The sequence below is a fragment of the Monodelphis domestica genome, chromosome 4 (genome assembly GCF_027887165.1).
Source record: "Monodelphis domestica isolate mMonDom1 chromosome 4, mMonDom1.pri, whole genome shotgun sequence".
Lineage (NCBI taxonomy): Eukaryota > Metazoa > Chordata > Mammalia > Didelphimorphia > Didelphidae > Monodelphis > Monodelphis domestica.
Window position 1 is genome coordinate 238,320,439 of NC_077230.1, and position 72,089 is coordinate 238,392,527.

Genomic DNA, 72,089 nt, shown 5'->3' on the forward strand with positions numbered 1-72,089 from the left:
ACATGTATTATTATGTATAACATATTTCCATATTGTTCATTTTTATAAGTGAGTAATCTAATAAAACCAAAACATAAACTCAAATAAACTGAAAAATCTCATTCAACAAATAATTTCTCAGAATGGAATTGCTACATAAATGAAAAACTAAGGCCCCTAAAAGGGCAGCGAGGTGGTACATGGACAGAGCTTTGGGCCTGGAGTCAGGAAGACTCATCTTCCTGAATTCACGTTTAGCCTATTAGAAACTTATTAGCTTTGTCTCAGGTTTCCTCTATCAAATAAGCTGGAACAGGATATGGTAAACCATTCCAATATCTTTGCCAAGAAAACTCCAAACGATGTAATAAGAGTCAGTAGCAACTGAAATAACTAAACAACAGCAACAGTAAAGTCCCTAAAATGAATTTAAATAGTACTAATAGAATAAGACCTGCAAGTTTACTGGTTCACAATTTTTCTGTCATAGGATGGGACCGTAAATTCCTTTTCATGATGACTACATCATCATAGTATTATTTGTAGTATGTACAAATATCGTATGTAGGACTATGGAATTTAAATTCAGAGAGGAGTGCAATACTCATATAATGATCATTTTTTTCTCATTTTAATGTGCACATAAGCACAAAATTTTGAGTCAACTGTGTGATATCTGTAGTGGCCATTAAAATGCTGAATTATCTGAGAATGTACTGCATATACAGAAATGCTACAATTATTGACATGTAATGGTATTGATTCAATATTTATTTTTCTAAAAGCATCAAAAACAAACACTTCAAATTTTAAGAATATTTGTTGTGGCTGTAAAATTCCTTTTTTTTCTATAGAAATGTTACCTTTTAAGATTTCTCTGATTACGCAAATAGAAAAATAGGCCTGATCTTATAGAAATTTCTTTTCTTTATTTCTCACTCTGATCATAGCACAAAGAAATGTGCTCCAAATTGTTTTTAAACATTTTGTCCACATAAAAACTTAAAATGGATGAGCAGAATAAGACAATCAATTAAAATCATATATGAAAGGTGTTAGAATAATAAAAATGGCCTTGTTTTTGCCGTAGCAATAAAATGACCAAGTTCAATGACTTGATTTAATAAAATCATCTTTTAAAAAATAGAAGAACTGCAAATTCTTATATATGAAATCAAATTGCAAGTGTTTTGATTGGCAAAATGTCCTTAAACTCTGAGGTTTCAACTCTAGCAAAATTTTGCAGTGATTTTGAAAATGGAAAAAAATATGCTAATTTGAAAAAGGGAGATTAAATAAAGTAAAAAGAGAATGCATTCTGAGGGCAATTTGAAGCATTATTTTGAAGCAGAAATGTATGAGATAAAAAGTTAACAGTATTGGTGGAAAGTAAAATATTGAATAAACATGTAAGGACAAGTACAGTTCTATTATTTGCAAGGCTCATTTTGGATGAAGCAGAGTCAGAAAAGAGAGGGAAAACTAAAAGAAATTAGAGATAGTTTGGACTGTAACCTAGTGTAGACTGGAAACCTTGGTAAAAGATACTGAAAAGTATAAAATAAATGTCCATTTAAGAGTTGATGTATGGCTCAATGGATTGAGAGCCAGGCCTAGAGACAGGAGGTCCTAGGTTCAAATCTGGCCTCAGATACTTCCTAGCTGTGTGACCCTGGGCAAGCCACTTAACCCCTACTACCTAGCCCTTACCTCTCTTCCTCCTTATAACCAATACAGAATATTGATTCTAAGATGGAAGGTAAAGGTTTAAAAAAATTTTTTAGAGTTGATTTAAAAAATGCAACCTGATTTTACTTCCCAACAGTAGAAATAGAACTAAAGATTTTTCACCTAAACAGGGACAATCCAAGGTCCCAATCTTTTCTAGCTATCAGAATCCCTAGTATGAAAGAAGAAAAGCTCAGGATTTCAGAAAGTGTTGCAGGAAACTTAAGGAAGTTTTAAACCTCATTGAGATAAGAGGGAGAAAGTAAGATCACCATGCCTACAAAGCTGAGAACCCAAATTGAGAAATACTTCTCCCTCAGCCAGGCGGGGTTTCTTTGGGGATTTCTTATGACTTCTGAGCTTGACTTTACAGATTCTAGTGTTCTTTCATTCAACAAACTTTCATATTGAAAAATTTGAAAGTTGGGTTTACATTGGTTTTGATAAATTAATTGGAGAAAATTATTATTCACAGCAGAGTTGATCTGTGCTCTGAATAGTGACTGTTGATGCTCGTATCTTTGTTGCCATAAAAAAGCACTGAAAAAATGTTCTACATCCAACTTGTATAACATGCCCAGATTGGTAGATGACTGAAATGTTTTTTTTTTCCCCCCAGGTAGCTGATATAGAGATGCATTCGACTGGATTAATGCAAACTGACAATAAGTTTCATTTTGAATTCATGTTTTAAGTCTATAATAAGGTTTTATGTTATTGTTGTTGCTATTCAATCATTTTCAGTCATGTCCAACTCTTTGTGACTACATTTAGGGTTTTCTAGGCAAAGATATTGGGAGGGATTTGCCATTTCTGTCTCCAGCTCCTTTTGCAGATGAGGAAAGTAAGGTAAATATTATTATATTTACATTTTATGATGCCTTCATATTTTTAGGATGCTCATTATGAATTGGAGTCATTACTTATTAAATAATACTGTCTAGAAGATGGTACTCTTGTTTAATGATAGTTTTAAGTGGTATCCAAATGAGTATTCTTTATTTTATAGAAAAGCCCTTAAAATGGTGGGTAGTTGGACAGACATGGACTTAACTGACAGATTGAGAGGGCATAGATGGGTTTTGACCTCCACTCTATGTCACACCTGTGACACACCCATGTCACACACCTGTCATAGCTATACCAACATCTGTCACACTTGACACCACAATCTATAATCCCCCATCACAATCTTTAATGTCTCTGTCATGGCTATGTGTGATAGAGGAATAATCCAGGAACTTTGAATGACAGAGTCTGGAAGAAATACAAAGATTTCCATCCCCAGCAGGGGATGGATGAGAAGGCTTGGAATCCTGGGGGAAGAGGAGATTCTAGGGGAGAGGCCATTGATCTCTCTCTCTCTGAATTGAGACAGCAAAGGAGAAGGTCCTACTGGAGATTGGATCCTGAGCAAAAGCTCTCATCCTTCCCCGAGCCTGTTCATCATCCTCCAAAACCCCAACAAATAAATAGTGGCAGAAACTGAAGAAAAGAAGAAGCAGTCCTAAAGAAGATCCTTTCACAACCCTCTTTATACCCTGAATTTGAACATTGCTCTGCTGTGACAAAAGCCAGGGTCCACCAATCTGAACCTCTCTGAGGCTCAGGCTACCAAGCCTAAATCTCTCAACCCTTTTGGGGGGAAGATCTAGATAAATAGGGATCTCCCTCAGCCTCTTTCCTCTAGATCCCAACTTGTCAGTCATCTTTTAGTTTTGCTCCTTGTCCTTAATACCTTAGAATAAAAGTTGTTATCTATCTTTCAACTGACTCCAATGTGAGTGAAGTAAATAGTTACAGCTGAAGGGGGGGAGAGAACTGATTTCTCTCTCTTCCCTTAGGGAAGAAGTTCATCTTCAAGAATAGTTAATAGAGGGGAGTAAAAGGCAGATTTAGTGAGGCGACATCACTGGAGAGGACTGAAGGGTGGGGGATACCTGATCTCACCCTCCTTCTACCTCCTGGGGAACATAACATCAACTCCTCCTATCCCCTGTCTTTACCTTGAGGGAGGGAAGACTCCATTATCTCTCTCTCCTCCATACCACCAAAACACCCTCTATTACATATGTCACATACCTGTCATGCCTATGTCAGACATCTGCCACCCATACCCATCACCCCATTGATGGGTCATACTAGACATCTGTCATGGCTATACCATACATCTGTCTTGCTTTGTCATGGTTTTTCATAACTCTGTCAATATCCATCATGGCTACATCGTGTTGATCTCACACCCATGTCTCACATTTGCCACACATATGTCATGGTTATGTCACATACCAATTGACACCATTTAATTTTACAAAAGGATTTTTCCTTTAAAGCATACAAGTTATAAATTACTTCTCCCTCACCATCTGAGGATATATTCTCTCCTGTACTACACTTACTTAGTTCCTGAGGAGAGTGGGCTCTAGCTCAGAGTAGTTTCTGCAAATCATTCACCTCACCAAATTCCCCTTAGAATTCATCATAGCTGATGGGTGAACCTCTGTAGCTCACTTTTGGATGCTTTTGATCTACACTGGATCAAACACATCAATCAAATAATCGCTCCCTATCATCTCAGAAGGCCACAGAATCTAGCAAAGACTGGAACCCAAACTTCTGATGGATTGCCATTCTGACATTTCTAAACTCACAAGGTTACAGCTGTCTTCAATACTCCTTCACCCCAAACAGAAAAGAACAAACTCAAAGAGGAAAAGACCAGAGGCTCTTGTTCACAGGCCATATGCCAACCACAGGAGAGATGTTTTTAAGGCCCCTCCCCATCTTCTCGCCTAAATTTCAGCCAGGGGGTAAATGCAAGAGCAAAATGCTGCCTGTGGCTAATTAGTGACTTTTGAATGCAGCCCAGTTTTAGCTCAGCAGCCCATCATCAACAATTCATTTCTCAACTCCATGGTCAGTAAATCAGACAAGTCTTAATTAGGGGGCAACATCATTTCATGAGATGGCATTGTGCCTTTCTGGAAGCAGGCTCCCTCTGGCCTCTTCCAGGGAGTTAGCAGTGGGCAGAGCCCATGACCCATCCTCCAAGGATGGAACTCTATAAGCCAGGTCCCTGTTACACTCAAGTATTTGAAGATCTGCCAAGTGCAAAAGGGCCTATACTAGTGCTTAGTCCTAGAACAGTGACGGCAAACCTTTTAGAGACTGCATGCCATGCCTCTCCCCACACCTTACCCCAGACAGGGGGTGAAGAGAGGGAGAGAGTGGCCTAGGTGCTTCACTAAGGGGAGGAAGTATTTCAATTGGGCTGCTGGGCAGAGAGATGGGGAGGTGTGATAGAGAAGGGGAAGAGTCCCTCTGCCTTTCTAGTAACAAACTCTGGTGGGTGATGACACATGCACCCACAGAGAGGTCTCTGCATGCCATCTTTGGTACCATTGGTATGCCATCACGGCCCTGGAAGGCAGCATCAGGAACAATGGTCAAGGTAGCACAAAGGCAGACCTATGGACTACTCTCCTCTTCAGAGGAGTGGAGATTGAAGTGTCTTTTCATATTTCTTCTTTGTAGTCATGCTTGTTCTATGTAATTTTGTAGCATTCACTTTTGATTGTTTTGTGATTTTCCCCCTTTCCATTGTTGTAGCCATTGTGTATATTGTTTTTTTTTTCTAACACTTACCTTTCATATTAGAATCAATACTATGTGGAGCCATTCCCCAATTGATGGGCTTCTACTGTTGCCAATTCTTTGCTATCAAAAAAAGTACTACTATAAATATTTTGGTGCATGTGGAGACTTTTTCATACCATTGGCCTCCTTGGGAATAGACATTTAAGTTACTTTATTTGCATTATTCCAAATGGCTTCATAAATTGGTTGCACTTATTCACAGCTTCACCAGCTATGCAGTCATGTTCCTATATTTCCGCAACCCCTTCAACATTAACCATTTCCATCTTTTGTCATCTTTGCCAATTTGCAGGATGAGAGGTAAAACTTCAGAGTTTTGATTTTCATTTCTCTTATTAGTTATTTGGAACATTCTATTTATGGTTGTTAATAGTTTGCAATTCTTTTGAATACAATTTTTCACATTCTTTGACCATTCATCTACTGGGGAATAACATATATAATATCAATAATATTTAATTATATTAATATAGCACCTGATATATTATTAATGCATATTAATCAAATAACTAATGTGTCCATACATACCCATATAAAATGGTTTATATATCTTGAATACCAAATACCAAAGAAATTTGATACAAAGATTTTTTTTTTCCTAGCAGAGCAAATTTTCTTCTTTCCTGTACCTCTACTTCCAGTACATAGGGAGTTTGTATGTAGGGTCAAATTCTGTTGTTTACTGCCTTAGAATGGTAGAGGGGGGGCAGGGACAAGATGGTGGGTGGAGTTAGCTAGCAGAAATTCCAGCAGCACTAAGGGAACTGCTATGTGTTTCCCACAGCACAATCCATCACTGCAGTGGGATTGGGCCTCCCTGCCATAGTGTGGTTGCTACTAGAGTAGAGGAGCTAAATTAGTACATTAGAAATTAGCCTTCTGGAGGCAGCTTGGTGACTCAGGAGATTAAGAACCAAGCTCAGTTATGAGAGATCCTGGGCTCAGATCTGGCCTCAGATGCTTCCTAGCTGTGTGACCCTGGGCAAGTCACTTAATTCTGATGGTCTAGCCCTTACCACTCTTCTGCCTTGGAACCAATACACAGACAAAAGGTAAGGATTTGTTTGTTTTTTAAAAGAAAAGAAAGAAATAGTTTTCTCTCTTGTTAGCTTATCCAGTCATTCTCTTTTTAGGGTTCTTGATATCCTAAAACATGGAAATAGATGAAATTGCCTTATCTTTTGCTTGTAATTCTTCTTCTGGAGATCCTTGAGTACTCATGAGGATTAGAGATAGTATCTAGTCCTTCATCTTATTGGTCATATAACCCAGGAAAGTAAGTATATTTTTAAATGATAGTTTTATGCCTTTCCTCTTCTAATATTCCCCATTGCATAGGCAGTTAGGTGGCTCTAGTGGGCAGAGCACCAGACTTGAAATGAGGAAGGCTTGAGTTCAAATCCTGCCTCAACAATTTGTTAGCTATGTGACTCTGGGTAACTTTTGGCCTTCATTTCCTTAGCTATAAAATGGGAAATATCAATCTAACAGGGTTTTTTTTATAAGAATCAAATGAGATAACATATGCACAGTGCTGTGCAAGCCTTAAAGCACTAATATAAATGCTAGTTATTATCATTATCATCATCATAGTATACAGGTGACCTTGAATGCTTGAAAGTGATATAAATGGAGCAAAAACTCTGGCAGGTTTTACCACAAAGAAAAGGCTTAGAATATGGTTCTGATGACAGGCTCTATCTGCTTTCAGAGGAACTGTCTAGCTAAGTACAAAGGGGCTCATATCCAGGAGGCTGACTACTGGGTGATGAATTCTATAACCATGGCAACCAATGAAACAAAGAAAAATGCAGAATGGTCCACACTTCTGTGAATCACCCTTCACCTCTGCAGTGCCGCTGGTAGAATAGATAAAAAAGGGTGGAGGAGGCTAAGAATTAAATGCTTTTTGATCATCTAGAAACATTAATTTAGCTGTTTGTACTCCAAAAGTGAAATCCTTGTCCAATAAACATAGTCGACATATTACTAGAGGAACTGAATCATATTGACAATCTCAATATAAATGAAGTTAGAATAGATAAGGAGGCTGTAGATAAATGCAAGGCTGATTCACAGGTTTTCCCTTGGATAGTAAAATTAAGGAGTTGGCAGAATTGGACTCATTATTTGCAACAAGAAATGCCATTTTATGGGGTACTTGATCATCTCTTATTACAATAATCATGATGAAGGTAAGCAGAAAGACCTCTCTGAAGAAAACAGCAGCTTATGCATCAATAAGTATTGTAGAGGATGAGTAAGTAGCCAAATTCTGTATGTATATCTGGGACAAACAGTAAAGATGAGCAATAAACTGGCCTTGGAATTGAACAAGAAGAGAAAAGTAGCCTGGATTGCCTTCAGGATTACCAATGGCATTACTTACAATAGCTGCTATCTTTGTACCATCTAGAACAACTCCAGATTAATGAAATCTTCTGCCCCATTCCTTGTTCTAATTAAAAAACAAACAAAAAAAAACTTTACCTTCTGTCTTAGAATCAATACTGTGTATTTGTTCCAAGGTAGAAGAGCAGTCAGGGCTAGGTAATAGGGATTAAGTGGCTTGGCCAGGATCACACAGCTAAGAAGTATCTGAGGTCAAATTTGAACCCAGGACTTCCTGTCTCCAGGCATGGCTCTCTAATCACTGAACAATGTAGCTGCTCCATGCCCTGCTCCCATTCCTTGCTTTGTGCCTATCTAAACTACAAAGTTCTTTTAGTGGTGCCCAAGCTTCCCAGAAACTCAAGTTTTAAAAACAAACCTTCTATCATTATGGATATATTGTGAAGAAATGGAATTCAAATGCCTCTGAAGAACTAGAAATGAGTATTACCCATGTTAGGGTCCGGGTTTTCGCCTACCACGGAAGACCAATAGACAATGCAATTAAGCAGGAGGGTCGTTTATTGATCTGGCGCGCACCAGGGGAGCTCCAAGAGAGTTCCGATTTCCCTCCTGAATGCTGGGACTTATGTACTCTCCAGCATGTATGGCCCCCAGTCCCTATCTGTTACATACCATTGTTGGAATGTTGCCGGCATGTATGGCTCCCCTCGGCCCTTATCTGGGACATACTATCCTTGAAACTTTGACATGTTCATGTTGCTGGGGTCTGCTTGGCTTCTAAGTTCTTATCTGGTACATACCAGCTGCTGGGGCTTTGACATATTTATGTTTCTGAACTTCCAAGGCTGGGCAGTTTCCTGCTCAGGCCTCCCTCACCCAGAGGGCAATGGAGAGATGGGTATAAGCAGGGTCCAAAAAATAACTAAAGCAAAATCCAGTGAAGACTAGAAGTAAGTAATCATTTCATAGGAAGAGAAGGTGAGCTGTTCATGCAGCAAGAATAAAGTATGACAGAAGAACAGCCATAGTGCTCTACTGGTTCCTTCACATTGTCAGAAGAAAGAGAAGAAGGATGCCAGTCTGGTGGGTAATAACTCATCAAAAGACATGGACATGTCACACAGGATGGACAGGAACAGATGGATTTTGATTTGCATCATTAAAGGGAATTCCAAATTCAGTGAGATCGCAGATGCATTGGAGTCAAAGAGACTCCCTCCTTTGATACTAATTAGTGAATTTTCTGTCATTTATTGTCTGAGAAAATTGCCAGGGGGCAAAAAGTTAAGCAATTTACTCAATCACACTTCTGTACTCTATCATATAGAAGAATCAGGTCTTGAATCCAGGTCTTGAGTATTCTACTATACTACATAGGCTCTTAGTTCAAATTACTCATAACCCAATTTTTTTTCATGAGTGTCAATCAGTCTCATCTCCCAATTAAACTATAAATCCTTGGAAAATAAGGACCATGTATTATTTTTATTAAATAAAATGTATGGATATATCTTGTATCAATTATATTACTTATGTTTCACACTATATGGATCATTTCCCCCACCCAGAGACTGACCTTTATGAGAATAAAAAGAGAGAAAAAATTTTCAGTAAAAGAAATCATTTAAAAAATCCAACATTATACAAACTCTCTGCAAAAAAAAAAAGAATGGTGGTACTTTCTCAAATTTTTTCTTTGGGACCAAGCATAATTATTATAACCTCACTGAGTCTTAAGTGTTTTATCATTGTTTTTATTCAAATTGTATCGACTGTACTACTGATTAGGGAAATGCATACCAAACCAATTCTGAGGCAAACCTAAAATGACAAAAGAGAAAAATGACAAATGTTGGAGGGGATTAGGAAAAATGGGGATACCAATACACTGTTGGTGGAATTGTGAACTGATCCAACCATTTTGGAAAGCAATTAGAATTATGAATGGGACAGAAGATCATTAGGCATTAAGGGATTACTTTTAATGCTGATTCTGTCTTCCAAGGTACTATCCCAGAGAGCTATAAAACTAGGTATATTGAAGACCCAGAAATGTCTTTGCTGAGTATTTCTCAGGGAGATCTGGTTGAAGGGAAAAGGACCTAAATGTTCAAGAATAATTATAGCAGCTCTCTTTGTGTTGGCAAAGAAATGGAAATAGAAATCCATCAATGGGAGAATGGATAAACAAATTATGGTATATGATTGTGGTGGAATACTATTGTACTGTAAGAAACAATGAGCAGATTAGTCTTAAAATTTTTGAAAAGAAGTATGAGATAATGAAGAGTGAAATGAGTACAACCAACTGAACATTATATACAACTACAGATTTAATATTTGAAAAATAACTTGTGGATTTTCACCTTCAGAGAATGAACTGAGAAATGGAAACATGAAAGATATAATCTATATATTTTGCTGAATCATGCCTTCTTTTGTATGGGGAGGGAAGGGATAGGCTGAATAAGTAAATAAATAAAATAAAAACATTTTAAATTGTAGTGATGTTATGGTTTGTATATTATGTAAAGGAAGATAAGTAATACAGTGGGTAGATCTCAGAACTTAGAGTTAGGAAGACCTGAGTTTGAATCCTGCCTCAGATACTAGCTAAGTGACCCTGAGCAAGACACTTCTCTGTGTCTTGATTTCCTCATCTATAAGATGGGGATAATGACAGCATCTACCTCTTAAGGTTGTTTCAAGGTCTTTTGCAAACCTTAAAATACTATGAAAATGCTAACTATTAATAATCTATTTCATTTGTGTGTATGTATATAACAAACCCCATATAATGGGCATCTACTCTGTTTCCAATTCTTTTCTGGTGTGAGGTAAAACCTCAGATTTGTTTTGAATTCTTTCACATGGTTGATAAATAGTTTACAATCATTCCTTTACAAACTGTTCACATACATTGACTATCAACCTATTGAGAAATGACTCTTGGTTTTATCTATTTCTTTTAGTTGTCTATATTTCTAGGTTATCATGTATCTATGTTATATAGATTTTTATATTCTTATGTATTTGATAAAAGGTTGTTGGGGTTTTTTTTGTCTAGTCAACTATTTCCCTTTTCCTAGATGCATTTATTACTGCTTCATACAAAAACTTCAATTTCATGTAATCAAATTTATCCTATGATCTTCGGAATCCCACTGATTTAGTTTCTGCCTCATTAGACAGAGCAGTGTGTTGGTATACTAGATAGAGTGTCAGACTTGGAGTTGAGAAGACCTGAGTTCAACTCTGACCTCAGACACTTACTACCTATGTGACCCTAGGCAAGTCACTTAACCCAATTTGCCCATCTGTAAAATGATCTGTAGAAGGAATAGAAAACCACTCCAAAATCTTTGCCAAGAAAACCCCAGATGCGGTCACAGAGTCAAATGACTGAAAAACAACTGAACAACAAGGTGGAAAAACTCTTCATTATCTGTCTCCATCCTGGAATAAACTTGATGGATAATCTCAGTCTCTCCAGTGGTATAATTTGCCTTCTCTATGGCTGCCTTCATGGAAAGAGGAAGCAGTTGGAGAATGTTGGCTCCCCAACCATATAGTAATAGTTATTACCAATATACTGAAGAGGCCAGCAGCTGTACTTAGGACAGGCTAAGATTTACTGGCTCTCTCTCAATTAGGGTAGGGATGGGTAACTAGCAACTAAAATAAATGAGAATTGTTACTATTTTGAGTCTACTGTTTATTTTATGGATGTCATTTTATATTAACTTTGAGACCCTATTGTCAGAGCAATGCTGGCAACACTACTTTATCACATCAGGGGGAAATAACCCCTTAACAACTTTGTCTTCCTTAAGCTTCAAGGACTCTCCTCTACACCATAATCTTACAAGTTTGCTTAAGATTTGGCTATTGTATACTACTCCAGAGGAGGGATGGGTACAATATGTCAAGAATCTATATCTGTGATGGTGAATCTATGGCACATGTACCAAAGATGGCACAAAGAGACCTCTCTGTAGACACATGGGCCAATCGGCAGTCAGAGTTAGTTACTAGAAAGGCAGAGGGACTTAGGAAGAGCTGCTCCCTTCCCTCTCTCTATAAGTGCCTCTCCCATCCCTGGGTCACTCCCCTCCTTTTTTCCCTCCCCTATCTAGGATGGAGAGGGGCATGGCAGGGCACCACAAGCAGCGGCAGTGGGGGGTGGACAGAGCATGACAAGCAGATTATAAAAGGTTTGCCATCACTGATCTATGAGTTCTTCAGCATGAGAACACCACTAGCAGCCATTGATGACCAAATGTGTTCAGTTGTTTTTTCAGTCATTTATGACTCTTCAATCTCCCATTTGGGGATTTCTTGACAAAGAATCTGGAGTGGTTTGCCATTCTCTTTTCCAGCTCATTTTATAGGTAAAGAAACTAAGGGAAACATGGTGAAGTGACTTGCCCATGAAAACACAGCTAGTGTCTGAGACAATATTTTAACTCAGAAAGAAGAGTCTTCCTTACTCTAGTACTGGCATGTTAAGGTTAAAAATCTCTGTAGACTGTATCTTAATTTATAATTATTTATTAAATAATAAAAAGTGAGTCAGAGAAGGAAAGAGCACCAGTGGATGACTATTCTTTTAGCAGCCTCCTCTGAGAGCCAGGTTAAGAACTGAGAGCTGGATTCCCAATCAAAAAGATCCCACTTCCTTTGGCTACTCCAATTTATTCTTTTAGTTCTTTTCCAAAGCTCCTCCTCTGACCTCTGAGAACTCTGACCTCACTCTGAGCAAGAGGCAGGTCTTCCAGTCATGAAGTGATCACTTTGGGCAATAGACCAGGAGTCAGGAGAGCTTTAGAATGACTGCAGAATGTACTTGCCCACCACTCTTTCCTCTGACCCACTATCTCAGTGATGATGAACCTTTTAGAGACTGAGTGCCCAAACTGCAACCCTCATACCTTGTGTGAGCTGCCTCCTTACCCCAGACCTGGGAGGGAGAAAAGGCTCCCATTGGGCTCCAGGACAGAGGGGCAGGTAAAGTAAGAAATGTCCTCAGGCTCATATGGAAAGGGAGAAGGGAACAGCCCTCTCTAGCACACTCCCTCCAACTTGGCACTATCTTAAGTAGCTTGTTTACAGTTAAACAATAGCCTTTTTCTGCATTCTTATTCAACCAGAGGTTAAGGTGAGAAGTAGAGTTGTAACTTCAATCTTAATATTAAACCTTTTAATATCCAAAGGTTGTCTTGGGGGAATATCAAAGAAAGAGGTATAGGCTAATGTTAAACTTTCACAGGCGAATGAACTGCCCCATGACCAAGTAGCTAAGTCTTAGAGACCTGAAGAGATTTTCCCAGGGTCATACAACTAATGTCAGAAGCAGGATCAAAACCCAAGTCTTTCTGACCACAGAGCAAACACTCTAGTCCCTGTTCCACTCTGACTCTCTTATGAAGATAGTATTTAAAAAAAAAAAGTTCTCAGAATTAAATACTTTCACAATTTTCTCCCTGAAATATTCTCTGTTGTTGTTTCCTGGTGATTCAGCCCGACTGTTTGAAAGAAAGCCCAAGACCAGGACTAATGATTTTATTTGATCCCAACTTCTCTCCAAGTGGGCATTCCTCAGGAGGCTACAGGATTGGTGATTTTGTTCTATGAAACTCCAAATTTACCCTTGTCCCATGGGAACTTGTCCTCAGAAACCTCCCAGGCTGATCTTTGTTCTAGACTGAACAGCAGGCCATTAAGCATCCATTGAGCACCCTGAATTGGAGTAATGGATATAGTCAAGTCTTAAGTACCCCTTTGTCTTCTAAGTTTCTCTTATTGTATTCCAAGCCTCTCCCAGGAGTGCTATTATTGTCTTTTCCATGCTTCATAGTAGCTAATCAGTTGTCCTTCCTTTCTTATACTTCCCTAAAGTTTATATAAGACTCCAAGTTCTTCAATTCCACAGAAAAATTCCCATTCGGCATGGTTTTTTTTCCCCCATAGACATTGTTTCCAGAGTCTCAAAGCTTGGTTCTGTGTGATGTGTGTATGTCTCTGTGCGGTGGCCATAAGAGCATTGTCTCCCTTGTCCTGTTTAAAGACATGTTCTTTTATAACTGCTTTGGTGGTTTTATGTTTTTCTAGTTTGACAGGAGCCAAGTCATTAGCAAGGAATATGTGGCACAGGACTCTGAATCCTCCACAGGTAGAAAGCTCAGTTTAACCCTCCAATCTTCCAGTCATTACTCTGACAGCACTGCCTAAATTAGGCAAAGCTAATACTGAGATCTGCTGTTTGTAGCTGGAGCCCAACTCTATCTCATATCTGACTCTTTGTAATTCCACTTGGGGTTTTCTTGGCAAAGAGAGTGGAGTGGTTTGCCATCCTTCTTCAGCTCATTTAACATATGAGGAAACTGAGGCAAATAAGGTTAAGCATCTTGCCTGGGGTTACATAGCTAGTAAGTGAGGTTGAATTTGAACTCAGATTTTCTAGTATCCAGTTCTAGTACTCTATTCACTGTACCACCCAGCACCCTTTGCTTTTTCTTCAGTAATTTCAGTAATTTCTTCAGTAGTTTTTGCCATTTACACAAAGGAGCATTCTCTACCCAGAAGATTCCCAGAAAGGTCCAGCTTAGAGAGAATAAAAATCAAAGGGTAGCCTTATTCAATTCACTTTTGACTTGCTGCCTGAGTCCTCAGATCCTCTTTCATAGCTGCTGCTTGAAGGCTTCTAGAAAGGGGTAAGTCTGCTACCTCTTAAAGATGCTCCTTCCTCTTCCGAATAGCTCTAATTGTTAGGACGGTTTTCCTACATTTCCTCAGCAAATTCTGCCCATTGTTCCTGATTTTTTCCTTTGTGGCCAAACAGAGCAAATCTCTTCTATATGACAGACCTTCAAATAGCTAAAGGCAGCTATCAGATCTTCAGTAAGTACTCACTTTTCTAGGCTAAATATCCCTGGTTCCTTTAGCCAGTCTTTATACAGAATAGACATAAGTCTCTCCACCATTTTGGTTGAGAACATTAAGATGAAATTCAGCTTATTGATACCCTTCCTAAATGTTGATGTCCAGGGCTGATGACAATTTGACCAAGGGAGAGTTCAGTGAGATGAACACTTTCTTCTTCCTTTCTTAGTTTAAGATCACATTCACTTTTTTCCCCTTTGTACCTAACACCATTAATTTCTTCTGAGCCTACTCTTCACCGAAACTCCCATATCGTTTTTTTCAGACAAATTGCTGTTTGATCATGTCTCTCCCATCTTGTCCCTACAAACGTGATTTTTTGAACTAAGACTTTACAATTATCCCTAATAAGTTTTATCATATTAGATTCAGTCCAATATTTTAGTCTGTCAAGATCTCTTTGGATTTAGATTGTCATCCTCTGTGATTTAGCTCTTCTTCCCAGCTTTGCATAATCTGAAATTTTGATGTCATCATTCTTTTGTCCAGGACATTCATAACAAAATTTAAGACAGAATAGGATTAAGCATAGGTTCCTTAATTCCTTCACTGGGTTCTTCCTACCAAGCTGACATTGAACCACTGATAATCAGTTTTCAATCCAGTCATTCAACTAGATCTGAACCTAACCAATTATCAGCTACATTTTTTTATCTTTCCACCTTTTCCACAAGAATAAAGTGAGAATAACACTTAGCTAAAATCTCCATGAATTGTATCTATAGAGTTCCCATGATGTATTTGTGAAAGAAGGAAATTAGTTCAGTCTAGCACAACCTGTTCTTGGCATCATGTTGGTTCTTTGTGGTCATTGCTTCTTTTTCTTAGTGTTCCTTAACCACTTTTTAAAACATCAGGTCTGGAATTTTTCCAGGAAGTTAGTTTACAGATAATGTTCTCGTTCACTTTTTTGAAAATCATGGCAACATTTATCTTTCTGCAGTTATGTCCCATTCTCCAAAGTCTCCTAAATATCATTGACAGTGACTCCAATCATCTTCATCAGTACTTGAGGTTGTGACTTTTTGGGCCACACACTGAAATACCCTCCTTGTTTCAGCCATCTGAAATCCTATCATCCTTTAGTTGTTGTTGTTGATCAATTATTTCAGTCATGTCCTGACTCTCTATGAATCCATTTGGGGTTTTCTTGGCAGAGATACTGGAGTCGTTTACCATTTATTTCTCCAGCCCATTTGAGAAACAAGCAAACTGAGGCAAACAGCATCAAGTGACTTGCTCAGAGTCACACAGAAAGTGTCTGAGGCCAGATGTGAACTCAGGAAGAGAAATCTTCCTGACTCTAGACCTGGCACTCTATCAGCTGGGCCATGGGCTATCATCCTTTAGAATTTAGCTCAAATACCCCTTTTCCACCAAGCCTGCTTCTTTCCTTTCAGGTAGAATCAAACTCTCCTTCATTTGATCTCACATCACTTTGTATTCCCCTTACACATGTATCCTACTTTAGATTTATGTCATAGTTATATATGCACATGTCTTATCACTTCTACTAGATTATAAACTCTTGGAGAAAAGGAATTGTTTACTATTTTTCTTCCTATCTCCTCTAGCACCTGGAATGGCATCTTGCACATTAATAAGTGTCTGTTGAAGAAATGAATGAATTCTCGCTCCATGCTTTTGCTTTTGTTGCTCATATCTTCCCCTTTTAGAAGTGCTTCCTTCCTCTCCACCACCACCTACTCAACCCCAACCCTTCTTCAAGACTCAGCTCAGGACCCACTTCTTCCATAAAGGCTCCTCTACCACCCAAAGTCCAAACTGATAACTGTCTTCCAAGTCTCTACAGTAGGAATGTTTAGTGCCACACAGTTCAGCCCTCAGATTATTCTCTCACCATTTCATGTCAGTCTTGTCTCCCCTACTATGTATCCAGGGGTCCTATCTACTGCTATGCTGAACCTTTAGTAGGTTCTAAATTAATCCTTCTTAATTGACTAATCAATTGATCTATTCCCATCCAAGGACCTATTTTATGGCCCTCAGACACTGGCTCACCCCTTCTGGTCAGTGTTTTTGGCAGGAACAGTGAGAACCAAGGACTAGAGACAGTCAGCTGGGTAAGGCAGGTGAGTTGCTTTAATATAGATTAAGTGCTTACAATGTGCCATCTGAACAGTTTACTCAGTCTTCCTTCTGCAAAGGCTGCCCCAAACTCATCTCATGGCCTTTGGAAAGAAGAGAGAAAGAAGTTTACCAAGAACAATGTAGGAGATGATTTTCAGTGAAATGAGAAAGAGAAGTGTGGTTAACTTCTTCATCCTATAGAGCGGTTTTATTTCTGCCCTACAAGATAAAAAACCCCTTTATTGTTTGCACTGTTGCTGGAGTAACTTTGGGAAATGACTTCAAACTCTTTAATCGTGTAACCAGCCTTCACCACTGCATCCTCTACCTCTTCCTCAGTGAGGGAGAGACTGGAAAACCTCTGGTTGCCAGTCATGTAGTAGCTGCTCTTGAGGACATCAAAAAACACCAAAAATCCTCCAGGTTTCAGCAGGCTGCTGAGGTTCTTCAGGGCCTGCTGGTAGGTAGGGAGGTCTTTGCAGGCAGCATGCAGGCAGAGTGCGGTGAGTAGGCAATCAGCCTGGGGCAGAGAGTCAGAGCCCAAAGGCTGGCTTTGGGTCACATCACACTTCAGGATATGCTTGACCTTCTGTCTCAGTCTCTCCTCCTTCTCAGCCCCCTTCTCTCTGAAACAAGCAAGATAATACATAGGCCAATGACAAGAGGCAGTTCTTGCAGCCTGGATCCCACGGGCTCTTCAGGTCCCACTGCCAAGACCATGCAAAATCCTGATTTGTCTGAGTCACCTCCTTTTACAAATCATTTTAATTAAGCAGTTTGCTACATTAAAATAGCCAGGTAACCCCCTCCCTCCTTCCCTCCTCTCCCCCATTAGACAAAAAGATATTTGTATATATAAAACTATGTCTTACATATTTCTACTTATCTGTTCTTTCTGTGGAGGTGGACATACACAAAGCCATTCTTCAAATTGCCCATTACGGCCGGCATTATTTAATGTTGTATTAGAAATGCTAGCACTAGCAAACAGTCACTTTCTTTGTGAAGAAGGGAGAAAATGATGTGAGAATATATCCAGGAATAATAGCTACTAATCATAAATAATAGTTATTTAATGCTTAGGCACTGTAAAGAACTTTACAATTATTGTCTCTGATCCTCAGGACAATCCTGGGAAGCAGGTGGTGTTATTAGCCCCAGTTTACAGAGGAGGAAAGGAAGATTGGGGCAAGGGAAGGTTAAGTGATTTGCCTAGAGTCGTACAGCTAATAAGTGTTTGAGTTAAGATTTGAACTCAGGTCTACCTGACTCCAGGCCCACCGTCTAGTTGCCTCTATATACTTGGGAATGCACTTAGAAAGCAAGGTGGCTATTAAAGTACTCTCTAGAAAGTTGGGCTTAAGTCAGCAGCTATACTCGCTCAAAGTATTTGGAGGGAGCATACTGGAATAGGTTCTGGCTGCACTAGTTTCACTAAAGTGTTTTATAGGAAATAGATTGGAATTGGCTTCAAGGTGGTAGCAGCTACCCTGAATTTCTCCCAATTTGCAATATAATATGGCTTTACAAAATCAAAATGCTCTCTTCTATTGAAAATATTTTTTAAAAATATATTTAAATTTGTCTAATTTTTTAAAACCCACAGTAAAACTTTTAGATATCTCTCACTTGTATGATTTAAGTGAAAATGTTTATGTACATGTTAATTAGAACAAAACAGTTTTGATGTAAAATAATTAACTTGGGAACTTATATACAAATGCACACTAGGAATTGAATGTAACATTAAAAGTTACATGTCTGAATATCATTTTTTCTACATTCCTAGCTTCTCTCTTTTCTCTTTCCTCCCTTAGAATTGAAAGCCCTTTCATACTAGGGGGTGGGGGGTGGGGGGGGGAAGGTATTTAAAGGGCTTGGGCCAGGGCTTGCTACAGACTAAGTACTTAGTAAATGCTTGGTGCTTCCTCAATTGAGTTTACCTTTAGTCAGCATTCCTCCGCCCCAGCCCTGCTAGGAGTTTACATTGGATTATCAATGGGATGGGCATATTCTCCTCCATGCTCTTGTCATCTGCTCTGAGGAGAGTCCTCCACTGAAGGCTGACTCACCTGAGATGCTGCAGAAAGGACACTGGCTACCCTGAGCTTCCCAGGACATTCAGCATCAGTCACATTCTAGCTGTGCCCTCACCTGGCTAGCACTGACCTCACAGGACAAATACTAACAAGTTGGGCTTGGAATTCTTGCTTAGAAGTGGCCTGGGTCCTTCTGTCCCCTTCCCCCCCTCACACTGAGCAGCTTTCTCTAGCTCTGCTCTCATACATATTCTATACCCTGAAGGGATTTCATATCTCCTTCTCTCTGGCCATGTACCTGTCTCTCTCCATTAATCTCTCTGACTCCCTTTTTTCTCTCCCTCTTTCTACTTCTCTCTCAGTGGGACTCCTTTTCAAGACTTCTCTACCCTCTACCTTTCCCTGAGTTTCTCTATTTCACTGTGTCTCTGTCTCTCTCCCTCCCTCTTCCCCTTTCTCTCTGTCACTCTCTCTTACTCTCTCTCTGTCTCTGTCCCTCTCTGACTTTTTTCTTCCTCTGAGCTTGTACCTCCAAGGTAAGTTTTGCTTCCAGGAGTTAGGCTTACCCCAAGGAGCCTGGAGATCTGGTAAGCAGCAGAGAAACACTTACCCATCTCCTTCCAGCTCACACACGTATTTCACCACAGGAGACCAGTCGAATGCCCCTGGCTCCTTCTTCAGCCACTTGCTGACCTCCTCAAGGTTCTGGTCAGTGTAGTCAGTGACCACAATCTCCTTAAAGGACTCACAGGCAGAGAGGAGCTGGTAGATGGTGGGGCCAGTGCCAATGTCAATCAGGAGGTCTCCTTTCACCCTGCCTGTCCCAGAGAAGAGGGGAAAGGTGGGTGACTGGGAATGAGATGCTGTGAGGAAGAAGGGCTACTCAACCCTACTTCTTCATGCAAATTTCTGAAGCAGGGGCCAATTTGTGACCATCAGTGTGAAGGTAATAGAGGAATATAGAGGTTTATTCAGCCTGTGATTCATTTTTATTTTTTTAATTTTATTTTAAATAATTTTTCCATTGTTACATGATTCATGTTGTCTCTCTCCCCTCTGCCATAGTTGACAAGCAATTCCACTAAGTTATACATGTATTATGTATATGATTCATTTTTAAAATGGAACCAAACTCCACAAAGAATAAATTATATAAATAAAAAGAGTAAGTCATATAAATGTTCATATAATTATATTATTATTAGATTTAATCAGTAAAGGTCATCATCTGTTCTCCATGATTTATTTCACTGATATTATAACTAATTATTATATCTAATCACCTTATATTATGTAATAATGATATGACTACAAACTTTTAACTGTCTTAGATCCTTTTTACTAATATTTCATTTGACCTTTATAACCTTCCTATGAGGTTCTCAAAGCAGGTATACCTATTCTCATTTTACATACCAGAAAACCAAGGTTCAGAGAAGATAGAATGAAGAGCATGTTGGATTTTGAGTCAATGGACCTGATTTCTAATCTTGGTTCTGCTATCATCTATCTGCATGATCATGGACTGAATACTCAATCTGTCTGGTCCTCAGAATCTTCATCTGTGAAAATGAATGTTCTCTAAGATTCCTTCCAAATATAAGTCCTCTGGCTTGCTCGGGGCTACCTGGCTAAGAAGTGACAGAACTAAAACTTGAGTAGATCTGGCCAGGTCAAATCATGGTCAGTCTAACAAGTTAAGAACTTTGTTCTGACTTTGAGAACCTAGATCCCAGAATTTCTTTTTTATTTAAATTATATTTTTAATTTATTTCACTAAATAGTTCCCAATTACATTTAAATTTTTTTATCTTCATTTTTTTGAGTTTCAAATTCTCTTCCTTCCTTCCCTACCTCCCCTACCCACTGAGCAGCAAGCAATATGTGAAGACATGCCAAGTAAATTTCCATATTAGCCATGATGCAAAAGAACACACAAGAAAAAGAACCCCCCCCCAAAGCATTAAAAGTGCGCTTTGATCTGTAGAGTTCATCAGCTTTTTCTCTGGGACTAGATGGCATTTTTCACCATGGGGTCTTTAGAATTGTCTTGGTTCACTGTTTTGATCACCAGAATTCTTTTTATATAATTATCTGTTCCACTTTGCCACTGTGACGTCTCTCCTTGGCTAATATTTCAGAGACTAACATGGCAGAGGGGTTCCACCAGAGAGTCTCTACCACCCTGTGGAACATTTGAAACTACCTCCTAAATCACCTTCACACAATGAATGTAGATTCCCCCTAACATCCTGTTTCCTATAAAGCATTTTAACACAAAGATACTAACTGCACACTCTGCTCTTGACTGGGTCTACATTTCATCTTTTCTCCCCTTCACAATATGGGCTACCCTTAAGCATTCCAGATTTGGGGAACAGAAATATGTGTAATACTGAGTAATGGTTATTGAAGAAGGAATTTCAAATCAGACCTGATCAATGGAAATCTGTTTTTTGGTTATAATTCCTCTTCTCAATTCTGGTCTCTGTTCTGGCTCAGTTTCTTTGGCTCTCTCAGCTCTGGCTCACATTTTTAAAGCCCAGTTCCCAGATCTGCACTAGTCTCATGTGTCACTTGTGCCTCAGTCACTTGTGATCAATAAGGTATTAAAAGTCTAAGGGGTCCTTATTTACGCCACTTTAAAAAATCATGATCAAATCTCTCCCCTCTTCAATTTAGCCTCCACACAGCTGCCACAGAGATTCTCCTAAAGCAAAGGCATGACCTTGCCATTTCCCTGCTCAAAAAGTTCTAGTGGCTCAAAGAAAAAATACAAACTCCTTTATTTGGCTTTTAAAGCAAGTCCCAATGTGGATCCAGTTTACCTCTCTAGACTTAGTACATATCACTGTCATTCATAAGCCCACCAGTCCAGCCAAACTAAATTCCTTAATGTCTTCACATTGTTCAGTTGTTTTTCAGTCATGTCCAACTCTTTGTGACCCTTTTTGAGTTTTTTTTTGTTTGTATAAAAATTAAAATTATGCAACTGGCCTTAAATTAATAAAGTTTACTAGAATTACTTGGATAGGTAAAAGATGAGAAATAGAAAGAGAGAGATTTAAAGTAGCCTAATCTAATTCCCCTGGGGGTGCTTCCAGCAGTGACCCCAGCAGCAAGTTTCTTCCCCAGAAACCAGAGACAGAGAGCCCAAGCACTTCCTTTTCACCCCCTTTTATTCCCTCCTTTACATCTGGTTCAAATCCAGAGTCATGTCTGGTTCAAGTTTAGAGTCACATAACCTACGTTGGGATGTAGGGACTCAGGCAGGACAACATCCTATTCCTGACCCCAGGAGAAGGGTATAAATTCCCTTCACACATTTGTTTGTTTGTTTTTTAGCAAAGATACTAGAGTGGTTTGCCATTTCCTTTTCCGGCTTATTTTATAGATGAGGAAACTGATTCAAACAAGATTAAGTGACTTGTCCAAAGTCGCCTCACTAGTGTGTCTCTAAGGCTGGTTTTGAACTCAGGAACATGAGTTTCCCTGCCTCTAGTCCTAGCACTCTATCCCCACTGCACCTCGGAGCTGACTAACCCTCCACTTCCTTTCATTCCTTTCTTCATGGCTTTGCACAGGCTGTGCTCCTCACCTACAATTCACTTCTTCCTCATGTCTGCCTTTCAGAACCCCTACTTTCCTTCAAAGTTCAATTGATATGCCATCTCCCGCATAAAGCTTTTCATGATCCCCCACCTTGCTAGAACCCCCCTCCAGTTAGATTTACTTTGCCTATATATTTTAAAATTTACTTAGGTATATACATGTTCCACCCTCTCAAAGAAATGTTAACTTCTTGAGGGCAGAGACTGTTTCCTTTCTGTTTCTCTGATTCCAGTGCCTAGTACAGAGTCTGCAAATAGTAAGCACTTAGTAAATAAATAACTGTTCATTCATTCATTCATTCATTCCAACTCCCGAACTTGATGTCAACGACGATGCCCATGCCCACCAGGAAGACACACCCTCAGAACGAAGGCCTCCTCGTTGGACCTTGCTAGGATAAGTAGGCTGCTTTTGAACATACTCTCAACTCTGTACTCATAGAATTTAGTGCCTGAATGATCAGTGAGGCCCCAGGGCCATATCCAACCTGCAGCCTATTTTTGTACAGCCAGGGATCTACAATGATGGACTCTACAAAAACCTGGGCCAGATTGAGTTTCCCAACCCTTGACTATGAAATTGAGGCCCAAAGAGAATGTATGATTTTACTCAGACATATACAGTTAGGCAATCAGCAGAGCCAAGCTATTCCAGTTCCAGAGCCAGCACTCTTCCCATTACACCATGTGTCATGGAAAAAAGGCTAATTTTAAGGTGATCAAATAGGAACGATTCTCTTTTTTCATCCTTCTCCCCACATAACCAATATTTTTTCTACTTTCCATCTTTAGTGCAAACACATTGAGGGGAGGTCTTAAGGTCCTCAAGGAAAAATGCATATGCACACATATACATGCACATACACAACTAGTGCACGAATCCATTCAGCATAGAAAGGAAAAACAGGAACAATTGGTGTGGAATTAAAATGGGAGAAAGATAAATCAAAACTTAGCCCCTAAACATCATATCAGGTTTCCCCAGACTATAGATTCAGGAAACATTTATCTAATGAATACTCATAAGGCCTTTTGGGGTTAGGCATGAGTTTTAAAATACTCATTCTATAGGAGACCCAGAGAAGTTAGAAGGCTTTCTCTGGGTCACAGAGTAAATTGATGTGTACTGAGGACTAGAACTTAAGAATTCCCCTCATCGCACTCACATTGACTTAAGAATGAGGTTTGCCAAATGGATACTGTCAGTTCATGATTTATGCAGTCTATATAGCTCATCCCTCTCTGAAACACAGAGCTCTTTAAGGAGTTTACTAAATTCTCTAATTTTTTTTTTTGCATATCCCTCATCTCTGTGTGGCCTCCCTTATTTTTTTTCAAGATCATTGGGACACAATCTCTCTCTCTCTTTCTCTCTCTCCTTCCTCTCTTCTGTGTGTCTGACTCTGTTTCTTTCTTCCTCTTCTGATTCTTCCTCCTCTATATTTTCCATATCTATACCAGATGATTCTGACTTGAATTATAAAATCATAGAATTTCAGAGTTGGAAGCAAACAGAGGCCATCCAATCTGATTCCCAATTCCTACCTCTCTAAGAATCCTCTTTAAAATATTTCCAAAAAGAGGTTATCCTACCTCTCCTTCATACATTCCAGTGAAGAGAAACCCATTAAATCTTGAAGTAGCCCATTCCATTTTTATTTTTATTTTTTAATTTAAAAAAAAATTTTAAACCCTTACCTTCTGTCTTAGAATCAATACTGGGTATTAGTTCTAAGGCAGAAGAGTGGTAAGGGCTAGGCAAAGGGGGTTAAATGACTTGCCCAGGGTCACATAGCTAGGAAGCATCTGAGGTCAGATTTGAACCCATGATCTCCCATCTCTGGATATGACACTCAATCCACTAAGCCACCCAGTTGCTCCCCCCCCCAATTAGATAGCCCTAATTATTAGAAAGTTTAGTGGTGTTCATCACATCAATCAATTCCCTTGTTTGTTTTTCTCCTTCATTCTCTGAAAGGACCAAAATGACATCACTATGCTAGGGTAGGGTATAGTGTGTCCAACTGTGTCTGATTAGACCAATAATGGGGTTCACATTCCAATAGACTATCAGTAAGAAATTTTCCAAGTATGAAATTTCCCAATGGTGAAATTTCCAACATTTATAAGTCTAAGAAATTTTAAGGTTTACATACCACAGGTCAGGCACAAATAGCCCATATAAACATTTGAAATGAAAATGTCTCTAAATTTGCACATGTCACATTTCCTTTGAGCTACTGAAATTCTGCTTTGCTCATAGAGTATAGCCTCTTCTTTGATGTGGGTGATGTAATGCAATAGAGCGCTGTTCCTAGAGTCAGGAAAACTTTGTTAAAATCTAATTTCAGACACTTATTAGGCAAATTACTTAACCCTGTTGGCCTCAGTTTTCTTAGCTGACAAATGAGCTGGAGAAGGAAATGGCCAACCACTCCAATATCTTTACCAAGAAACCCCCAAATGGGATCACAAAGAGTAGGACACTCCCAAACAACAATTTACTCTGGTGGGAAGGGACGGGAGGTGCAGACTGGACATTTACCAGAGGAGAATGTCTTGGCAAGTCTTCTGAGGATATGCATCAGAATCTGCTTTTCTGCAGTGGGGCTGGGTCCAAAGGTGTAGTACTTTTCCAGGTAACTTTGAGGGTTGAAGTGGCTTAAGTAGACATCTTTTGAAGTGAAGTTGGATTCCCCCATTGTGTCTCCTCACTGCAGTTCTACTGGTCTCCCTCTGCTGCTTCTCCTCTTGCTGGTCCAGGGACAATTCAAGAAGACAGCAGCCCAAATAGTGTTGCCTTGGTCCCTTTGTCCTGTCACAGCTCAGATAAAGGGAGCTAGTTAAACACTAACTGGGGAAAACTTACTAACCTTTTTTTATTCTAACAATGAGTTATAGACATCCTGAAGTACAGAAATGGAGGGGGGGGGAGGAAGAGGAGAAGGAGGGGGAGGGAGAAAGAGAGAGACAGAGAGAGAGAGAGAGAGAGAGAGAGAGAGAGAGAGAGAGAGAGAGAGAGAGAGAGAGAGAGAGAGAGAGAGAGAAAGGGAATAAGGGTAAAACTCAGAAAAGGAGAGGTTATGCATGGAGAAAAAAGTAGAATTTAGTAAACTTTTTAAAGATGGAGTTTTCAGAGAGACTTGGGCTATGTTCTTCACCACAATCCCTCCTTCTCTTCCTAGTCTAACATTCCAGCACAGAAAATATGTGCAAAATGTGAGAATACTGGGATCAGAAATATGTACAGTGTGGAGGAATGCTGGCTGAAGTTTCAAATAAGGCCCAAGAGGGGTAGAAATGGAAGCAATAGTTTCAAATTTTGAGTGGAAGCTCTCTCTAAACTCTTGATTTTCCATAACCAGGTCCCAACCAACCTATGCAACTTCTCTAGTTAGGTAACCTCCCTTAGTCCAGCATGCCTTCCCTGCTCCAATCAGCCAACTTAAATCCTACCAGCCTCTCAAGGTACAAATCAAACTCCATCTCTCCAGAAAAATCTTTCCAGAACTTCTAAACTAGTTAAAAGAGCATTGAATCTGGCATCAAAGGGCTTGGGTTCACATTTCAGTTTTGTTACTGCTCAGTTTGCAAAATGTGGATGAAGTGGAGGAATGGATTTGATGATCTTTAGTGCCCTTTTAGCTCTAAAACCTAAATCTAGCTTTTAAACTCTGAACCATATAGTCTAGCACTTGAGGGAGCCTGCAAGGAGCTCACAACTTGGTTGGAGAAGCAAGACTAAGAAAAAAACAAAACTTTAGAGCTGAAACACAAAATATGTAAAAGATAAAAGAATATGTAAAAAAAGATAAAAATATATGAAAGATAAGAAATACTCACATCTTGAGTTAATATGTCACTCAAACACACATTTCTCTCAGGAATGGCCATAGGGTCCTTGGGATTTCAGACCAGACATTATTTGCATCCTCATTGAATAGGTAACTTAGAGAGATCACAGAGCAAATGACTGTGGACTGAAGCCTATAATTTAGAGTTTACATAGTCACATTCATATCAACAAGGGTATGCCAAATAAACTCAGTGAGTCAATCTGTACTGAAATGGAGCTAATCACATCAACCAGTCATCCTCCTAGTTCTTTCACCAATTTTTCTGACATTTTCTGGGCACCATGGTTTAAACATTTTCTTTGTTTCCAACAGTGCCCAGAATAATGTTAAAAACATATTGAGGGGGCATCTGGGTAGCTCAGTGAATTGAGAACCAGGCCTAGAGACAGGAGGTCCTGGGTTCAAACATGGCCTCAGACATTTCCCAGCTGTGTGACTCTGGGCAAGTCACTTAACCCCCATTGCCTAGCCCTTACTGCTCTTCTGCCTTGGAACCAATACCCAGTATCGATTCTAAGACAGAAGGTAAGGGTTTAAAAAAAAACAAAACATAGTGAGTGTTTAGTGAGTACTATAGTGAACTAGATCAAGGGTCCTTAGCCCTTTTTTGTATCATAGAAAACACACACACACACACACACACACACACACACACACACACACACGGCGATCTACTCTGAACATTTTTTTTAATATTCATAATTTAAATGAAATACTAAATTTCAGTTAGAGGCTAGTGAAAATCAAAATGTAATTTTCTCCCACATCCAAGGTGTGGTCTATTGTCTTGTTTACAAAAGCATGTCTCTTAACTTCTCATATTTTCATCAAGAATTCCTTCTATATATGTAAATTATTCTGTCATAGGCATTTTTTAAAGGTAACAATTTAAGCATTTGGGTTTATAGTTAGGGATATCTCAATCACCTTTTGGGGGTGGGTGAATCAATAGTAATGGCCATGATTTTTCCAAATACTTTTGTTCTTTTTTATTCTTAGTGCCCTAGGTCCCAAAATGACTGTATTATTTTGTACATGTTCTGCATGCTTGTGTTTAGAATCTTAGAATCTAAGTTCTTTATGGGTAGAGTCTGGCCTTTTTATCCCAAATGCTTAGCACAGAGCTTCAATAAGCTTTGAATGTTCCCTATTACCTCCAGAAAATCAAATATAAAGTCCTCTGCCTGACATTTAAATCTCTTTCCTAACCTGGCCCCTTCCAGTTAAGTGAACCATCCAGGATCAAACAGCTAGTAATTATCAGTGAAAGGCTTTGAATATAGGTTTTCCTGTTTCTAAATAGAGTATTCTAGCCACTGCCTCTCAGGAATAGTCTTCAATAATCCAAGGTCTCCTTTCTGTTCTGATGGGATAGAAGAAAAACTTCAAGAGGTCAAGAGAGCAACTCGTCCAGAGCAGTTGAGTCCGTGATGGGCTTTGGCAGCCAGTCCAGCACTGCTGTTCTGAGGAGCGGGGAGCACCTGTATGGACTCAGCCCGAGAGACGCGGAGATGAGGACTGAGCTGGCAGCGGTGTCACTTTGGAATGTGAACTGGTGGGAGCAATGCCATGAGGAAACTGTGTCCTGTAGGAGCCTGCTCTTCCCCCGAGGCTGAGGTGGTATCAGGGAGAAGATGTTCTCTTTGACATAACTACAGAGTAAATATCCCTTTACAAAAGCTACTTGATATTGAAAATTGTATATAGAACTGGTGATTAATGGTATATGTGTGGAGGGGGAAGATGCAGCCCTAGAGAAGAGACATCCCAATCTCTCAGAAGTACCCCAATAACTCTAAGGGTGAGAGGTAACCAGCCTTGCTCTGAGAGAATAAGGACAAAATATTTGCTACACATATATGCATATATATATATATATATATATATATATATATAGGCAAACACATGTAGATATATAGGTATGTTTATATATAGACATATATTCTACTGGAGATCAGTACATATATTATATATACTTAAACATACACAAATGTATATAGACAAATATAAAGTGTCCCAAAATTTTTTTCAGGCATTAAAATGTAAAGTTGCACTAAGACTTTTAGGACACTGTGTGTGTGCACATGCACTTGTGTGTGTTTGTGTGTGTAATCTGAGACACTGTGGTTGGATGGTGAACTAGAACAGGCAGAGGAAAGGGGGCAGGATCACCTCTGGAAACGTGTTGTGATTCCCCACACTTCTCTCTGAAACAGGGGCTTCATATTTGTTAACAATAGTCTTTGAATGGCGCTATATGGTTGTGAACTAAGGAACACTCTAGTCTTTTTAAGGAATCAGAATTGCCCATCATCCAAGCAGAGATGGAGACATGCATGGCAGTCATGAATGGGCTGTGGCATACTACAGATGGTGAATTACATTCTGCTACGATGAAGAAACAGAGCAACAAAGAACTCAATGAACAGAACAGAAGGTTGGCTAGCCATATGGCAAGAGTGAGGAACAGCTGATGGACAGCCCAGGTCCTTCCCTGTAACCACACGACAGGAGAGCTAGAAGGCTCCCAGGGTTTTAGCAAGACAGACAAGAGGTCCACAATGAGAAGGTGTAGGAGGTGATCTTCATCTCTCTGAGGAGCACTCATTGATGAGATTCCAAATTGTGCGAATCAAAGAAGTACAGGTATCCCTTCCACACGGCCACTTTCCTCATCACAGTTTCAAGATTTTACAAATCAGCATAAGAAATTAAATGGGAGTTTGGGGGGAGTTTTATGGAAGCCGTAGATAAGAGGGAAAATGTTTGGAAACCCAGAAATGCATAAAATATATGTATAGTTTTGTATAGTATCAACATATTTAAATGCTAATATAAATAGACACAATTTCTTTTTTTTTTTAGTTAAAATAAGTAAGAAGTTAAAATTTGCAAAAAAGAACATGAAAGCCACAGAATTTTACATGCATTTACGAGTATTATGCCCCTAGCCCTGTCTTGGCAATATGGAAGGGACACACACCATTCCTAAGACTCCTTGAGAGCAGGGGCTTGTTTTTGTCTTGTTTTGTATCTTGTTCTTAGCACAATGACTGGGACGATGCAGGCCCTTAACATGTTGTTTATTGACTTTCCCTGACTGTTTCTCAATGTATATTTATTTTGCTTCATATACAGGTATCTCTTCCACATTGTGGAGGTTGGGGTGCTGTGCCCCATGATCTGGAAAATCCATGTAAATTTTTTTGGCTCTTCCTTAGTACCAGAAAAGAAATCTGATTTTTTTTCTTTTTCTATTGTGGGATGTTTATTTTGCATATTTATGGTATTAAAAAATAAAATATATTGCTATTATACAATACATATGTGTCATATATTACTGAGTTTCTTAACTTTTTCTATCATTGACTGACCTTTGTATGTCATCTATAGCTCCCACAAAACTACCAAAAAATGTCCATTTAATTTCTTATGCTGATCCACAATATATCAAAACCAGGATGGGGAAAGTTGCAATGTGGAAGGGATACCCGTACTTTCAAAAAGATCTCTTTTTAGAACACTCCCCTATTCTCCCCTACACTTTCCCTGTGTGGTTTCTAGTCTATCCTGATCCTTCCACTTGTTTTAGGGAAGAATTTATGACTATGTAGTCTTTTACCAAGTATTTTTATATTACCTTATTACTCCTGTCGTCAAGAAGTCCTTCCTCTTGGGTAGAAGTGACCCTTATAGCCCTTCCCAAGCTAGAAAGCCTTGGAGTACTTCATTTGCTCGGTGTCTTTTGGACTCTCACAGCTCCAGATCTGGGATTCTATGTTCCTGCAATCCTATAAGGACAGGCCTAGCCTAGATCCTGTGAGGAGTAGACTATATGTGCATTGTCCAAGGACCAGCATAATGTTTTTAAAAACTGTCCCTCTAGGGGCAGCTAGAGGACCTGGGTTCAAATTTGACCTTTGAAACTTCATAGGTGTTAGGTGTAAGACTCTAGGTAAGTCATTTAACTCAATTCCCTAACCCTTACCATTCTTCTACTTTGGAACCGATTCTAAGACAGATAATAAAGTTCTTGTTGTTGGGTTTTTTTAAACCATCCATCTAGTTTAGGATGTTCTGCCCCTCATAGAGAATTTAAATGTAATTCAAATGTTGAAACGTTGCTTAAGAGTCAGATGTCCTAGATAACTGACATGGATTGAGCCAAATATGATAATGCTCATCTTTAGTTCCTGCCACCCAGGAGGCTAAGCCTGTTGGATCTCTTGCATTCTGGAGATCTGTGCTGAAGTGGGCTAAGTTGCTCAGGTCCTTTCATTTATTTTTTAAATAAACATTTTATTTGCAGCTTTAAGGGAGTTAATATATTTCATAATAAGTAAAAAAAGGACTTGAATATGATAATAATAGATAACATTTATATAATACTTTAAGGCTTGCAAAGCACTTTCTATACAGAATAGAATTTCTATTTGAACTTTTTGAACTTCAATTTCATTTGAACTCCACAGCAATCCTGTGAAGTGACATTATTATTGTCCTCATTTTATAGGTGAACCAACTGAGACTAACAGAGGTTTAATAATTTGCTCATGGTCACCACTCTCAAAGGTCTAAAGGTAGAATTTAAACTCAGAGCTTCCTGACTCCAAAGCCAGAATTTTACCTACTTTACTTTCATTCGCTTCAATAAACATTGATTAAGTACCTACTATGTGCCAGGCACTGTGCTTAGTGCTGGAGATATAAATAAGAAAAAGACAACCTCTGCCCTCAAGGAGCTTACAATCTAATGGAAACTGGAAATACTATCCCACTTAGCTTACCCTTTATAGATTTAAAACTACACATTTTTAAACCATATATATTTTAAAATTCAATTTACAGTTAAACTTAAACATTAACCATTTTGAAAGATTATAATACTTATAGAAAAAATGTTTTACAACCACCAAAATGTTAGATGAAATTAGGTTAATCCTTTCACTTTGTTTTTCCCTAGTCTCCACCCTGAAAGGAGATATGAGGCCCTATTCATTCGCCTGCTTTATTTTATGTTAAAAGTTCTTGTGGTAACTTGTTACTCATCTTTGGATACAGATTATTGAGACCTGGGGAATCATTTTGTGATGTTCTCCTTCATAGCCTGTCTCTTAGGTAATTTTATTTGCACTTAAACCTCCTGGTTTTCATATTCTCCTTCTCTGACAAAAAATGAAGCTTACAGAGAGAGGCACAAAGTCTTCCTGCCTCATGAGTCTCTCTAGCCCATCCTAGGAGACATTACTCCTGGATATTTAATGACCCTTTCCTTCTAACATTTGACTTAAATCAAGGTGTTTTTTTTTAATCACCATTGATTTCCTGATTTACTTTAACAATCCTTTGAACAACTGGCTTCTTTATAGACTAGTTCAAAAAGCTGGAAAGATACCGCAGATCTTACTGTAGAATAAAAGATTGGGGAAAATTTGGATGGAAAAATCAAACTGGTCTCATATCTAGCTTTCTAGACTTATTTCACATGACGATACCCACACACTTCATCCAGGTGAGCCTCTTTGCTCTTTCCTATATACCACATTTCATGTCCTAACTCAATGACAGAGCACAAGATATCTTCCATGCCTAAGAAGCTCTCTCTCTCTCCTCATCTCCATCTCTTAGAATCCCTTGTTCCCTTTAAGGATCAACTCAAGTGGCAACTTCTACACAATGTTTTCCTTGACCCTTCAAGTTGTCAGTAAATCCCTCCACCCCCATTATTTAGAGTATAAAATTCCCTTATCTGTATACATGTAGTTTCTCTTCCATTCTCTTAATAGAATGTAAGCTTCTTGGGGAGAGAGAATATTTAGTTTTTTTTATCTTCACATCTTCCAAGCATCATGCATAGTTTCTAGCAAATTGTTGGTACTTAATAAATGTTTGATGAATCAAATGGAATTATAGATAAATAAACTGATGCAAAAGGATTGTAAGTGATTTGCCCAGGATCATACGACTAATGCTTGAGATCAGTTTTGAACTCAATATATACATAATATAACTCAAATTTTTATATATTATATGCTCCTTGAAGGCAACTGGTCTTTGTGTTCCCCTTGGTATCTAGCAAGAACTTAAATGTTTATTGAGTAAGTAAATGTAGAAATGGGTTAAATGTCATTGATCTGAATACCAAGTAAACCAGAAGTGATGGAAAATATTTAAATGTCAATTTTAATAAATTAAGTTAATGAAATTTATTAAATATTAAATTATTGCTATTAATTATAATTAATATTAATAAAATTAATTTTACCAATAGTGGCTTCTAATCAATGGAAATTATGACATCATAGCCTAGTCCAAAAAAAATTATTCTAATCCAAACAATAACATGTAACTCATCTTTGAGTGTTGTTTTTAAAGTAGATGTCCATCTGCCAGTTTCTATTAATCTTTGCTGCTGATCAAAGATGTGAATTTTGTTGTACACATTTCAAGTCTAACAGAAAAGCCTAGATAACTTGGGGATTTTTGTGAGAAAAGAATGTCTTTATCTTGTTAGTATTGGGTCCAGTACAGCCGGAAAGCATGGTTGGCTAGCAGGAACTAGCACTAAGAATTAAGTTACTCTGATAGGTGGAGGAGATCTTGAGATACAATTTAGACAAGAGTCATAGTGGAGACATAATTAACTCTAGTGAAAAGTTCCAAGGTGTCTGTCATTCACATGCATTGGAAGCACAATAGAGTAGAAAAAAATACTGCACTTAAGAGAACTTTCAGCTCAAGGCTGAGCTCCAACAATTACTTGCTATATCCTGATATCCCGAGCAGTCAACCTTTCAGCCTTAGTTTTCTCATCTGTAAAAATAGAAATAAAAATATTTGCCTATGATTTAGGACAGCTAGGTGGTGCAACAGATAGAGCATCCAGCCTCGAGTCAGGAAGATTCATGGTCTGGAGTTCAAATATGATCTCAAGCACTAGTTGTACAATCCTGGGCAAATCACTAAAAATCCTGTTTGCCTCAGTTTGTTCATCTGTAAAATGAGCTAGAGAAGGAAATGGCAAACCACTTCAGTATCCTTGCCAAGAAAACCCCAAATAGGGTCATGAAGAGTCAGACATGACTGAAATGACTGAACAACAATGAAATGACTTATTAATGGGGTGATTGTAAGAGAAATATTTTGCAAACCTTAAAATGCTATATAAATGTGATTTACTACTTCTACTCCTGCTACTATTACTACTACTACTACTTACCAATACTACCACTATTATATATCAAAGAAAGAAAAAAAACAAGAAGAAGGTATCAAAGAGACATGCTGGACAAGTTTCTATCTGAAAAATAAGGAGGGAAAAGGCAGGGAAGAACCTCCAAAGATAGGGATTAGGGACAATATACCAGGGACAGTGGACATGAGCAAGAATAATATAAGGAGGGGAAAGATAAAATGGCTCAGTGGACTGAGAGTCAGGCCTAGAAACCAGAGGTCCTAGGTTCAAATTTTGCCTCAGACATTTCCTACCAGTGTGACCCTGGACAAGTCACTTGACCCCATTACTATTCTTTTCTGCCTTAGAACTAATACACAGTATTGATTCTAAGACAGAAGGTAAGGGTTTAAATAAAAAAGAATAATATAAGGAGAATGATAAAGGAAAGATGTTTGGAGAGGGACAATGTGTGCCTCTCTTCTGTCCTTATATATTTTGCTTGATGTTAGTGGGAAAGAGTTGGAGGTAGAGAAAGGCTCTAAGAGCATACCTTGGAGCTTACTGTGTCATAGTATTTGATCACAGTAAAGGTACTAAACCAAAGGTACTAAAATATCAATAATGTACAGAAGGTACTTTCATAAACCTTAAAGTTCTATTGATATTATTAATTATATTCCAGCTATTGTAATGGTAGTTATTGTTCATTATTATTAAGTGAAGGTCTAATATACTCTGGCAGTATACAGTAGGTCTGCTGAGTTATTCAGAAATTTCAAATAAAATGCTTTTATATGTGGAAAAGTCAGTGGACATGGAGAGCTCTCTGTGTAGGTCAACTTTTTTAGGGTTGGGTCAATCTATGTCAGTTGTGGATTTTTTGGTTTTATTTTGTTTTTAATATTAGATCTCCCTATCTCACCCAAGTTGGAAATGTAGGGGCTACCCAAAGGCTAATCCTGCTCTTATGGGGAGGGGGCTTTGATTTTGTCCATTGCAGCTCTAGTCTGGTTGGCTTCTCAAAGACTAATAATCCTGCTCTTATCGGGAGGGGACTTTGATTTTGTCTAGACTGGTGGTTGGCCTCTCCCCATTGGCCCTTAATACACATGCACAAACCCCTCCCATCTCATGAAAGCTTTACCTATTAATGCCCAATTTATCTGATCAGCTTAGATTAATGCAGCACAGAATTCCTAAATTCCAAAGATCTACCAGGCTCAGCCTCCCACTGCCAAACCTGACTCAATTCATGTCAGTAGCCTAGAATTCCACCCCTCTGTTCCTTAAAGCTTGGTTGGGAGAAATACTTCACTCTTTCAGCGGCATGGGGACTCTTCTTTAGGTTACAACCTCTCTACCACAAGGTAATCTTTCAAATCTTTAAACTATGATAAAAAAAATTCATTGCTCTATGACCAACCAGGAAATAACCCAACCTAAATAGGCTGGTGCTTGAACTACAGACATCCAATCCATTAGTAAGCTCATGCTTTCAGGGTTTTTACTGCTTGGAAGATCATAGATAGAACAGGAAGGGACCTTAAAGGTCAGTTAGTCCAAACTATTCATTTTACAATGAAACTCAAAAAGCTTATGAGACTTGTAGTCTAGTAAAGGTCACAGACCCCTTCTCAAAAAGTTTTTAAGTGCATAAAATGAAATACATAGGACTATTTAAAAAAACAAAACAATTGTACTGCTATAAAGATATACATTTTTTTTTCTAATTCAAGTTCATGGACCCCCTGAAATCTAATCTATGGACTCTAGGTTAAGAATCCCTAACATAAGGGGCCATCAAGTATTTGAAGAGTTATCATGTAGAACAATATCAGATTCACATCAAATGGGGCTTCTCATCCAAATATGAGGAACCCTGCAGGTACATATTGACAATTTTATAATGTAATATTGTCTGTTTCATTATTTTATATTTTATTTTGTTAAACATTTACCAATCACATTTTAATCCAGTTTATGCCATAATCAAGAATGTTATATGTCTGGATGTCTGTTGGGCACCTCTGATATAGAAGATGGACTCAAATGGTTCAGTTGGATCCCATAACACAGAATAAGGAACCATGGATGGAAGTTGTAGGAAAGCCTATGGGTTTAAAATTAATGTAAGGGGCCAGTGAGGTGACTCAGTAGCTTGAGATCTAGGCCTAGGGATGAGAGGTCCTGAGTTCAAATTTGGTCTCAGATACTTCCTAACTATGTGACATTGGGCAAGTCACTTAACTCCCATTGCCTAGCCCTTCCTTCTCTTCTGCCTTGGAACGAATAATACAATGTTGATTCTAAGACAGAAGGTAAGGTTAAAAAAAAAAAGATTAATATAAGGGGAATATTTCTCACAATTAGAACCCTAAATGATGGAGTTTGTTACCTCAGGAGTCAGTGGATTCTCCCTCATTTGAGGCTTTCAAGAGAAGACTATACACTTGATGGGCATGTCATAGAGGGGAATTTTTTTCAGATACATTTGTTAGAAGGTAGGACTTGTACATGGGTCTTTATAAGTCTAAGACAGGCTCTTTTTACCCACTGAGTCTCACTTATTGTCCCCATTTTGCAGATGAGGAAACTGATAACTCAAAGAAATTAATTGACTTGCTCAGGATCATGTGGCTAATAAATGTTAGAGCCACTCAAATTTCGGTCTTCTGATCAGTGTGGCTTGATTTACACCACCCTGCCTGGTATTTGCCAGTAGCTCTGATTCTTGTGGTATCCCCTGGAGGGACCCAAAGAGGAGCCATAGAAGGTCTGAGCTGGAGGTTAGTTGAATATTTTGAGGGTTGAGAGCCAAAGCCATTTAAATAACTCTAGTACCTGGGGTATTTAGAAATTATGAGACTATCCTCTTAGTAATGAATAATAAATAAGCAAAATCTAAACTAAAACGATAAATCATTAATCAAATTTAATGTGGCCATGGAGGGCCTAATCTAAGTTCTAATTGCTATGATAGGTCTATAAATTATGAGTATAAATTATAAATTTAGGCCTTATGAGCCAGGGGAAGAGAACCTTTTCTTGGGGACCAAGCTGTCCCATTAGTGTGGATTGTAAAGCCTGGCTTATGACACGGCTACCTGTGGAGGGCAAGGAGGGTGTTAGCTCACAGAGCAGCTCCCCTCTTCAGCTCGGTGATTATTTCCATGTACCTCTAATCCCTTAGTGTGAATCCACAGAGGGCTGCCCTCCACAGCTTTATGCCAGTCGGCACCTACTATGTGCCAATTGGGGCAGCTAGGTGGCACAGTGGATAGAGCACCAAACCTGGAGTCAAGAAGCCTCCTCTTCCTGAGTTCAAATCTGGTTTCAGACACTTTCTAGCTATGTGACCCTGGGCAAGTCATTGAATCCTGTTTGCCTCATTTTGCTCATCTGTCAAATGAGCTGGAGAAAGAAATGGAAAAACCATTCCAGTATCTCTGCCAAGAAAACCCCAGATGGGGTCATGAAGAGTGGAACATGACTGAAGAACAACAAAAATATGCCAAGAGCTATGCTAAGCTCTGAGAAGGGAAGACATCACCACCCATCTTGCACCCATACACATTCCATCAATCCAAAGTTATCGAAAATCTTTTGGTTTCCAAAATGCAAACTAGCTGGTGAGTCCTGTGGTGCTGGGCTGTAGGAGAGAGAGAAAGAGATGCTCTGAGGAGGGCAGGAGCAAAAGGGCACCTGCCTTGCCTGGAGTAATGGGTGAGAGAGGAGGGGAGTGCTGGAGGGGTGGCAGGGGTGAGGACCAGTGAAAAGAGACGTTGAAAGCCTCACCCCATGGAGATTTACTGGACCACAGCACAAGCCAGTTTTCACAATCAAACTGTGATCCATTTCCCACCCCTTGGTCAACTTTGGCCAGGAACACAGAGACCCAAGGCAAAGCTGGGCACACTCAGCAGTTCTGCCTTGGCAGGTGATCCGCTTTCGTCATGTACACTCCGCTGACTTGGCACACTGGCCAGTTCAAGGAGCTTCAAAAACAGCAAACTTGCAAAACTCCAGGTGACTTCTATGAACAGCTCAGGTGATGAGTAATTAGGACTGCCTGGGACCGGTTCACATTCTTTCCCAAAGGGCAACCCTCAAAAGCCCAGCTCCCCTCCTCCCCCCAAAAGACCATGCTGGCCTTTCTAAGCTGTGCCACCTCATATCTGACCCCCAGGCCAAAATTGTTGTAGATCCACAGGTTTAGACCCTTTAAAGGGCTTTAGAGATTGTTTAGTGTCTGGATTTTGAGTGGTTTTTGTATCATGGACCCCTCTGCCAACCTGATGAAGCCTATAGATCCCCATTATTAATAAATGTTTTTAAATGCATACTATAAAATACATAGTGTTATGAAGGAAACCAAATATATTGAAATGTAGTTGCTTTTTTTTTCTTTTTTAAATTTGTGGGTGGCTCAGTGGATTGAGAGTTAGGTCTAGAGAGGGGAGGTCCTGGTGACATGGGCACTGTACCCCAGAAACCCAGGCCAACTATTATCAGGGAAACTCCCTTGCCTTTGCATCCTTGTGACTCTTAGCCTAGAAACACTCATTGACCCCACCCAGGGTCCTGAGATGTTTAGCCTCTTTTGTCCTCTAGATTTAAGATGGGCAAAGAGATGAATCTTTATGCCTCCAGGCAGACCCCAGTCAGATGACCACCTCACCCCACCAAATGCCTGAGGGACTAATACTCTCCAAGTCACCTCCACACCAGGACATAGCATCTAAAGAGTATATAAACCCCAGAACTGATGTTGTCTGGGGGACAGCCTTTCCATCCCTGCTGTCCCCATGGAGGAACAGCCTTTTCATTCATGCTATCCTCCCAAGGAACTGCTCCCCATCTTGCTGTCCCACCTTGCTATCCTCCTGGCCACTCTCAACATTACTTTCTAAATTAATAAAACTCTTTTTTTGTTTTTAAGCTAAGTTTTGGAATCTTGCATGCTTGCAAAAGAAGGTATCCTTCCTGCCCATAACATTTTGACACCCAATGTTTTTGGCTCTCCTGAAAGCTACACCTGTACCCCAGATCGCCCACAAGGACACAGCTTCTCAGGTAAGAAAGAGCCTTTTCTTTGACTCCTGTAACCCCCATATTTTGGGTGATATCTTTGTGGGAACTCTTTCGTGTTCTCTCTCCCATCCGCCCCAGATCAGTTGGGCCGTTGGAGTTTGGGGTCTATCTGTTGGCTCCCCCCTTATACTGGAAGACGGTTCTAAGTTGTGTGGGAAGCCTTGCCGCCTCAGTTTTCAACTTAGTGCTCACCTCACTGTTAGAACTGAGTGCTCTTGGTTGGGCAACGTCTGTGGATGCATAGTTGTTGACCCTCAGTGTGGAATTGGCCATTTCTGCATCTAAATGGGACAGAGACAGAGCGTACCCCAAGATTCCCCTTTGGGGTGTATACTTAAAATTTGGAAAAAATTGGCACTAAAGAAAAAGCAACCAATTTCTTTTTGTAATGTTGACTGGCCACATTATATCCTTGGTAAGCAAGAAGCATGGCCTATCCATGGCAATTTTTTTTCTCTCAACCTGAGGTCAAGCCAGGTAGGGACTAGACAACCCAATTAAGACAAAGGGAGAAGCATGCTTGCAGGCCTCTCCTGTTTGGAAGAGATCAAGTCTAAGCAGCCTGAGAGAAAATTCAGTTGGATTTTTTTGTTTGTTTTCTCTCATGTTAAATAGCTGAGCAACATCAAAAAAAATGATGAAGAAATTGACTTTTTGTTAGCCTAAATTCTAACACCAGATGGCAATTGGACATATTTTATGGACAGAAGCTCCTTACCTTTTAGCTTTATTCTCTCACCAGGATCCCAGTCCTCCAAACTCTACTCTTCACTTGGATTTTAAGGCAAGGGCCTGCTGAGAAACCCAGGTGGAGATGGGGGTAAGGAAACCGGGAAGCTTTTCAGTTAACTGATCAGATCTGCCTTCTCCTCTACTGCAGAGAGGAAGGGGGTTGATTCTGAACAGAAAAACTGGTGAGACACCCCTGTTTGGGAGATTTTTAAATGTCTTACACTTTTATTTAAAACTAAGGTTTTTTTCAACTTGTAGAACAACCTGTTAATTATCTTCTGTTTTGAGATAAACAGGGAGAGATATAAGAAGACCTGACAAATCTCCTTTCCCTGTCTGCTAGCCAGAAGGAAGTAATGCTTAAATTTGTCTATTAGAGGTATTTATTGGTATTTTATTTCAAAATTGTGATCATGTATTTATATGGGTTTAAAAAAATAACATCCTAATTTTAGTTTTGTCAGACAGTGAAATTTGTTTGTATAGAAAAGCCACAGACTGGTTTTGTAAAATAGGTTTTTAGCAGTATAGCCTCAAAAAGACTGCATTCCATCCTTATCTACCTTTCTACCATAAGAGGTTTAAGGGAAAAAAATGGGTTTAAGTGTTTAAACTTACCAAAAATGGGTTTTTGTTTAAAATTATCAAATGGTTTTCTTAATGGTTTTCATCCCAGTGTATTAAAGTTGGACTAACTTTATTATTACATTTAACTTCTTGGTCTTGAAAATAGATAATCAGCCTGCTTGTCAAAAGGCTTGCTTTAAGGTTTACAGTCCTTAAAAGGTTTCAAATCTCTAAATTTAAAATAGATCCTATAATACTAAATGCTTTATGAAATTTTTTGAAATGTTATGTGAGTTGCTGTTGAAATATGTATTTTAAATATTGTTTGGATATAAACAAAAGGTCATTGTAAACTTGACTCTGTTCAATACTTGGTGGTTACCTCAGTTTACCAATTTGTACTATGAACTGAAATTTATAACTGATGAATACTATGCTAAAGATACAGTATTTCAATGATCTTTTAAATCAGAATTCTTTTGGTTACCATTAGCAATTGAAGTGATACCAAGGGAATGTTTGTTTGACTTATGATGGTAAAAGCAAGTCAGAGAAGGTGAAGAGGTATGTTGGGTTTGAATTCAGAAGAAAGAGGGACTTTTCTCTAAAGTCCATAAAGCTTCAGTATGCAGGTTTGTGAAGGAAGAATGGAAGTTGTGTTATGCCTTTTAAGCAGAGGGTTTTGAAGGAAAAGAGAGAGAGATAGAGAGAGAAGGTGAAAGAGAATAGATAGATGTTCTGTTCTCGTAATTGGATCTTTAACTTGGGGATAATTTCTAGAATTGATGTATGTAGTTTTGGAAAATCACAAATAATTCTGGAATTTCTCTGAAAATTCCTTAGAGAGATTCCTGACTGGTCTTGTCTTAGTTCCTTCAGATGGCCTAAGGTCAGGATATGATCTAGCCTTGATTTGTATTTACTATAGAGCTAATGAATTCAACATTCCTGATCAGGTTTTATGACTAAATTGTGATAAATTAATTATTGCCAAAATATGTTAGAATAATTGCTATAATATAGACTCATAGGCTTTAAGGAATCCTTAGAGAGGGCAAATGGTCAGAAAAGCTTGTTTGAGGATATGGAAATTTGTTTTTGGACTGCTGATAAGCAAAATATCTCTGAGCTGTAATGGGTGAGACTTGTCCTTTAAGGAAAAAAGAAGGCTTCTGGGATCCAGTGTCAAATGCTCTAAGGAGAGAGAAAGTCCTAGGATGGTTATAGAGAAGGCAGCCCCAAGGCTCATTTTGGACTCAATTTTCCTGACTATCTATGAGTGAAACAATAATGGCAGTGCCAGCCTTGCTTGGTACATGAAGCCACTCACTGTGTCCTTTGTGACTTGGAGATATTTTCCCTTTCTGGGCCTTCTTCCTTCGTGACAATTCCCATAATCAGCACATAATACAAATTGGAAAATTAAAGTTTACATTTCCCCAAACAACCTATTAGGTTAGTAATTGAACATTCTCAAATTGTTAGGAACATACTTTGAGAAGAAGGTGAAGTTTATTAATTGATGCCTTGTATTTGCAGCCTTAATTGAAATTTGAATCTTGAGCTTGGAATAGCTCAAAGCTCTCCTGAATTTTCCCCAGAATCTGAGGTAAAAAAATTCATCTGTAAAATATTGTTACTCCAGTGTTTATAGATGTTATAGTTAATGTGTACTTTGCAAAAGGATATTCTTTAACAGAGACATCACATACCAGCTCTGCAAACAACTCAGGAATCTGATTTCCTAAAGGGATCTGTTCCTGTCAGAAGATGATTTCTGAAGAAGTCTGTTGGCTAAGATACCCAAATGCAAATGTGTAATGCCAATTGTTATTGTACTAATTTTCTTTGTCTCTATCCCTGCAGTCCTTTTCTACACTTCTATCTTAGGGGCTGACTCTCCCCTTGTGACCTGTCTGCCCATCAGGGGAAGCAGTCACTGGACATCCCTCACATCTCCAAGCAGATTCCCAGTTACCTAGGACCCAGGCATTCACTGAGGACATGCCTAAGACCCTGTGCCCACAGCCTTTCCTTCCCTGTTATCTTCAACCACTTTTACTTTAGCCTTTAACTACCTGGCCATAGCTATTTATTTCCTTAAATGTTGGGTCTTCTTCTATGTTTTAAATCATGCATACCCAGCCAGCTGGACATATAATTCTCTGATTCAGCTTGGGGAAGCAGTAGCCTTCTAACTGTTGGGTCTGTATGAAGCACCCCCAAAGTGGAGAGAACCCCAGGCCTCTAGCCCAAGATCTCAGTGCCTCTGAGGTGTATCCAAGACCTGAGGCTTTTAAGGAGATTAGCAACCACTCCAGGTTTGGCTACTCCCCTGTAGTGGGATATGTGGACCTTGTATTTGTAACCTTGTCATCTCTCTAGTTGCTTCTAGGGTAAAAGCACTCATGGGAATCACCCAGATGCCAGATGCCACCATAACCTCGGCAAACATCCCAGCCTGATGCTCTGGACATGGCCTACAGTCACTACCTCTCTCCTAACGAATATGCAGGGACATCTCTACGCCCATTCTCAGATGTGAAGAAGTTAAAGAAGACAGACCACTGTCCCTTTTTCCCTTACATATTTGGAGAGGGGGAGATGACATGGGCCCTGTATCCCAGAAACCCAGGCCAACTATTATCAGGGAAACTCCCTTGCCTTTGCATCCTTGTGACTCTTAACCTAGAAACACTCATTGACCCCACCCAGGGTCCTGAGATGTTTAGCCTCTTTTGTCCTCTAGATTTAAGATGGACAAAGAGATGAATCTTTATGCCTCCAGGCAGACCCCAGTCAGATGACCACCTCACCCCACCAAATGCCTGAGGGACTAATACTCTCCAAGTCACCTCCACACCAGGACATAGCATCTAAAGAGTATATAAATCCCAGAACTGATGTCGTCTGGGGGACAGCCTTTCCATCCCTGCTGTCCCCATGGAGGAACAGCCTTTCCTTTCATGCTGTCCTCCCAAAGAACTGCTCCCCATCTTGCTGTCCCACCTTGCTATCCTCCTGGCTACTCTCAACATTACTTTCTAAATTAATAAATCTCTTTTTTGTTTTTAAGCTAAGTTTTGGAGTCTTGCATGCTTGCAAAAGGTATCCTTCCCAAACCCCAAGGGTATCCTTCCAGAGCCCATAACACTGGGTTCAAATGTAGCCTCAGATACTTCCTAACTATGTGACCCTGGACAAGTCACTTTACCCCCATTGCCTAGCCTTTACCACTCTTCTTCCTTGGAGCCAATACACAGTGTTGATTCCAAGACAGAAGGTAAAAGTTTAAAAAAAAAGGAAAAGTTCACATATTCCAGGTTTAGAAGCCCTGATCAAATTAAAGTCTATGATAGCCTAATAATGGGTCACACAGCATCTAAGCAGCAGAATCTGAACTTAAATCCAAGTAGTCTAAATAGAAAATTATTAGGAAATGGGAAGAGTCTGAGGCAAGAAGGACTTTGTCCAGTAGGTAAAATAATTCCTATTTCTGGCACCTTACAGGCACTTAAGAAATGTTTATTGTATCCTATTGTACCAGCAACCCACTTGGGAGAGCCCCAGCCTGACTGTGTCTGAGATTTAGAAGTATAGATTTAGAGAGATGGAAGCTGACCTAAGAGGTCATCTAGTCCAACCCTCTCACTTTACAGATGAGGAAACTGAGGCTGGTGGGGGTTAGAAGACTTCCCAAAAATTACCCAGGTAGTAACAGAGCTGAGATTTGAACCCTGCTCTTCTGATTCCCAAGCCAAGATCTTTCTCTTGTACCCAGCAACCTCTCACTGCCCTGTGGGAGATTTTAAATATAAGCCAATGATAGATAGGGTCGCCACTCTATGGCCCTGGTCAGAGCCCTCCCAAGAGGTCATTTACCTCCGAAGAGTAGAAGAAAAGCAGGCAAGAGAGAGAATGCCTTATGGAAAGAGATTTGATGGCCAAGCCTTAGGCTCGCCTGCCCCCTTGTGACAGGAGAGGGAAGGAACAGGAAAAAAAAGTTTGTGAAAGTCAGAAACGGTTCAGAAAATGCACAATTTTGTCCCAGAATGTTGGGACTGCAGAGAACCATGGAAATTGTCTATAGCAGAGGTTCTTAACCTTTTAATGAACCTCTTTGGCAGGCTTAGGACACTGATGGATCCCTTCTCAGAAAAATAGTTTTAAATGAATAAAATATATAGAGGATTACAAGGGGGGGGAGCAATTATTTAAGTGCATATTATGTGCCAGTCACTATGCTAAACATTTACAAATATTATCCTCTTTGAAGCCAATCATATTGAAATGCAGTTATCAGTTGGTTTGTTGGTTTGATTGTTTTATTTTTATTTTCATTTTTATTATAATAACAAATTTCCACATAAATTTCCCAAGTTATATGATTTATCTTGTCTTCTTCCCTTGTCTTCTTCCCTTCTTCCCTCCCCCGTCCCAGAGTAGACAAGTAATTCAATCTAGGTTATACATCTATTATCACGCAAAACTTATTTCCATATTATTCCTTTTTGTAAGTGAATAATCTTATAAAACTAAAACCCCAAATCATATACCCAAATAAACAAGTAATAAATCACATGTTTTCATGTGCATTTCTACTCCCACAATTCTTTCTCTGGAGGTGAATAGCATTCTTTGTCCCAAGTCCCTCGGAATTGTCCTGGATCATTGTTTTGCTATTAGTAGCAAAGTCTATCACATTTGATTGCCCCGCAATATTTCAGTTACTGTGTATGACCTCTCCCAGTTCTGCTTATTTCATTCAGCATCAATTCATATAGGTCTTTTCAGTTCTTTCTGAATTCATCCTATTCATCATTCCTTATAGCATATTAATATTCCTGATTGTTTTTTTAACAAGTTCATGAACCCCAGATTAGCTGAACTCATGGTCTAGTTCAGCCCATTCGTTTTACAGATGAACAGAGGGTCTAAGAGCTTAGATGACTTACCCAAGTTCATACTGAGTTTTCCATTGTTTGGGACCTAGGGACTGTCCCTTCTTCTAATCACAAAACCTTATCCTTCAACTACTCCCCAGCAGGAAAACAGGCATAAGAAATAGTAGTGGCAGAATGCAGAAGTCACCAAAATCTATTTTTGTGACCCTCTTTTTTTTAACCTTTTAGTTTTTTTTTACAGTAATGTTTTATTTTTTCTCCGTTTCTACATAAGAACAATTTTTGGCTTTCGTTTTCTGACATTTTGAGTACCATATTCTCACTCTCCCTCCCTCCCCTCCTTCTTCCCTGAGGAAGTAATCAATCTGCTATTGGTTATACACCTGCTATCATATAAAACATATTTCTATATTCATCCTGTTGTGGAATAAGACACATTAAAAAAATCATGAAGGAAATAAAGTGAATCGGTGAGCTTCAGGCTACATTCAGATTCTAACAGTTCTTTTTTGGGATGTAGATAGCATTTTTCATCATAAATCCTTCAGAATTGCCTTGGTTCATTGTATTGCTAAGAATAGCTAAGTCATTCTCAGTTGTTCATCTTACATTATTGCTGTTGCTATGTATAATGTTCTCCTGGTTCTGCTCACTTCACTGCATCAGTTCATGTAGGTTCTGTGATCCTCTTTGAAGTGCCCACCCTAGTCTTCTGCTGCTTGTCACTCTCTTCCCTCTCCACATGCTTTACCAAGTCAGAAAACTGGGGCTCTGAACTTAGACGTGCTAATCATTTGACTTTGGGTAAATCACTTGATCTCTTAGGCCTCTGTTTCCTCATCGATAAAAATAAGTGGGCTGAACTTCGAAGGCCCCTTTCAGCTCTAAAATTGTGATCCTATGATCATCCTTCTCGCCCTTTCCTTGGCTGTGAATTAGAAAGAATTTGATAAGTGAAATCAATTCATCATTCAACCAACCAATCAAGTAGCATTCATTGAGCACCTTTGATCCTATTTTCTTAACAAGTACCAGGCACTATATTTGGTGACAGAGCCACAAAAATGAAGACGAAGCAGTCCTTGTGCTCAAGGTGCTTACATTCTATTGGGGTAAGGGGAGAACACCAGAAAATAAAAATATAGGGATAGATTAACATTAATTAATCATTTCCTATTCATCCTGTATGCAGCAGGGATTATCTTTTGCCTCTTTTTTTGTATCCCCAAGGCTTGGCACAGTACCTGGCATACAGTAAGCACTTAATAAATATTGATTGATTGATTATTGATTGTTATCTAACCTCTTTTGAAGCTGTTTCCTTATCTATAAAATGAGGAGGATAATAACATATACTTTGTATATCATAAGGTTGTCTAGAGGAAAGTAAATGCTCTGTAAACTTTAAAGCACTCTATAAACGTCAATTGTTATTACTTTTATTCTATATATCCCTAGTGTCTAGCACATAGAAGATGCTTAAGAAATGTTTGTTGAATTAAATTGGAAAATAAAAGCGGCCCCAAGAGTAATTTAATGCCTACCTCAGGGATATTTTTGCATTTGAATAGAAGACAGCTTTAACACTAAAGGCTGAAGCTGCAATAGCTGAATTCTCAGCATCTCAGTGGAGACATATTTTGTGGTGGCAGAGGAGGGGTGAATTTCTATTTCCTCTTACAGAAAGAATTTGGTCTCTCCAAGTTGGATGGGCCTTTGTTGGTCATCTAATCCAACTGAACCACCTCCCTGACAAGTATCCATCCAGTCTCCACTTGAAGACATCCACAGATGACAAATTTATTCCTTCCAAAGTAGACCTTTCCACTTTTCAGCAGCATTGCTTATTAAGAAGTCCTTCCTTATATGGAATATTTGCAATGTCTATTCATTGCTCTAAGTTCTGTCTTTAAACAGATAAGTCAATTCTACTTCCAGGTCACTGCCCTTCAAATACTTGAAGGCAGCTAACCTGTGCCCTCTCAACTTTCTTTTTTCTCAAGGAATCATTCTATAGCATGCTGTATGGTGTTGACCTAAAGAATTATGTAAATTCCAAATTGATAATGAAGAATGAGTTCAATTATTCACTCCTTTAAAAAATTTTAAGAGGCTGTGAGGAGCAAAGATTTCTAAATTAGGAGGCAGTGGGTATCACTTTGGGTTGGCAACCCCTTTATAATGAGCAGTCTTGAAGAGCTGAGCTCATACCAACTCCACACTAGAGTAGAATGAACCTCTTTGTTCTTGCCTGATTTTTATTTCCCAGATGATTTGGGTCTTAACCCAGGAAGAGTCACCAAGCATATTAAATTCACTTATGACTAAGACAAACATTTCCTGCTTAGATGGATTTCGCACAGAGCCATATCCAGGAATTTTTATAATAATGGGATTCCATGTGCATACTTTTTGACCTAGCAATTCTACTATTAGATCTACACTCTACAGGATGAAGAACAGGACTATGTACAAAACTATTTATAGTAGCTCTCTTTATGGTGGCAAAGAATTAAAAACCAAGGAGATGCCCATAAATTGGGGAATGGCTAAACAAGTTATGGTGCATGAATGTGGTGTTGTAAGAAATGATGAAGGGGATGGATTCAGAAAAATCTGGTAAGACTTATACAAAGTGATACAGTTAAGTGAGCAAACTCAGGAGAACAACATATACAGTGAAAGCAATATTGTAAATGAAATTGATTTTGAAAGACTTAGTAACTCTGATCAGCACAACAACCAACCATGATTCCAAAGGACTAACAATGAAAACATAGTATCCACCTCAAAATAGAGATCCAAAGGACTAAGAATGCAGGCCTTTGCTTATTTTCTTTTCTTTCTCTTTCTGGTCATGGCTAATGAGAAATCTTATTTTGCATGATTATAATTAGTTGTAATGCATTTTATTTTTCTTGCCTTCTCAAAGGGAGGGGTGGGAAAGAAGATGGGAGAGAATTTGAAACTAAAAATTAAATTACATTACATTTTAAAATAAAACAGTTACAGAAATAAGAAAAGCTCACATTTATATGTCATTTTAAGGCTTGAAAGAGATTTTCCCCACACCAGATAGTTATGTGATATGTAAAAATTAAAAAAAAATTTATAGTGGTATAGGGCAGAGCAATAACTTGCAACTCTGGAGGCTAGAGCAAGTACAAAAAAATATACTGGGAACTAGCAACCGAAAAAGCATAAAATTCTATTTATATTTTTTGTTTTAACATCACTCAAATTTCCCCTGCATCCCTAAGGTCCATTCATTAGAATAAAGATTTGAGAGCTAGACCTAGAGATGGAAGACCCCAGGCTTAAATATGACTTTAGACACTTCTTAGTGTCTCAGTGTGTGACCCTGGGCAAGTCACTTCACCCCCATTGCCTACCCCTTACCACTCTTCTGCCTTGGAACCAATAAACAGTATTGATTCTAAGATGAAAGGTGAAGGTTTTTTAATTATCTTTTTAATAAAAAAGGAAAAAAGAAAAAAATCAGAAAAATTAATCAAATTATTGAAAAATTTGAAACTATCTACAATGCTTCTGATCTATAGACATCTAGCCCATACCCTACATGCTCATGCTCCTTTAAAGGAGTGGAGGCAATATCTTCTCATATCTCTTTTTACAGGCCAAGCCTGTTCATTGTAATTTTTTTTTTAATTCTTACCTTCCATCAATACTCCATGTTGGTTCCAAGGCAGAAGAGTGGTAAGGGCTAGGCAATGGGGGTCAAGTGACTTGCCCAGGGTCACACAGCTAGGAAGTATCTGAGGCCAGATTTGAACCTAGGACCTCACATCTCTAGGCCTGGTTGTCAATCCACTGAGTCACCCAGCTGCCCCTTTGTACCCAGCTACTTCTTTGTAATTTTACAATATTCATCTTCTATTATTTTTTTCAGTTGTCATTTTTTCCATTTGTATTGTTATTGTATATATTGCTTTCCTGGCTCTGCTTACTTTATTTTGTATCAGTTCACAAAAGTCTTTCTATGCTTCTATGACTTCATCATATTCTTCATTTCTTATAGCAAGTTAAGATTCTATTATATTCATAATGGTGTTGCAGTAGGGAGAGTACTGAGATTGGAGTCAGAAAGACTTGAGTTCAAATATTAATTTAGACACTTATTAGTTGTGTGGCCCCAGGCAAATGACTCTGTGTTGGTCTCAGTTTCCTCATCTGTAAAATGGGAATAATATTGGCACCTACCTCCCAGGATTATTTTGAGGACTGTAATAAGGTATATTGACCCTTATTATTTATTGGTATTTGTATTTACCAATAGTTGTTAATGATATGGATAAGCTCTTGAATTGATGTGATCCTGGGTATTATTACAGGACCAAATGAGATAGCAATTGTAAAGTGCTTAGCATAGTACCTGACACACTGTAAGCATTATATACAAGTTAGCTATTATTATCATTATAATCTACCTTTAAAGGCAAATTCAGTTAAGTGGAAAGCCTATGGAGAGATCCTAGCCTTCAAGGCACAAGGCAGAGGATACAGAATCTTGTGCCATTTACCTAAGGAGGAAATCTAGGACATAGACCACAAAATGAGCAATAATAAAAGCACCCTCAAATCAATTTTTAAAGAGAAATTAATTCAGTTGAAGGGATGAGGGAGAGATCCAGAGGAAAGAGAATAGGCTCCACAATGTAAGACCTTGGTTTGGGGTGAGGTAATGATGGACACCCCAACAGGCCCACCAAGACTGAAATTCCCAGAATATCAGAAGGCTTCTTGGGTCTAGGAAGAAGTTGATGGGAGTAAAAAGGAAAGAGAGGAAGCTTTCTATCTAGTTACAACTATCTAGTTGCTAAACAAATGCTAAGTTCGTTTGTTTCTAAGTATTATTGTTTAGTCATTCTGACATTTCATGATCCCCTTTGGAGTTTCTTTGGCAAAGATACTGGACTGGCTTGCCATTTTCTTCTCTGGTTCATTTGACAGATGAAAAAACTGAGGCAAAAGGATTAAGTGACTTGTCCAGTCACATAGCTCTTAAATGACTAAATCCAGATTTGAACTCAGAAAGAGGAGTTTTCCCAATTCTGGACCCAGCATTCTATCCACTGTGCCACCTAGCTGCCCTTCTAACCATGGAGGCCCCTTAAGTTCTGGTACTCTGGCAAAGCTCCCGTCATTTGTTATAACTTTCCTCTGGGGTCCTACCAAAGTGGCACAGAGCATACAAATTCAGAAGGGTTATCAATCTCCTAAAGTCACTGACTAGTTAGTATTTGATTAAAGAATAGTCTGTGAAGTCCCTCCAGTGGGAAAAGGAAATATTGGGAGAAAACTATAATTGGAAGACTAATTATTGAAAGGAAATACCCCTGAGTCTGACAAGTGGGGAGGGGACTATATATTATTGGGTAAACAGTTAGCATAAAGGAATTAAATTCCTCTTTGAATTAATCCAAAAGCCAAATGAAAAGCCATAGTTCTATAGTCCTCAGAGTCAAATATTTGTTACAAGGAGAATGAGCGAGTAAGGAGTAACAGAGGGGGATTGGTCTTAGATCCAGGAGATTTAGTCCTCAGAGTTCAAAAGAAATTTAAGGGACATACATTCAACACATACTTTTGCTTTACATGAAAAGAAACTAAGGGAGTTAAGTGGTTCAGTGAAGAGAGTGATGCACCTGGAGTTAGGAAGACCCAAGTTCAAATTCAGTCTCAGATACTTCCTAGCTATGTGATCTTGGGCAAGTTGCTTAGCCTCGGACTACCTGAGAAAGCAATCCAGTAGATAAGAAATTGGCAAACCACTCCAGCATCCTTGCCAAGAAATAGATATATGGATAGCTAGTGGCCCACAGAGTCAGACACAACTCAACAACAATGACAACAACAATAGAAACTGAAGTCACTTATTCAATGCTACAAAGCTAGGAGCGTTTGAATTCAAATCCAGATTTTCCAACTATAAATCCAGTGTTTTCTCTACTAATAATTTAAATATGTTCAATATTAAATAATCATTCTATCAATAATTTTTATTAATAAATTCAAATAATAATTCAAAATTAATATTATCTAGTAACAATTTCTATCACTAATATTTCACATTAATATAGAACTTTAAAGTTCAATAAAGTATAGTTTTATGCATTTTCCTCACAACTACCTTGTAGATTGTTAGTCTTTTTTTTATTCATGTCTGACTACTCTATTTGGAGTTTTCCTGTGGAAAAAATATTCAAGTGGTTTGTTGTTTCCTTCTCCAGGTTATTTTACATATGAGGAAACTGAATCAAATAGGATTAAGTGACTTGTCTAGTATCACATAGCTAGTAAGTGGCTGAGATCAAACTTGAACTCAGGATGATGAGTCTTCCTCACTCAAGGCCTTGCATTCTATCCATTGTGCCACCTAGCTGCCCAGAGTTCTAAAAGATGGTGCTAGCTATCCTCTTGGCATGTTTCAGCGTTTGGTGAAGCTAAGAGCAAATCATCCATATACTGAATTAAATGGCTATATTTAAATTTTATGGCATGTTAGATTTAAAATGGTTGAGGTCTTAAACTGTAGTGATAAAATAGTGGAAGATATAAATTGTGATAGATATAAGAGAGGGTGAGTAAATTTGACCACAGCAAATATGTTTCACTACAGTGTCTTGGTTTTTAACTCAAATATAAGGTGGTCACCAGGGAAATATTCCCAATTATTCAAATACCCAAGTCAACTGGGTTTTATAGAGAATTTTAATTAATAATATAATGAGAAATTAGAGAAAGAGAGAAAGAGTAGGAAAGGAATAATTATGAAGGGCCTCAAGCCAATATGGCCTAGACCTGAGTCTTAAGAGAGAGAATCAGTCAGTCAGTCTTTTAACACTCACCACAAGGTCTGTCTAAGCAAGGATTCTAGTGACACCAGGCCAGCTCCATCTCAGCTGACTTCACCAGAGAGTTCCAAAGGGCCTCTCTCCAGAGCCTCCAGAGGGATAGAGTCCCCTCAGAGGAGCTCCAGCAAGATCTCCTTAGAGATTGTCCTCCAAGAGCTTCCCTTCTCAAGAGATTCTTCCCAAGCAATCCTCATCAGAGATCCTCCAAAAGGATTTCTCCAAAAGGATATATCCTCAAGAGATTCTGCTTTTTCTTATATAGGGGTTTTTCTCCCATGTCACCTCCCCTAAGTCCCTACATCTACCAATCACTGTAGACGTTTTCCAAAGGACTGCTCATCTAAATTCCTGCTAAGTCCACCAATCTCCTCAGTAAGTCTGAATCAGAAAAAATGCTGCTGTGTCGACCAATCTCCTCAGTAAGTCTGAATGAGAGAAAACACAGCTGAGTCAACTAATCTCATCAAGAGAAAACTTGCCCAACCCTTTTAGGTACCTAGCATCCCATTGTATCAATTTTAAAAACAGGCCTGCCTCAAAGAACTCCTTTCCCCACCATAAGCAGGGATCCAAGTACTTTCTTTGTTTAGCAAGGAGTTTTCAGCCCTAAAGCATTCTTAAGTACGGGTGGAATAGAGGTCCTCCCATAGCAAGGAGTTTTCTCCCCTAAAGCAGTCCCAGGTAGGGATGGGGTAGAGAGCCTCCCATAGCAATGAGTTTTCACATTCAAGTAGAGTTTTCACTATCTGGTAGGGAATTATTTCAAGTAGGGAATTGGAGGATTCCTCAATGTGGAGTAAAATTTTTAACATTCATAAGTCTGTGAAATTTTAAGGTTTACAGGCATCTGTATCAGTTAACTGTATCACTTAACTGTATCAGTTAAGAATAGTGTGAACAAGGTAGGGCTGTCCACAAATCCCTGAGGCAAACAAACCCATGTCAATGGGAGCCCTTCAGGTGAAAGCAAAGATATGCCTGGAATTCTCATGTATAGGTATAGAAAAGAAAGCTGAGCACACATCTACTGCTGTAAAATATGTAGCTGTGCTAGGAATAGAAGAAATAAACTATAGGGTATCTCTTTATAACGTGATTGTTCACAGCTCTCAAATCCTGGACAAATCAATAGAAATGCTTGCCATTGGACCCCAGTTTTTACTTTTTAACAGGCAGGATGGGCTTATTGTATTCATATTTACAGGGAATTATGATGCCTTGGTCAATCAATGAATTTATTACAGGTGTAATGCCATCAATTTTGCCTACTTTGAAAGAGGGTACTGAGGAATAGAAAGAGGTGGGCTAGATTTTGTTTGAATTTGGACAGGAACAGACAATTTAAGTAGGCCAATATCAGAAGATGATGTGGCCCAGTGAGACTCAAGTATATCAGTTGAGATATGAAAAATAGGAGACTCCTTCATCTCATGAGTATCTGAGAGAAATACAGGGAGTAAAGTTAAGGATTCCTCAGGCAGTTCCAGTGTCATAGAGTCATAGAGTCATCTGGAGAACGAGTTATTGTGACCCTAAGCTTGCATAAAAGGTCTCTCCCCAGCAAATTTATAGGGGAGCCAGGTATTAAGAGGAAAGAGTGTTCCATGCTAAGGGGTCCTATGGACACTATTCTAGGGGAAAGATTGGGAACCTTTAGAGGTGTCCCTGATACCTCCACAACATTTATTCATCCAATGGAACTGCAGTCTGAATCAGGTATACTCTTCAATACAGACCAGGAAGCTCCAGTGTCCAAAAGACATTCATAATAGGTGTTACCAGCCTTTAATGTCACATGGGGCTCATCAGTATTGGGGGGGGCAGTGGATAGGGACAACAGGCAGTAAGACATCAGGGTCTGGAAAATAAAAGGTTGTATCCTCTTATTCCTGTGCCCCAATCCCCCCATACACCTTCATAATCTTTGGGTAGTTCCGTGGGTTCCCCCCGAGGGGCAATAGCACCCTGGGTGGTTTGGGGATGAGCTCCAGTCAAGATATACTGCCGTGGGGTCATTTGGTATGAGTTGTCAGGTGCCTTATTTATATTCCTAGAATTATTATCAGTCCTTAAAGTATGATTCCTGAAATAACCATTGTAGTTATTATTTTTAGAATTGTTTCTTTGATAATTTTTCCAGTGGATATTGTTTTTTACTGTCTGGAACAAAGTCCTACATTCCGTCATTACGTGGCACTTCCTCTGACAGAAGTGGCAGGTAGGGGACTGATAGTTAAATTCTTGGAGAAGGGCTAGTGCCATTGGTTGAGCATCATGCACTTTGTCTTCTTGATCAAACCTATCCTTTAAAGATTTGATTTCTTTTGTCAAGGTTTCTATAACACTATTAGCCTCTTCCTGCTTTTCTTTTTGTCATTTAAAGACATAAGTAGCAGTTTCCCTCAACTCATCAAGGTCCATCTGAGACCACTATAGGCAATGAGTTTTAAACTAACCCTGGACCACCCTGAAAGAGTTGTTGACAAAGTGTTGCTTTATTTGCTTAATATCTTTGTCTTTAGAAATATCAAGGTCTAGTGTTTTAAAAAAAATTTTTTTAAGAAAGAAAAGAGAATGTACCCCCAGTGGGAGGCTTGGGCCTTTGGTATGGAAAGAGGGAAAGAGAGGTGAACCCCCCTTCCAAAAAGCAGGGTTCAGGGGAGAGAGCAGATGCAACTAGTTGGCTCAGAGGGAAGAGAGGGGGTTTGAAGATTTTCCCCCTTCTACCTTCCCTCCTTAGCTAAAGCTGTTCTCCTCAATTCACTCTTGTCTCTCCTGTTCCCCCTCCACTACTCGAGTCCCAAAAGGTCTCCCCTTGATCTGTTCACTCACACTCAGCTTGGGGAACAAATGACTTTTAATGTTAACTCAATCAGGTAATACAAAAGGAATAATGGGCAGGGAAGAATGGGAAAAGAAAAGCGGGAAAATGGGGTCTCTGTCTCTATCTAAACCCTCTTCCTCCCTCCTCGAGTTTGTGGGGAACTCAGGCCTTGGCAGCCTGAGCCCCCCTGAGAGAAAGTCAGGTTGACTCACCCCTGGGCAACAGGAGCTGAGGTAAAGTCTGCTCAGGTTTCTCTTCAGAAAGTCCCTTCAATTGGGAAGTGTTGGGAGGAAAGATTTCCAGGCACCAGCAGGAAAAATGGGTAACCCTCAGGAGAAAGTCTTTATCCACCTTCTCTCTTTGACATCTCAAGATGGAGAGACCCTCACTTCTCTCCAGCCAGAGTCTTCTCTCCTCCGGATTCCACTCCTCAGCCCCCTCCCCTGTCGAGGTGATCAATTTCACATACTCTTCAGTCTGGCACTTTTTCTTTAGCGCCAGCCTCTATCACACTAGGTACCAACCCCCAAGCTCAATGAGTTTATCCATGAATTGTGATGGTGTCTCATCATTGGATTATCTAAGGCTTTCAAATTTGGTACATGTTTCCATATCTTCAGAGCATTCTCACATTGCTGTTATAATAGCCTCCCTATGTATGTATGTATTTGCTGTAATGTATGTAATTGCAACTGATCCTCGGTACTGTTATAATCCCAGTCAGGATCTTGACCTGGCCAGTGCCGCATTATGCCTCTGGACCTTGTTAACATGAGAGATGATCTTATTTTTCTCATATTCTGTTAGAAAAACATTGAGCAAATTCTCAACATCCTTATAGGATGGGCCATATTGCTAAAAAATATCGGCCATCTTCTTGGTCACGACTATAGGTTTACATTGAAAATGAGGGATATTATATTTCAACTCTCTAATTTCTTGAGGAGCAAAAGGCATATGGAGTCTTAGGGTTACCACATCTCCATTGCATCCTATTTTAAACCTTTCCCTTAAGTGGAAAAGGAATTCATAGGAATCATTCGATGGCTGTGGTTCCTTAGAGGTTGAGTGTAGTGATACCAAGGCAACATGGGTAGGAACAGGTACGATAGGAGGATGAGATTTCTTTGGGGCTAGTCATGAAGGAGGAGGGACAGGAGAGGATGGGGGATTAGAAGATTGATCAGGGGAGGTAATGTTAACCAGGAGTTGCAGAGCATTGTAGCAGGTAAAATTAGTTTCTCTGCTAAAAGTATTAGATTTTTAGAGGTTTATTTAAGATTAAGAAATAAAGAAAATACAAAATAAGAAAGCCCATGTCTAGGCCCAGAGAGTCCATTCACAACCACTCACATCTTGCCTGCTAGGTAGAGAGCTGCGTGTGCTCCAAAGTGGAAGTAGGAAGAGCCAGCGAGCCTTAGGCGGAGTCCCTTTAAATAATAATTTGTTCTTGGCCCAGGTGGGAATTCAGGTGATGTTACAAAGCATTCTGAGAAGTGGCCAAGGACTTCTGGGGATTGAAGTCCGGGGTTCAAATTTCCATTTTTACAATTCCCCCATTTGATCGTTATTGGTGAAAGAAGTTTCCCCAAAAAAGAATCATGAAAACATAATCAACTTAAACATTACAACAATTTGAGGATAAGGGGAAAAAAAGAACAAAACCAATAATTGCTAGACGCATTGACAAAAAGCAGTCCCCTTTGGCATGAAAGTATAAATACAAATAAATAAATGTTCAATCAACCACACCCAAAGTTCATTCTTGATTTTCTTGTGCAGCTTGTGGTCTGGAGGCTTCTTCATGGTGTCTTCTGCAACAGTTCAGTTTCTGGATTTGGAGAGGTAGCATCTTTCTTTACCTAAAATTCTTCTTAAAAGGAATTTAAACTTTGCAATTTAAAATAATAATATTTTTACATTTCCCCATTAAAAGGGTGATTGAAAAGCACAGGATCACTTAGGGATGCATGGCTGAGTTATGAGGTATATGAATCAATTGGTAAGAGAAATTAAAAAGACATCAGAAAAATCCAAATAAAAAAGAAAATTTCTGGATGAAAATATAGGCTATCAAAGTCTTATGTGAAAAATTCTAAGTCAAGGAAAAATAAATCTATAACAGGTCCTTGAATCAGGTCCCAATTAAAATTATCTAAGCAATGATGCATTTACCCAGTCAGTAGCCAGGACTGCAGAAAGTTTGCCACACTATGAAAGACAGAAAAGGAACCAAATTATAGGAGCCAAGTAGGAGCCAAGTTTGGGGATACTCATCTGTATTTTCAGAGTGAGTGTGGACACAAGGAAGGCCTATGTCTTAAAAAAATGTTAAACATTGCAACCCTGAGTCATCACACTAGGATCAAGTCCTTTGTATTGGTTTGGAAGTACATCAATCCATCCTGGATTGGTTTATCTTTGGCCCTATGTAATGGCTCTTTTGTGTATATCTTGTCCTGGAATCAGACAGAATCATTAAGTAAAGTCCCATATTTTTTTAAATAATCAGTGGCATCATTTTTATAGTCTCAAGCTTTTTGGGGCATGCATTAGCAAATGTATCTTAAACTTATATTATTGCAAAATCAAAACAGTTAAAGAAAATCTAAATACTGGTGACATGTGCTTCAAATATAAAAAAGAGAGAAAAATAAAAAACTGAAATAGTATATTGAACATGCAAGAAAAAATATAAGAGTTTTAAAAAATTAAAAAATATAGCTTATAATCATTAACACACTCTGTCAGCTAAGAAAATATAGAATGCAAGGCTTTCTCACCAAAAATGAGATCCATTTCCTCTTCATATCTGGCCATGATCCACTGTGAATTTCACAAGGTAACAGTTTTTTTTATAAAGAACAGTAGTATAAATATGTAGATATCAGTATCCCCAAAATTCTCAATAGTCCAGTTAATTATAATAACAAACTCACTATCATATTTCACATAAGTTGCTGTATGACATTTAAAAAACCTATGAACTGATCAATATTTTCCACAATTTTTACAAATGTAGCCAATCTTTCAACCTTGGTAAGCATATTTTTAAACAAAGTAAAACTCATTTTGGGTTTAGAACATCATCAAGAAATCTAGATATCATTCTGGTGGAAGTTAAATAGTGAGATGAAGAGTTATAAATGAGGGGTGCTCCTTTTATGGAGGCTTCTAGGGGTACAAATGCCCTGGGATTAACTGCCCAACTTCCATTCACATTTTTATAATGTGGGAGTTGGGGGTTAAAATGTATTTAACTTCAGCTACTAGAACGGGCCTTACACCTCGTGTTAGGGGCAGGCAAAAATGAGCAGAGATTGTTAAGAAAATTCCTAAAAATCATATCTAAAGAACCCTTAAAATCAATTGAGATATTTAGCACATTAATTTTTCCAAAGGTTGTTATACAATTGTAGCAATTTTCTGATGGAGTCCATCTATCCTCTATGTGACAATTTACAAAGTCAAAAATAGAAAAGCTGTTTTTTATATGGGCTTACTCAATGTTTGTTCATTCAGTATGGTTATAGGGGAAAAGCAACAGAATATAACAATAGTTAAAATTCAGTACATTAAAATTAACAGTATAACAGAATAATATTGAATGCAGTAATATATGAACTTAAAATCACAAAGTTAAACCTTAAATAAAACAATCAGCAAATGCAATAGAACACAGAGATTTTTTATAAAACATTGGAGTTTGAAATGCCTTAAAAATATAACCTCCAGTCTCTTTAAAGTTCCTTAGGTTTTTATCCATTTAGATGCCTATTGTCAGAAGGCAGGAGATTGGTAATAGTTAGGCAATGGTGTTTAAGCGACCCATCCAGGGCCACACAGCTGGGAAGTATCTGAGGCCAGATTTCAACTGAGGACCTCCCATCTCTAGGCTTGGCTCTCAGTCCACTGAGCTACCCAGCTGCCTCCCCAAAGTTAGCTAAAGAGTTGCAGACAGCTGAATTTTCCCCTGAATCTCATGTGAAATAAATGAAATTATCAATATTGTTAAAAGATTTTAAAGTAGCCATGCTTTAAGTTCCTGTTTGGAAAAGTCTCTTTCTTCTTTCCTTTTCTTTCTCCCCTCCTGTGATCCCCTGCCCCCCAGTCCATATGGAGGCTAAGTGTAGCCTAAGGGAAAATTACCCCCATTTTTTACCAGCTGATAGAAATGAGTCCTGGGTCTGGGGCGATGAGCGGTCTGCTCCGAGGCTAGAGTGGTCTTCTCTGAGGCTAGAGTTTTCTGGAGCAGGAGGGAGGGTCACCAGGTGATTGAGATCTGGATCAAACAGGTCCGGATGCTGGGAATAGGAGTTGAGCCAGCCAGGAAGGGAAGCCAGGAAAGTCCAAAGTGGATGGCTGCAGGCCAGAGCTGATCAAGATGGCTTTCTAAAAAGCATCTTGGAGAAACATGGCTTTAAAAAAACAGCAAACTAGGCACTAGCTATTAAAGACTGAACTTAGTTACAGTAGATCAGAAGATTGAGGGTATTTTGGTTATCCCTTTGTGGTTGCCAAGCTGTAGCAGGTAAAATTAGTTTCTCTGCTAAAAGTATTATATTTTTAGAGGTTTATTTAAGATTAAGAAATAAAGAAAATACAAAATAAGAAAGCCTGTGTCTAGGCCAGGGAGCCCATTCACAACCACTCACATCTTGCCTGCTAGGTAGAGAGCCGCGTGTGCTCCAAAGCGGAAGTAGGAAGAGCCAGCGAGCCGTAGGCGGAGTCCCTTTAAATAATAATTTGTTCTTGGCCCAGGTGGAAATTCAGGTGAGGTTACAAAGCATTCTGGAAAGTGACCAAGGACTTCTGGGGATTGAAGACCGGAGTTCAAATTTCCATTTTTACAGCATGAGAGAGAGATATTGCAGAGTACACGAGAGAAGGGTCTGTAAGTACACGAGAGAAGGGTCTGTAATTGATATATAGGAGAGGGGTATCTCATCTCCATTTTTGGAGAAATATTATTTTCCTCTCTTAGTGGTTCAGGAACAGGTTCCCAAAATTCAGACTTGTTTTGGATAGAATCAGCATTTTTCATTAGATCATGTAAGTAGTGTTTGAAATTGTCTGATTGAATTTGCCTGTTGAACTGCATTTCTATTTTAATCTCTCATATAGTAACATTTTTTATCTTTATATTGAAGATCAGAAAAATAAGATGTCCTAGGAGTATAAAGTGAAAAAGGTAATCAGGAATCTTAAAGGTCTCTAATTGGGAAAAAAACAGAAGACTTTCATGCAAAGTAGCATTTATTCTGCTCAGCATTTTAATTTTAAAATGTATATTTATTTTTAAGTTATTATAATTATAAGGGGTGGGGTAGAATAAGGTGAGGGGGTATTTAGCTTATTTTATTTTTATGATTTTGTTGAATTTTTATTTGTAAAAGGAAAAAACAAAAATGTATGTATTTATTTATTTGTTGCTGCCTTCTGGTGGCAGCAAACATCCAGAGTAGCTAAGCAGGGAAAGGGAAGAAAAGGGAAAAAAAAGAAAAGAAAAGAAACAAAATAAAAAGAAAGGAAAATAAGAAAAGAAAAGGAAAAAAAGAAAACAATCAGTGCTCAATATTGACCTCTAGTGGCCAAGAGGCAGCACTACAACAGGGAGGGTTGGGGTGTGGTTAGGGGGTGGGTTTTGGAGTAAGGGGTGTGTTTAGGGATTGCCAGAAACCAAAATGGAGGATATGACTACAAAATCAGGCAGGGTCTGGGAGAGACAGAAGTAAGGCAAATTGGGGTGGTTGAAAGAGGAGTAGGACCATCCCTGCCAAGGAAAAGAGCATGGACAAGGCTAAGAGGCAACCAATTGCCTGGCAAGGAAAAGGACTTCCCTTCCATGCTGGCTGGGATTGGGGATTATATTCACCAGCTGGCACTGAGGTAGGTGAGGCAGCAGGAGCAGGGATCAGCAAAAACAGCTGAGGCAGCAGCAGCATGGGGGTGGGCCCAGGGTGCCATGGCTTAGCCAGGGTTTAGACAAGTTGTGGACAGAAATGGCCAATTGCACTGCTCTCCAGACCATGGATGGGGAGCAGGTTCTCCACCAAGTCCCCCAAACTAAAACAGTTGGGCCAGTAGGAGAGTGATTGGCAAAAAATAGGGATTGCAGAAGTGAAGGTAGCAGCATCAGCTCATGCCAGGCCAGGAGTGTTTTGGCTGTGCAAGCTAGCAGAGGCTTGAAACAGTAGGGGAGCGGTGAGTCTGTCAGCAGGAGCAGCTTTTGGCTACAAATTAGTAGCAGTTTTTAAACCATGGGATTTTGGGGCAAACTTCAGGATTTGAATGCCAATCGTTAACAGCTGCTGTAGGTATAAGTTCCTGGCAGTGAGGTGGGGAACAAGCCACAGCTGGGGTAGCTCTAGCAATAGCTGGGGTTTGAAAACTCCTAGCAGAGGAGTCCTTAAAAAGTTCTCAGTTCAGATCTCTTCGTGATCGCCAAATTGTAAAGATTAAAATTAATATTCAATACTCCAAGTATTATTTTAATACTATTTATTAAAATCAACTTAGAGCAAAGGGGAAGTAAATCCAGAGAAAAGTCAAGCCACTCTCTCGTTACATGTAGGCCCAGCCAGAGAGTGTTTCCGGGGGAGAGAGAGCCAGTGCGGAAGAAATCGAAACTGAATACCAAATTAATCAATGACACATGTACAAGAAAAGGAAAAGGGGATTGTGGGAAATGTAGTTCAGGGTCCACATTTGAAATAATACCTAGTATGAGCAATACAATTCCCATTTTATAGATGAGGAAATTGAGACTCAGAAAATGTAATCTGAGATTAGTTTTTTCATATACTCATATTAAGCATTTATCATCTCTAGATCATTCTTGCTCGTTGCAAGCTGTAGACAGAGAACCAGGCTTAGAGATGGGAGGCTCTGGCCTCAAATCTCACCTCAGACTCTTCCTAGCTGTGTGACTCTGGCAAGTCATTTAACCCCAATTGTTGAGTCCTTATTGCTCTTCTACCTTAGAATCAATACTAAGTATTGACTCTGAGATAGAAGGTAAGGGTTTTAAAAAAAATAAAATTAGCTACAAAACAGGAAAAGAGGTGATATACACAGAATAGAAAGGCACACATGGAGAGAATTCATATGGCAATTCAAATGCCACATATTCCAGGGTCTAATGTCCTCACTCCTCTCATTTTGTACTCATGCAGCACCTGCTTAATGCAGCATCTCTTATACGCAAGTCATTCAGCTGGGTTCCCTGGACTTATTCTTCTTTGCCCTTCTAAAGGATTAGGGTTACCTCTCTTGACTCACAAAACTCTTCCTGTTTTCTACCTTGACTTACTCCTAGAAAGTGTGGGTGGTGGTGGAGGAATGGATGAGCCTCGGACTAGTTAGCAAATTGCGAGCTGCCCTCAAATTAAATCAAGTTTAATTTAAAGAAATTCTTCACACCTTGAACAAGGTTAAAATGCTTATGTAGACTTCATTGTGGTATATGATGACAATGCAATACTATTGTGCTATAAGGAATGATGAACTGCTTGATTTCTATAAGAACTGGAAAGACCTCCACAAACTGATGTGGAGAGAAATGAGCAGAACCAGGAGAGCATTGTACACAGAGGCTCAAACATTGTGGGAAAATCAAATGTAATAGACTTTACTACTTAAAGTAAGAAAGAATGCTATCCCCATCTAGATAAAGAACTAGTAGAAATCTAGAAGAAAACATATGATTTATCACTTGTTTATATGCGTATAGGATTTGGGGGTTTGGTTTTAAAAGATTACTCTATTACAAAAATGAATACTATGGAAATAGGATTTGAGTGATAGTATATATATAACCCAATGAAATTGCTTGTCAACTCTGGGGGGTGGGGGAGAGAAAAGGGGAGGTAGAGAACATGAATCATGAAATCATGGGAAAAAAATAAAAAATAGACTTCATGGAAGACCTGAACACTTCTTGTTTCTGGTTCCCATTCACTTAGAAAAACCTCTATTCTACCTCAAAAAACTGGAAACTAAAGAGATGTCCTCATTTGGGGAACAGCTGAACAAATTGTGGCATATGATTGTAATGAAATATTCTTGTGCCATTAGAAATTACAAAAAGGATAATCTAAAAAACAAAACACCTGAAAGACTTCTATGAAGTGATGCAAAGTGAAGTGAATAGAACCAGGAGAACATTGTACACAGTAATGACAATAAAGTATGATGAACAACTGTGAATGAATGAACTATTATCAGCAATGCAAGGATCCAAGACAACTCCAAGGGATTCCTGATGAAAAAAACCTATTTGCCACAGATTTGGCAAAATCTGAATGTAGATTGAGACATATTATTCTTTTTCATTCTCTCCATGAATTTTTCTCTAGTATAGGCAATAAGCTATCTTTTTTCACAAAATGATGAACACGGAAATGTGTATTGTATGATAACACATGTATGACCTATATCATATTACTTGATGTTTGGGGGAGAGAGAGAACATGGATTGCAAAATATCAGAAAACAATTATTAAAAATTGTATTGACATGTAAAAAATAAATTTAAAAATTTCTTTTAAAATTTTGTTTAAAAAACCCTGTAAAAGACCTAGAAGAAAATAGGTTGCTATTCAGCAATTTTTTAGTCATATCTGACTCTTTATGACCCCATTTGGGATTTTCTTGGCATAGAAAGCAAGTAGTGATATTATAAAAAGTTTTATATGAGAGCTGAGGAGGTAGATTGTTACTGGTCTGGGACCAAAGAGAGGTAGTCAGGGAAGGCTTCATGGAGAAGGTAGAATATGAGTTAGGTTTTAAAGGATACATAGGAACTCAATAGGTGTGTAGAGGAGAAGGGAGGGAATTATAAAAATAGGGAGCAATGTGAGCAAAGGCATGGGGGGAAGCAAATGGACTGGGTGTATTTTGAGGAAAATAACAAAATGATAAGTGGAGATAAAGAATAGCTGGAACCAGTTTTCTTGTTGTTTGATTCTCTTTTTTTAATGCTCTTCTATACCCACTTTCCAGGGCCCAGTATAGGATTCAGTTCAGTTGGTTTTCAGTCATATCTGACTCTTCATGACCCCATTTGAAGGTTTTCTTGGCAGAGATATTGGGAGTGGATTATCATCTCCTTCTTCAACCCATTTTACAGAGGAGGCACTGAGGCCAGCAGGGTTAAGTAACTTGCCCAGAGACACACAGTTAGTAAGTATCTGAGGCCAGATTTGAACTCAGAAAGATGAGTCTTCCTCACTCCAGGCTCAACCTTCTCTCCATTGTAGCACCTAGCTGTCTAGTATAGGGAGACACTTGGAAATGCAGCTATGGGTAATGAATAAAATAGCCTATTGGGCTTAGGGTTCAAGTCCCCACCTCAGGCACTTGCTGGCTCTGTGACCAAGGAATAACGTACTATCCCTTTATGGACTGTTGCTAAATTAAATCCTGTTCAAACTTCACTTCTAAAAGAAATTGTTTTTCTAAGTTCCAGTTGCTGTAGCTATTGTTCTCTGAAAGTTCTGAGATAGATGTTGCTAAGTGTTTAATATGACAAGTGATTGTGTATGGGAGAGATATGGATGACAAAACAATAGAGCATGATTAAAGGACAAATATTATTTATCTGATGGCAATTTGGACAAAGAAAGAGAAGAGAAGGGAGAGATGAAGAGATAGATTCAGAACCATAACAACTAAGCTGGGAATGATGGATTCTATAGTTCTTTTTCAGAAATAAGTCTAGAACAGAACAGAAGTAAGCTGAACAAGGGAAAAGACTGGAAGCAGAAAATCATAGAAGTCATTCAGTAGATCAAGTGCAAACACACATATAAGTTTGAAGTGCAATCATAGAATCTACAGAGAAAGTACATAGAAGGAATTTTTATGGTAGTTTCTGAGACAAAAAGAAGACACCAATGTCTATAAAGTTCCAGTTATGAGTTACTCTGAGCATGTGGGTTTCACTCATGTCCCCACTAGGCAGATTTCTGTAAGCATGTACCACTCTTCCCCATAAATTTTGAGTGCATAGGTGGGAGAGTATCACACAAGTTTGTATGTGGATTGTGATGTGCTTATTATTTATGCATGTGCTTTGATTTATAAATATCTGCAATGTTATTATTCCGCTTTTTTAATTGAGTGATTATTTTAATATTTTAAAGTGTCATAAGTGGCTGGTTATATAAGTAGAAATGCATCAATTGGGACTAAACAACAGAATTTTAAGCTGGAGGAGTGTACTTTCCCTTATCAGAGTTATCTTAGAGAAAATCAAGAGAATTTGAGATGGTTCTTCTCTTAAAATTTAAATCTGCCACCATGTCTGTTTTGAGAAATCACATCAGACTAGGGAATGAGGTATTCATACATTCATATGTTCATAATTATTCACATAAGGAATGTGAGCTATGACAGTGTGTGTAAATCATTACACACACCTACACATGCATACACACACCACATACCTTAAAATGGGCAAGTCACCTATGCTCTCTGTGCCTATTTCCTCATCTGTAAAATGGGGATAATTAAACCAAGAACCTCAGAGCTGTTTTCAAGATCAAATTAGGTATGGTTGAGTTGCATAAAATACACATTTAACTTACCATTTTTTTCAAAAGGGTAGGAGAAGAAAAGGTGAGAAGACCTAGAACCAGAAAGAAATAGCAATTTCCAGAAATTCTGACCATTCCACTTAAAAACCGCATACACTGGAGTAATCTTGAGATGGGAACAGTGAATAATCATACTTATATGTGAATCCCTTTCAAGACTATTTTCCCTTCCAATCATCAATCTTTTTCCAGTAAAGTCATATTTTATTTATGTGCTTTTCCCCCTCCTACAAGTCCTACTTCTGCCTCTTTCCTGATCAGTAGTTTAGTTGAGTTTGTGAAAAAGAAAATGTACATTTAATTGTTTCCATAGCAACCATCTCAAATCTATTTGCTCTCTGAGGCAGATTGTCTTCTTTTAAAGAGATCATAACCCCTTTCTAGCTATAATTGTTTAAAGGTACTAAACTATACTTTATGGACAATTTAAGGGATCTTCAGTAGTAAATTCGCTATATAGATATTAGTTATTATTCTCCAAGGTTACCCAATAAGCTTGGAGGATTCTTGTACCCAATTCACTATCTAAGAGAGGTTAAAAAAAAGCCTTGTGATGTCACAGTTGGAACATTCTGACCATGAGCTTAGCCATAAAATGTATGTTAGCACCAGCTGATATTCACTGACCAATCAGCTGCACAAAAGCAGGACAGACTTGGAAAGTGTTCATGTAGCAGTCCAGCCCATAGACATTATGGGGAGACAAGGAATGTGAGTGAGCACATGGCCATCCTGTGCATGGCAATAAATTTTATTGCCAGCGTGGCTGAAGTTTAGGCGCGAAACCTTGCTTTCCTTTGTCTCACTCTCCCCGGGATAATAACCCCACCTTCACCTTGTCATAAGTTGCATTATCCAATGGAAATACCCCAGGTAACTCATCCATATGTATTGAGGTATCATATAACTGTTCAATATGTATTGAGCTGTCAAGACTATAAATAAACGAGCCGCAGTCAGCTCCGCCCACTTGAAGAGCATCCACAGGTTTGATAAGGAGCATCTTCTCCCCTGTCTCGCTCCTCTCTATCTTTCTCACTAAGGCCTGGTCTTTAGGCCAGGCCTGCCTTACTTCCTCTCTTTCTCCTAATGCTACCTAGCATTATCTACCTCCTGTAGTTTCTGATCTCCTTTCCATATGAGCTAGCATTATCCTCTGACCAGTATAGTGTTAAATTGAGATCATTGGGTGGTTTAGCCTGAATAACACTCAGTGGTTGGAGCTTAGCTGTGGGCTCTTAAAATAATAATTGTCTACTGACTCAATTATTCACATCTCTAAAGTCGGCTCATTCACGCCCTTCGCGGGATCAAAACTTCTACTCTATCTCTATCCTCTCTTTCTCACCTATACAGCCTCTCGCAGGCCGGGAGGCCATAGTTCATGAAAAACTATGAGGTCTGAGAGTTGCCTATTAAATCACTAGCATCTTAGAATTTGATTTTCCACAGGCAGTGTCAGGTTGTACCTTTGACTTATATATCTGCAGGGATAATCACCTCATCTCTTGCTATTTCCTTCTCAGAACTTGTCACTATTTGCTCCTTTTGTTTCCTTCCCTAGTCTTCTAAATTCATCTCATAATTTGGATCCAGATGACCTAAGTTAAAATTTCTGACAAGGATATCCTACCTATGTGACCTTGGGCAAGTTACTTCCATCTTCTGGCTTGGTTTTCTTATCTGGAAAATTAGGTCCCTTCAGGCTCTAAATCTATGATCCTATGATTATATGACCTCTGAAGTCTCTTCCAGAATTAAATATGATTCTATGGATTCTAGGTTCTAGAATATATCTAATTACTGTATCTTTAGTCCTAGAACAAATTAGGCTTGAGATTCATTAGTCAAGGCAGTGGCCAGACTTACTGGGTAAGCTGAGGCATTCCTTGAACCTGATATACTGTGAGCTTGCTGGGATGAGGAGGGAGTGTTGAGACATGCATAGTGAAGCCTTGTCTTTTTGGGAGCTTAGGTTTCAATAACATCCACCCCCCACCCCCATGCCCTAGAAGAATTTCTCCAATATCGAAATATGCTGAATCTTCCATGGCCTTATACACTTCTTGATAGAACTCTAGTCTAATGAAGTCAAATCCCAGAATCTCAGTTAGAAATTATCTTAGGTTATTTAGGCTACTTTGGGCCTGACTAGGAATCCCTATTAAAATATCCTCAGCCAGTGTAGATCCAATCTTTCTTTCAAGGATTCCAGAGAAATATAGAAAATTATCTCCTGTGATAGTTCACTCCATTTTTGAAGAGGCCCTTCTTTTGGGAAGTCATATCCCCCCCCCAAAAAAAGTTGACTAGTCAATGGACTGCCTGATCTTGAACTGGTAGCAAGCATGAGGTCCTCCAGGTCTGACCTGTAGGTCAACATTTTATTGACCTAGATAGGAAAAAAAAGGTTGCAGGATTGGTGTTCCCAAGGGCTTAGAACCAAAGAATCATAGAATATTGAACTGCAACAAGCCATAAAGGTCATCTAGCCCAACCCCTTTTAAATTACCAACATAGCTAATTAATACCATATAAAGACTAGAACTTAAATTTCCAGAATCCGAGTCCCAGGGTCTCTAAACTATGGGGCTTAGATTGTGATCCTACCAGTCTAAAGGGAACAAGAGATTTTAAAAGTCAGAGGGACAAAATAGCCAGCTCAGGTCTCACCTCTCCTCAGTGAACATAGTGAGTCAATTTGTATAGGAAATATGAAATCTATTCACCTTATAACAGGACCCAAAATAGAACGTCTGGTCAGCTGGTCAAGATATACTCTGTCCTATCTTTCTTTCTTTCTTCCCATAAGCTGTTCTTCATGCTAGGAACTCACTCACACCATATCTCTATGTCTTAGAATTTTCCTTTAGAGTTCATACTTTTCTACATAAAGCATTTTCTAATCCCCCCACAATTTGGGGAAAATACAGTCAAGTTGCACAGATTGGGTAGATAAAAATATTTTGTAATCTGCTTCATTGAAGGGATCTATCAAATTCAAAGATCCACTTGAGTATTAAATAGGTGGCACAATGGAAAGAATCTGGAATCAGGAAGATATATGAGTTCAAATCTCATCTCAAATACTAGCTTTAGGTTTCCAGACAAGTCACTTAATGTCCCTTGACCTCAGTTTCCTCATCTGTAAAATGGGGATAATAAAAGCATCTACTTCACAAGGGTTGCTGCAAGGATCAAATGAGTTAATATTATAGCTCTTTGCAAACTTTAAAGTACTATACAAATTCTAGTTAGTAAATTTTCATCTATATATATCTTATTTGTATGTGCATGTACACATACAATCTCCTCCAATATAATATAAACTCTTTGAAGACACAGGCTATTTTAATTCTCTCTTAGTATCCCTAGTACCTGGCATATAATAGATACTTGATAAATATTCATTTAGTTGAGTAATAGTGTGTTATAGCACTTGACTGGATATTAATAGATCTAGGTTCCAGTCCTAATTTTGCCACTAGTTAACTGTGTGATTTTGCATGACTCAGATAATCTCTCTGAGCCTCAATGTAATCATCCTTAAAAGGCAGTAATGGGCTAGATAAGCTATAAAAATCCTTCTTATCTCTAACATCCTGATTCTAAGTGAGAGGTATTCAGTTTTTTCTTCATGAGCACCTTGGGAAATGAGTCTCTGTCTTTGAAAAAGAAAGAAAAGGGGACAAAATGAGACACAAATGAGACTTTTGTTCAATATTTCAGTGGATCTACAATTTCATTAAGGGAAAGTATTTCCTCCAATAATGCTGATCAAAAGTCATCTATGTCTGACCATCTTTTGCAGCTCTTGCGTGTGTCTCTGGGTCCATGCAATAAATTGAGAAGTTTCCTCTGATTCTCTTGATATTATATGGAAGCCAGCATATTTTCTTTTCCTTTCCAGAGATCTCCTCCCATCCCCACATTGCCTCTAATACCCCATGCTGCCCTTCAGCACATACTTTAGAAGCTAGTCTTCAAAGGTAGGCTCTATACCAATAACTCTCATCTCTGAGAATATTTCATCTGAAGCTATGGCAAACAGCAGTGGGCGGAGTCCTAAAGGCTTAAATTCCCATGAAGTCATTCATCTTCAACCAGGAAGAGAAGATTTTCAAACTGAATCCATAGTTGTGATTAATGCATCTAGAAATAGTCTTGGAGTAGCTGGACACAGCTGGAGAAGACCAAGTGGTTCAAGCTCTTGGGAGCTGTCCATGGCGCTGGAGTTTTATCATGCATTACTACTTCTCACCACTGGGTGGCACTAGAGGCTCACATTAGACTAAAAAGTTAGTTCAGGGAGAAGCATTTAAAACCGTCAAAAAACTGGCTTTACAAACAGGCTCTCAGGGGAAAGAGCCCTTAAAGACTTCTGGAGAAGAGTCCTGCCAGCCTGGGCCACCTAAGACTCTTGCAGGTTCACTTTCCTCTTAAACAAAAAATTCTCTCTCCAGCTCCTTTATCTCTTTAGCTATTTGTCTCCTGGATTCGCAATTAGCTCACTATTTAGACCCAGAGTTTCACTGGCTTGGGGTAGTCTCTTGTCCCAGAGGTCATATTCAGCCCCTTTTGGTCTCCTTCCAAGCAGAGCAGTCAACTCCCAGGGAGATAAGCAATAGTAAAACAAAACAAACAACAATAAAAACAAAACTGCCTTTGTTGAGATGATGAAGACTGACTTAGATTAAGGGTTGGGAGGTCCAGGGCATCTTCCTGAGGGAAGGAGACTGATGAGGGGAGGTGGTCAATGGAAACAATTGGCTCTTAATTCTTCAGTTGGGTAGGGTTTTCCAACTTTGTCTTTTGTTGTCTGAGTGATTTTTAGTTTCAATATATTAAAATATTGGAATGAGGTCTAAGAAGATGAAACAATAGGTTTAAGTGAAACAGCAGGTTCAAAAAAATAACTTCACAAGTATAAGATGGAGTGATCATGGTTAGCCAATGAGAGAGAGAGAGAGACAGACAGACAGACAGAGACAGAGAGAGAGAGAGAGAGACAGAGAGAGAGGGGAGAGAGAGAGAAAGAGAGAGGGAGGGAGGGAGGAGGAGGACAAGGAGGACAAGGAGGACAAGGAGGAGAAGAGGAGGAGGAGGAGAAAAAGAAGAAAAAGAAGGATTCCATAAATATGGAAATGATATGCCTACTGTATTTTGCCCTAGAGAGACTATAACTGGATTTTAGTTCTATAAACTATATTTCATGAAGAACAATGATGACTTGGAGAATGTCTAGAGGAGGGAGAGAAAGATAGTTAAAAGCTTCAAGTTCATATCACATGAGTATACTTTTTTAAAACCATATTTTCCATGTTAGAATCAATACTGTAAATTGGTTCCAAGGCAGAAGAGCAGCAAGGGCTAGGCAATGGAGGTTAAGTGACTTGTCCATGGTCATATAGCTAGGAAGTGTCAAGGCTGATTTGAATTCAGGATCTTCAGTCTCCGACCCTGGCTCTCAATCCACTAAGCCATCCAGCTGCCCTGACATGAGAATCATTTTGAGGGACATTGAAGATATGAGTTTAAATTTGGCCTCAGACACTTACTGCCTTTGTGACCTAAGGCAAGTCACTTAGCCCTGTTTGCTTCAGTTTATTAATCTATCAAATGAGCTGGAGAAGGAAATGGGAAATAATAACAATAATGATTATATGTTTCACCTAAAGATAAGATGATTTGGGTGGACATGGCATTTGAAGGACCTTTAGTATCTGAAGGGCTTTCAGGTGGATGTATCACAGCATAGTAGGTACTTAAAAGCTATGTAGGATTTAAATTAATGACCAATATTCAAAGTGTATTTATCTAATAAAATAAGACCACGTGACTAAGCTCTCCTTGCCTGTTTAAAAGGCCTGCTCCACCAAAGCCATGACAGGAAGAGAGTGAGAGGTGGGGCTACAACAAATTTATATCCTTCGTACATCAGCATGTAAAGTGAGGAGAGCTGGGAATTATAGTTTTTAGGGCAACAGATTCTAATTACACAATCCCCCAATGGATCATTTAAACATACACTCTCCTCAAGGGGATTATATTATTAGCCTATAATGCAAAGTTTAAATTCTTTTGAGAGTAATTTTAGGACAAGAAACTTTCTACCTCCCTGAATATAGAGAGTGAATTGTTTGGAGAATGTGCCATGAAGATGCCTGCAGAGACCAAACACTGCACCAAAAGATCCAGAGTAAACTTTGGGATGTGGTGATTTGAACTGTGGGGGATTGGACGCATTTGTTTTGAATGTTCACTCTTATACCAAAGGGACTGCCCCCTAATTTTTTTTTGTCAATGTAGCAATCATTGGTTTTGTTCTTTTTCTCTTTTATTTCCCTCTTATCCCCAAATTATTGTAATTTCCCCTTAGAAACTAAAATGTTGTATATACCTTTAGTTAAAAATCTTTAGTTATAAGTTGGTTATGTGTTCTGATTCCATGGGGAAACTAAGCATGTAAATCTGTATGAAGATTAAATTTAATTCTTCCCTGATTGTGAAGATTAAATTGTGACCCCCTACCTATTTTTAGATTTAATCACCAAAAATGTAAACACCTACTTAAAGTTGAGTGGGAAGATCTGCCCATTTTTACATTTTATCAACAAAGGTGTAAACACCCCATTCACACTTGAGTAGGGGAGGTCTGTGACCCACATGTGTGACAGTGGGTGACGAATCAGAATCAACTGACTGCCTCCTGGGCAGTCCTAAAGCAGGACTTCAACTGTGATTGGTAGATGTAGAATTAGGGGAAGGCACAGGAAGTGACACAAGAGAAAGTGTCTTTAAAAGGGAGTGACAACTTCCGGAATATAGTTCTATTGACAGTTCTTCATTCTTTGGAGTGCAGGCTGATGACTGGACCCAAGACCTGTTCCTAGTAAGGCTGTTCTAAATCTCTTCCTTTCTACTGACACGTGGTGAGTGAAAAGCTGACTCTTAACTGCTGGATTTTCTGAAGAAACTATCCTCAGGATAGAATTACCTCTTGAGAGAGACTTCCCCAGGTCCTTGGCTTTGCCGAGGCCAGCAAAGGACTAACTCTCCCTG

General features: G+C 38.9%; 1 protein-coding gene across 1 annotated transcript; it reads right to left on the minus strand.

Annotated features, from left to right (window-relative positions):
- Nucleotides 1-16,746: 16,746 nt before the first annotated feature.
- NNMT (nicotinamide N-methyltransferase) lies at nucleotides 16,747-25,218 on the minus strand. The gene is made up of 3 exons (XM_001381173.5): nucleotides 24,948-25,218; nucleotides 19,402-19,609; nucleotides 16,747-17,378 (listed from the first exon to the last, which is right to left on the minus strand). Exons 1-3 carry the CDS (start codon nucleotides 25,102-25,104, stop codon nucleotides 16,961-16,963), a joined length of 783 nt encoding a protein of 260 aa, XP_001381210.2. The 5' UTR covers nucleotides 25,105-25,218; the 3' UTR covers nucleotides 16,747-16,960.
- Nucleotides 25,219-72,089: the final 46,871 nt, after the last annotated feature.

Coding starts and splice junctions, on each gene's coding strand:
- NNMT (XM_001381173.5), bottom strand. CDS start 25,104: ATGGGGGAATCCAACTTCACTTCAAAAGATGTCTACTTAAGCCACTTC. Junction 19,610..24,947: donor TGCCAAGACATTCTCCTCTG/GTAAATGTCCAG, acceptor TCTCTGGGACAG/GCAGGGTGAAAGGAGACCTC. Junction 17,379..19,401: donor TGTGAGCTGGAAGGAGATGG/GTAAGTGTTTCT, acceptor TGCTTGTTTCAG/AGAGAAGGGGGCTGAGAAGG.